Source organism: Temnothorax curvispinosus, unplaced genomic scaffold, assembly GCF_003070985.1.
Source record: "Temnothorax curvispinosus isolate PA1 unplaced genomic scaffold, ASM307098v1 QBEX01013816.1, whole genome shotgun sequence".
NCBI classification, from domain to species: domain Eukaryota; kingdom Metazoa; phylum Arthropoda; class Insecta; order Hymenoptera; family Formicidae; genus Temnothorax; species Temnothorax curvispinosus.
Genome location: NW_020223596.1, coordinates 225057 through 291365, shown reverse-complemented (window position 1 = coordinate 291365; position 66309 = coordinate 225057). Strand labels below are relative to the sequence as shown.

Sequence of the window (66309 nt, the reverse complement as noted above, 5' to 3'; positions counted from 1 at the left end):
GCTGTAGAGCGCGCCGCGCGCCGAAAAATGCTGTTTAGAGAAAAACGCGTTTAAAGTTTTACGTAGTAAAAAATTAAGCAAAAAAAATTTTTGAACGGTAACCTCCCCTTAAAACGCGATTCTATACATTGAAAGTGGTGGTTGCGTTCCCAATTAACACGCGTCTGAATGAAAGGATATACATTTGAGAGCTGTTGCTTAATAAAACTTGCAAATTTCTTATTTTAAACTATAATATTTTTTTCTCCCTTTGGAAGAAATAATCGTTAACGATTGATTATTCATAATATCTTATTAATTAATAACCGTTATATTAAAAATTGTATTTTACTGCCGAACTTTAAATTTTTATTAATGTTATTCCTGGCGTGGGAGGAGCATCATTTTGTACTTTCAATCTTTTGCTATTTTATTCTTCACCGCCTTAAGCCAAACTTATTGTCAGTTCTACTTCCTTCCTACGTCCATATTTTATACTCCCTGTAATTTATTTTCCATTTTTCTGGAGACGTTAAGCTGCGATTTACAGATTATACGAATTATACATCGGATCATCCACCACCCGCATCGAAGACGCGACTCGTGCCCCGCTTCCGCGCTCATCGCGCGTCCATCCAACGGCGCTGCGAAAGGTTCCTGATCCTTTATGTACACGAGCCAAGTCGATCTCTTTGACCACACAACGTATAGAGGAACGCGAACGTAAAAAGGATCCCGCGCGCGGCGGCGAAATCCATCGTGGTCCCGGAGTTTCGGATTTCGTCACAGTCCGCTTGCTGCGTGAACACAGATTGGACGCGGCCCGGTGTCGCCCGCTCGCGACTTCGTCCTATTTACCGATTATTCGCCGTGTCCTCCCTATCGGGAGCCCGTGAGAGGGCCCCGCCGCCGCCGACGATGATTTCTCGGTGACTCGCTGGCAGCTGGTGCTGGTGGTCCGTTGCGAATCCCCGGCCCCGGGACCCGATTCGAACGACTTGAAAATAGTCCCATCGTGAACAACGCTCTTCTGGGACTTCCCGCGGGTATCGAACGCCGATGATCGAAGAGATCTGTCGAGGGAATCGAACTCGGAATAGAACTTCACGATCTCGTGTAAGTACTTGAGCGAGAATCGCGACAAGATCTTTCGCTCTCGAGAGTTTTCGAAAGTTCAAGATGATTTGGTAGGTTTCTCGAAGGATACGCAGATTTTGGGCTCTTTCTTGTCTCGTGCGACATAGTTGTTTTGCAGATTATTGTTTCTGTGAGCGCTTGCTGTTCTTTTGTATATAAAGCCGGCGCGGCGCGGCGCCTCGATAGAAATAACACTCTAGGGAACTTTGCTGAAAGAGGTGATGTTTGATGTGAAACGACAAGAGATGCCACGATAAATATTACAGAAAAATTCGATTTTAGAAATCGAGATCCTTACTCTAGACTTCCTAGTAAGATAATGTTCTTTACCCTGAGACTCATTGTTAGGTGGATTTAGGTGCTGCTGGATAAGCCGCTAAGCTGACAGTAACTCCCGTTAAGCTTTACCCCCGGAAAGTCCAAGTGATGCTTTCTTAAATTGCTTATTTGTCAATTGATTTCAGTAAAGTATACCTACAATACCACCAGTCCTGCTGCGGTAAGAAATCCTTTTCAGACGACGAGAAAAACAAATTACAGAACGTTCCTGAACAGTGTCAAAACTGGTATAGCGGCTTTTAGCAGCCATGAAAGCAAGTCGAAAATATCTTATAAACATATATGTCCGAACGGTTTCGGAGTTGTATTGGAGTTGCTTTCGTAAGAAAACATAAATTGAAGTAAGTGTTGTTTACGCGATATCATCCGCCAAACTCCAAACATTTTTCAAAAAGCTCGAAACAATTTATTAATTTTGAGCACCTTTTATAAAGCTAGAACATTAAACAATATTTACTTCAATTTATGTTTTCTTACGAAGGCAACTTTAATACCCTATAACTCCGAAACCATCGTACCATTTTTGACATTGAGTTCAGGGACAGCCTGTATTTCTTCGTGTGCAGTCTATAAAAATTTTTTTAAATATACTTGTGGCGATTCAAATGTAAAACACGTTAAAAATTGCTAAGTTATTTTGCAGTTAAATATTTCTTATGTCAGAACGTTCAATATTATATAAAAAAATTGTTGATGATATATATATAACAATTTATTATTTAAAATAAAAGTATTTTTGCACGATTTTCAATCAAATTCAGAAAGTTAGCTTGAGATATATATTTTTTATCATTTACAATTATTAAACTTTAGAAATGCATTTTCTAAACGAATCAGTGGTATCAGAAGTAATTAAAGAGCAAACAAATTTAACGTTTATTTTCTAAAATCGAATTTATTTATAACTTTTCATTACTCTGTAAAGAGACATAAATATTCTCGTCAAATTATTGCCGAATAACCACTTCGCACAATTTGACTAAGCATATCAGAATGGATCAGCGTATTCAACGGATCAAGCCGGTCGATCCACGCGCGAACGCTTAACGAGGAATGTCGAATTCCCCGTGTCCACGTCTATATCATCGCCATAACCAAACGAAACTAATCCAGTTGGACCGTTTTAACTACCCTAACTAAACGCGCGATGTTACCGTGTCAGCGTTTAGCCATGGACGCTTCCACAGATTTTTCCCGCACGCACTTACACACCTAAATTTGCGCGTGCCTGGGTTTATGTGTGTGTGTGTGGGCGCGTGTGCGCACACAGTTTTCCACGTAGTTTGCACGAACGTCGAGGCAGGGTGGTCTTCGTTTTCGACGACGAGCTTCGTTTTCAGGGGCTGAAAAGTGCGCCGTGGCTCGGTCAGAACCGCTTTTTCAACCCTCGGCTACTGCACGCTTAAATCATATTTGTACGCTCGATTCGTATACGCAGCGGGTTTGGGAACGAAGACAGAGGGGCCAGAGAGGAGGGGGGTGTGGGCCTCTTTTGACTCGGTCTTTAACCGACCAACGCTGCGAGGCAAGACTTTACGCTTTCGTTACAGATTGTTGGATCTTGACACCGTAGTCTCTTGTCGACAATGCTGCTCTACGAAAAAAAAATGCGGGGAAAATGCCGAACAAAGAAAATAGCACTTTCTGTAATAATTAAAACAATGAGACACCTGTCTTATGGATATCTATAACTGACGCTGTCTAAAATAAATGACTTACGTACTGACTTATATTATTCTCCATTGATTGACTAAATTATATTTACAAATCATTACCATTTTTCCTTCTACGACTACCAACTTCGGGCAAGGTAATGAAGCTTAAATATCCGAGCCCTCAGATCTCCAGCGGATGCAGATATAATGTCGATTAGCCTCGAGCTGCTCTATATTTGTAATTACTTTATGCAAATAATTACTTATGATTATCTTCAATTTTCTTTCTCAATTTGAATTAATTTTTGTAGTTATTTTGTAATTCTTTCTGATAATTGTCCGCGATATTCTAAATGTATTTTTAATTTTTAAGTATAATATATGTTATTTATTTGTTAAATAATAATTATGTTAATTGAAATAAAATTTTCATTAATTGCATTTTTTTCGAATTTATATGTTGTCGTTGGCCTTTAAGCGCAATTTTGTCACTAATACATAAATAAATATTTGTTATCTATAACAATTTAGATTTATTAAAGAACTTCGTCGGTTTTAGACCTCTGAAAATAATCTGTTGTAATCGCGAATTAGTGGATACTTATGAAAGCAAAGGATATAGTTTGTATGTGTTCTTTGACATATATCCAATACCGCTTCAGAGATTAGACCACCAACCTAGAATTTGGCAAACTCACTTGGTCGACAAGCAAATTCACTCGAGTAATATCTGAACTGAAGATATTATCGCATCAAAACTCAAATCCCCCGTCAAAATATATTGTATACAACTGACAGTTCTGAGTTTTGTGGTCTGAGCTTATTGTTAGATGATGTCGGAACGAAGTGTCACAAGATTCTATTTTTTCGCGAAAAAGACGAGGATTATTGGATTTCATGTGTATAAACGTAATCACACCAATCTTCGGCTTAGTGCGTCTGTGGAACAACCCTTTTTCCACGGAAAATCTACGCGGCATCACTAGTAAAAGAGATTAGATCTAATACTTGTCAAAGTGACAAGTATTACATGGGCTGCGATCGTGTAAAAGTAACTTCCGAAAGTCGAGGGTGGGACAAAGCGATTTTCGAGAACCTTATATTATTGTTTAATATAAAACTATTATATATATAATGGGACAAATCGACAATATTTATTTTTGCATATATTTAAAAAATGTTAATCCACAAATATATAAAATTTTTTGTTAATTAATTTACTCCCTTCTTAAATTACATCACAAATCATGAATTAACAATGATGTGTGTATTAATAAAGATGCAGCCTATTATTCAAGTGTCAAAATCCGAATGAATCGCTTTGTATGCGTCGGATTGACATGTTGTTCTACACAATTCTTAATGGTAGCGATATTGCTTTAGATGCGAATTAAATTAGCACCGCCTCATAAGCCTAGAGATAGAGATCGAGCGTGCGACGGAACGCCCCACAAGTGGCTGCAGCTAGATAAAAAGGCCGTTTGTGGCGTAATAACCGACGTGGCCAATCTAATTTCACGTGAAGATCCGATCGGCGCCGCATAATTGACCTAATCAAATTCTCCGTTGCAGGTCGCCGGCCGAAAAGCGTAAAAGCATCGGCGTCAACTGGCGTAAGTAAGCATGTCATCACGCGTTACGAACTTAGTTCTGCTCAAAAGACTTGGGAACCCTCTCCGTTTCCCCCGATCCTCAAGCGTGTTGCGACTAGGATCAGAAAATCACCGAAGATCTTCGAAAGCTGTCGAAGTATGTATTAGGATACGTAAGATACTCGTTTCTCCCGCGATTGAGACAAAATGGCATGAATATGCAGAATTGCTAGTGAAAGAAGTTTTGCTAATATGACAGTTACAAAATCAATGTTGCATAACTTGACAATTGCCGTAATTGACCAAGCCAAATACAATACTCATACAGGCCTAGTTTACACCGATCACTTGATACGCGTATTAAATAGTAAATAACTAGTAAATTAGTTTGATTATTGGCTGATCAACTCAAATATACTATTTAATACGCGTATCAAGAGATCGGTGTAAACTAGGCCAATATTTGCATTCAATTCCACAGCTACCAACGTTAATATTATTCGTACATTTGCCGCGGAGTATTATTTTTTTTATTCCCGTAGCGTTTTTCCTTGTTTCAAATATTTGTATTGCTTGTAATACAAACGAGCAGTAATAATAGTAATAGCAATATTATTGTCGTGGATTTTCGGAAATGTATAAACATCGTTCCATCGAACATGGAGTTCGCCGGGCGCGGCCATGGCTGCTCGCGTACGAGGGGCGCACACCTTGGTATCCCGCGCGAGAACAACGCGGATCTACGGGGGTCCTGGTTAGGGGGGACCTTAGACGCGTATACGCGCCGATCGCTTTGCAAAAGATCCATAAACGCGGCGTGATGCGCGACCAATCAACGCGGCGTGGCCAGCTGCCGTGTGGGTAACGCCAACCGAGGCGGCATGAAGCCCCCGGTTCATTCATCAAAGCCCTGGTTACAGCAGCAGCAGCAGCCCCCGAAAAACTCTCCTCTCTTGATACTTCTCGATACCTTCACGCGTACCCTCGGCGCCATTTCGAAAATACGTTGAAATGCACCTCGACGACCGGGCTCAGTCGAACGTTTCCTAGTTCTGAGTGAATTTCATGATCTCTCGCAATCTCAGTAATCTGATACGATTAAAAAACAAGCGACGTTGTTAATTAATTTTGAGAAATAATTTTTATTCTAGAAACAACCCTATATATATCTTTCAGTGCCTCATTTCCATCTCTTTATTAAGTGTTGTTGGCTTTACGATTATATTCAGTATGCGAACGGTACAGTCGCCGCGGGCAGAAAGGATTAATAAACCTTCAACGCAACAATGGATGCATCAGCAACAACCATCATTAGAAAGTGTCATTTCATATACCGCGAATGACTTCGATGACAGATCGGGGCAAAGGTCTCCGCGGTATCAAAGGTGGTTCCTTTCCGAAACGCTGTCGATTCGAGATCGTCGTTAAATTCGCAACACCATGATGCCGGCGCGGCATCACGATGTATTCTCATAGTTCTCCCCGGTATGACTTCGCTAGGACGCGAAATGGGCGAGCAGCGTGCAACTGCTGCTCGCTTACAGTCGCACGAACGGGCGGCACGCACGCACGTACGCACGCATGCATCCCCCACGCGGGATTTGCACGGCTTTCATTGGCTCGGTTAAGTTTGATTAATCTATTCGGTCGCACCATTGTTCGAAACGCGGCGGGCAATCCCATTGGTTGAAAAGGGCCGACGATGCACCGCACGGGGGGCTGCATTTGCCATTAAGGGGGAGCAGCCATCATGTCCGCGTGAACTGGTTCTGTATGTTTTTCGCTTGTCCCATCTCATTTCCCCTCCGACGATAGTCGGCACTTCGTTTGCGCGGAGCAGAAACGTAAACTAAAGAAAGAAAGAAAAATATGGCGACAAACTAATAGAAAAGAAAAAACCAAGCCGACAATGGCAAACAGCTGACCAGAATTTTTATTATTAAACGAAATAAAGAAATCTTTGCTATATTTTTTTTAAATTATATAATAGCACTAATCTATACCACTCTATAATAAATGCAATTTTTTTTTAATTGATCAACACAAATCGTAAATCGATATATTAAATATACGAGGAAGTATATTTTTGTTATAACCCATTATTATTGCTTAAGTTTCGGCGATTAAGTCTAATGACTGAAGCGATAAATTAGTTCTAAAAATTACGATTTTAAGACGCTGTGCGTTAGAAAACGCTTTGGGCAATGACGTAAAGCGGTTATGGCAGAGTGAAAGGATTTTGCATCATCGAACGATTAACTCCTGCGTGGAATTTCCGCAATGCCGTTGTATCACCTTTGAGACAGTTAATGAGAGCAATTACGCCCGAGAAGCCAATGCTCGGGGTATATCAGAGGCATTTTGTTTTACCACTTCGTCCTCTTTACCTAACAGAGCAGCACTTGATATTTTTAACTTTCAGGAGCGTTAGGTAATACCAGTAATTCTAAGTAATAATTGACGGTAATTATGTCGAAATTTATAACATATTGTCCAGAATGCATCGGTCGGAAGAAAATCGCATTAGCCATTTTATGTCCGCATAAAGCGACTTTACACTGTGAAAAATATATGTCTCGGATATGCATCGCGGCGCATACAGGCCGAAGTCACGCAATGTACGCGCACGCACGGATTGGCCGTGAGGACACCCTCAGATTTCCAGCGTGAGGGTGCGGTTTGAGTCTGGGAGGTCGTCACACTTATCAGCTTTGCAGTTGCCGGTACATCTGTTCTGGTTACCGTGTTGGAAAACGCGAAGAGCGAAGATCGGCCTAAAAACTATATAATAAATTATAAAATAAAAAAAAACCCGAAGAGCAAAGATCAGCTAAAAATTATAATAAATAATAAAATTCTTAAAAAAAGAATTTGACAAAACAAAAAATTGACAGTTTATAGTAAATGATTGGGAAGATACATTCGCTAACTTGTGACATGCATCTCTTATTGCGATAAGATCATCCTTTATTGCAACCATTTAATTACCGTATTTTACCTAATTACTTAAAAAATAGAATTTTAAAAGTAATTTCTTCGAAATCAAAATTATCTCACAAAAGCAACTGACACCAAGTTATTTTACAAACATTTTACCCTTATTTTGGTTCAAAGATACAAACAATTGCAAATTATTCCGAATAAAAAATTTTCCGAATAAAAGTTTACTGCATAGCAAGTTAGCATTGTATTTTAGCTACTTTGTAAGCATGTTAGCATTGTATGAAAGTTCTCACGAAAAATACGTGACCACGCCGTTTTTTTTGTACCAGTCCTTGACCTACCACATCGCTATTGGGGTCAGGGCAATTTTGAAGCAACAGATTGGGGGAAGATATTTGGTAGGATTGGCGACGGAGAGAAAGGCAGGCGGCGTTCAAAGGAGCCGCTCTTGAAGCAACCCCGTGCCGCGCTTACGGGGGTTGGAACATGGGCGGGGATCATTGAATAGCGAATTACACACGGGGACAGGCAAACGATACGTGAGGTCCAGAAGAAACATCGTGTGACATCGGCTCGGATTTTTAGACAACTAATTTTGATACTTTTTTTGCCGTTCGTTGATCTATGCAAAATAAATTTTACATAATTTTCGGTGACAGTGAAAATAACGAACAAAAACGTAAGAGAAAATAATAATTATTAATTCATATTTAATGGATTCCAAAAAACGTGATTTATTGAATAATAATTTAGGGCAATACTTAAAACAATTATACTTCTTAAAATATGTCCTGTATCCATATTTAAAAGATTATTCACGTACGTAAGAGTCCATTTTAAACAAGATGCTATTAAGACAAATTTATATCGAATACAGTTTTTTTTCTTTATTTTCTCTCGCCTTTCGATATAGTACGTTTAAGGAACGATTTTAACGTACTCGAATTTATCAAAAATAGTCTGACGATATTACTGTTGTTAGAACAATAAATATAAGTATAAAGTAGCGCGAATTCATAATATAAATGTTTCTCCGAACAAGCCAGTCGTACTGGAAATCGTAATAGCACATGTATGACATATCCGTAAACATGTTCGTTCAGTGAGATACGAAGGGTTGAAGTTAAAAGTCGGTAAGGGCGAGTCGTGCAGTGGTACTTTTGTGCCGCAGCAGCTTGGAGACCAGGCAGTATACGGAAGAGAAAGAAAGAGAGAAAGAACGACCACCTACTTCGTCGACACAATGGGGCACAAATGCGTGGCGACAGGATCCGTAGATATACGGCAGGCTGATTGCTCGTTGTCACTGTTGCGCCCGATTGTCGGCTCTTCGGGGCCCGCCGAACCCCCCGTCGGTCTGTTTCCTGCGACGACGGGCTTGTGATCAACGACGGGTTCGCGGGGGCGGCTGAAAACCGGGAGACAAGCCTGACGATTCGGGACCGATCGCGAATTATTCACGCACCGCTTTTTAGGTCGGCCGTCTCTTTAAATATTGCCCGGGTCTCTCGCGGGGTACGCATGTAAAGGGAAGGAGATAACATCGTTTTCTAAGATATGTGTGATAAGTTTTAGTCAACAAATCCGTTACCAGTTACACGCCTACAAACTTTCAATTTTATTCGATATTAATGGAAATTAAGTGGAAGTTAAATGTGCACTTACCTTGCGAGCGAATGAATTATTGATGAGAGAAATTAGCAGTATAGTGGAAGGACACGACGGATTTTTCGCATAGTCCATTTATTTATATAACGTTGCATTATACAAATCGGGTATAACTGGTCGTGTCGACACGTTATGTGCGATGTATATACAATAATTGAACTGGCCAATTGGATAACTTGTGGGAATAAGGTATGTTACAACGTCGATTGTGATAAGAATATTTTTATCAGTAACTTTCTTACCATTTAATACGATCATAAATATATACAGCTTTATATCCATAAAATATACGCGAGTCATACGTGAATATATATATAGAGACATTTGCATTATATTATTACTATAATAAGGCAATTCTAAGGCGGTAAAGTATCCGAGGCATCATTGTTGTACAACTGCCAAGTGCTAATCACTCTAACAAATAAATCTTCGTAATTACGACACTTCTCGGAAGTCGGTCTACCTACGTCTACGCGTACGACTTAAACGTGAGTTTAACTCTATCATAAATATGCAGTAGCTTCGCCGTGGAAAGGCTTACGCGTATCCGCGTATTATTTATAAAGCGGTTAAGATATATTTACAATCGTTTTGCGTCTTATGCCATAAATTACTGATATTACATAAATAAAAAGAAAATCTCTCCAAATTTCAAAGACTATATAACACATTTTACATCTACTTTAATCGGAAGCCATTCCAGAAATGATATTGCGATATTGCGAAAGAACATCTCCTTAGTTTCTGATAAAAGTAACAACGTACAACATAACACAAGTTATTTAACAATAAAAGCTAAGAGAAGTGTATTCTTATAGAGTACACTTCGACCAGAAATCTTTACAAGACGCGCGCAAATATTTTTACCAATTCAAATCCAGTCTCAAAAAAACAAAATAAATAACAGTAACGATTTTTTTTTAAACCCCTGTAATTGCGTGTAATTGACGTGCGATCGTTTCTCGTGGTTAAATTCAGTGAACTCTTCCGCAAACCTGAGAATCGATGTTGCCCAAGTACGGATATCCGCTCTTCGCCTCGCTGGGGCTGTGCGGAGTCACGTGGGGCGCCATCCCCGTCGAGACTGGCACCCCGGAAGAGGATGCACCACCTTGCACCATGCAGGCGCTCATGTTGGACCCGGTCGGGCTGACGCTGCCCCCCAGACTGCCCAGATTGAGATTGGAGGCAAGGTTGCTGCTGCCGTAATGGGAGGGGTTGAACAATCTGCAACAGGCGAGATCGAATGTCAGCTTATAAGAAAATAAATGACGTGAAAATGACAAAATATAATTTATTTCGGACAGTGTTGATTCTTGTAGAGCTATGTCAAACATATCTTGTATGGTTATTATATAATATTATAGAACTTCTACATTTTTCTATCTTGTATTAATATAATATCTGAATCTAAATCTTTTTCTAAACACAAATTACATAAATAATGAGAGAATGTATTAGGCTTTTATTAATTGCTACATGTGCGTTTCTATTAACAATGCAAGAGTATTCAACGTGCAATCTTAATTTTAGAAAGGCCTGGGAAGATTCTTTTATTAAAATTGTGAAATTATGAATATGATGTAACAATCGACAAGCTTATTAAATATTGATAATAAAAGGAATATTCTCTCACGAGTCGCATATATCAATCGGCTGTTAAAAAAAAATACATTAGGTACTCGCCAATATTCACAATTATATCTCCATTCGACATCTTGAATATAAATTAACTATTGTGCATATATGTGTACGGACACGTGGGGAGTTACATATACATTGCGATACGATGGAACGAGTCGCACAATGGTGAAAGGTGTCCACACCACGGTAATACGAAAATGAAATTCCGGCGTGTGGTTCTCTCCAAAGTGGTTACTGCCATTTGCAAGGCGATACCGCACTCATACACGCTCTGCGAATCGGTTAGGGCGTGTCGAGGGCGGCAGCGGCCGATTTTCAAACACCGTCGCGGCCCTTTGAGCATACACTACTGTGATTAAGGATCTCAGATCGTTGTCCCTTGAGTAAAGCTCTTACTCTTATTACGATATTGTTTATTCTTTAAACTTAGAACTTAAAAAATAAATATAATTATTTTTCAGCATATGTGTAAATATGGACAGAAGAAGCGTGGGGAAAACCAGTCATATCCTTTAGTATATTTAGACTTTTGGAGGAACAGATTCAAACTCCTGATAGTATCTATAAATGATATTAAAACGTAAAATTACGTACATTTATATTGACACGTTGCATTGGTGACATGTTAAAAAGAAACGATTGATGTAAGAAATGAAATTAGACAAAGAGTCCAGAGCCATAAGAAATCAATTCTTAATTAAAATAAACTTGAAACGCGTATCGATATTTTCAGACGATTAAAGCGTACGATTGTAAAACGAAGTCGGCCCTTTGAGCGTTTCGCCATGACGCTTAAGCACCCTAAATCCCGTCGGTGTTGGGCCTAGTTCGCACTATAACTTTATTTCTTTTCCCTTTTTTTTTTCTTATTTAGAAGGTAGCGCGACGTTTCTTGGCGGAAGCCGCGCGATTTATCGACCATACTCCGCCCTACGAATCTATTTTCATGCAGAAGAATGTCTCCCTATCCGCTCACAAATCAAATTTCTTTCTATGGTCGCGTTAACGAATTCTTAAGAATTTAGTGACGACCGAAATTTACAGCTCGCGATTCTCCGGAATTAAAATCGGCCGTCAAATAAAATATGGAACTTACTATTAAACATTCTCCCGACAAGGACAAGCCGACTTCGAGTTTCTTCCCGTACCATTAGGAAAATTCAGAAAAACGTTAATTTTGCTGCATAAAATGCCTTTGATTTCTCGATATTAAAACTTGTCTGGACTTTTCGGTTAGAATTAAAGTGACTGTTACTTTTCTACATCTCCTGCTAATACAGCTTCTGTACTATTTGAACATGGAATACTTTCGAGTTTCAAAACTTATTTTCTCCTGCTAAGAAAAACATCATTAACCAGGATATTTTGCAACGTCTCGAGAGTTTTCACATTAGTCGAAAAACCATCATTGACATTTTCTTCCCAGATGGAATGCATTGTTAACGTGACTCCTTGCCGTTCCATATGACAATCTGTAGTTACTGCGCTTGGTCTAAACGTGAAACTGCAAAAAACGGGGACGACCATCGACAGCAACGAAATCGTTCGCTCGAACTCGAGAGAGCCGACGACCACGAAGAAGAAGCGACCCCCCACGAGGTATAGGCTGACGCTCCACCGGGGGTCCACGAGTATTATCCCGGATGTTTAAAACCGGCGAAGCTTCGCTCGGCGCGCCACGTGATGGCTCGGCACGGTGAGCCAGTCCGTTGTTGTACCAAGGGCCCCGAAGGGGCCCAAGCGAGACAGTAAGCTCGGAACATCGCCGCGAGAAAGATGCGCGCGCGGCAACGCGCGGAGATAAAGACGGCGAAGCCGGGGTGTTTCGAACAATTAATTCAGCCATTGTGGCGTAATAACAGGTTGCTCCGGTGGCCGGGTTGCTACAGTGTGTTGTTACACGCCGAGCGGACGAGCCGATTCACTTGGGGCCGAGAGATAGAAAGGGAGAGAAAGAGGAAAGCGAGAGGGGGAGCGACGGAGAGCACACGGGGGAACGAGGAAGCGAGAGAAAGAGAGGCCAACGGGGCCCTGCCGACACGTTTTCTGTGTGGTCCTCAATTATGTTGCTTCTTGGGCCTCCGTAATGAAACGCTACCGGCTAATAATCCAACCCTGGGTCTTGATCCTTCGGCGCGGGGTGTATGTACCTGCGCCCGTGATCCAGCTTTAACCGATCGCAGCAGCGCCGCGAGGTAGCGACGATCGATCGCGGATAATCGTTGCGGGGGTGTTCACGAACGAGAGATAACGCATTCGATTACGCATCCACGTGACTTCGGATCGCTCGGAAAACGAATAGGGTAAGGAGAGGCTGTTTAAGTCAGTTAAAGAAACAAATCAGATACAAAATTTTCAACATAAAAAGCCAAAAAGCTCCATGACTAAAAAAAGCCTTTCTCCACCTTAAAAATTGAAAGACTCCTCTCTGGCTGGAAAATTTTTTTATCTAATTTTTTCATCTAATTTTTTCGTTAATTGACTTAAATAGCGTCTCCTTATCCTAGCCCATCCTTATCGAATTTTATGAGCTAACAATAAGGATAAAATAATACTAGAATTAAAATTTATTAAAAAAAGTTTTTTGCGTAAATGAATCGTTAATATTTAAAGGATAAAACTACAAGCAATGATTAGATTTTTGCGTTAAGAAAACGATTCAAAGAAGCTGAAAGGATATCTAATAATAAAGAAAAATTCCGACGAGATTTGTCCATAACACACGAAAGATTGATACGAGGGACCGATTATAATAAATCAGCTATTTTCGTGATCTACGTTACGCCGTTATTAACGCGACTCTCTCTGGTCGGAAAATTGATATTTGACAAATAATGCATTATTAGTCGCTAAAACTTACCCGTAATTGTCCGGAGTCGCCCGCGGCCATTGCTGCTGTGCGTAATAGTTTTCCCCGTAGTTGTAATGCTGAGAATAGCTGGCGGTGGTTGCTGCGGCAGCAGCAACACTCGCCTGCCCGTAGCCCTGATAGCTCTCAGCACCGTTGCCGTAGTGTTGGGCCTGGAAGGGTAGACTCATGTTGAAGGCGTTCAGTTGTTGGCTGTTGAGCTGTTTGCGAAGCCTGGCGCGCCTGTTGCTGAACCAGACCTGTACTCGCGCTTCCGTTAACTTCGTTCTGCGAAGAGAGGACACCCACGAATATCAGTAAAAATGTAAATAACGCAAATTTATTGTTTACGCTATCGCAAAGTCTATACAGCATTATAATTTCGCAATTTCCTGCGACGTGTAACTTCAGCCACATTTGAATTAAATTTTTTAACACGTAATTTTTGTGTGAAACAGAAGGTATTCCTAACGAAAAAACTTACTTTTGTGCGAGTTCCTCTCTGGTGTACACATCAGGATACTGCGTCCGATGAAAAGCCGCTTCCAGCTGCTCCAGTTGTTCGCCAGTAAAGGTGGTCCTGCTTCTGCGTTGTTTCCTCTTCAGCGCAATGCCAGGTTCGCTTTCCGTGTCGGAATCATCGCCGCTACTTCCACCTGAAGATAATCAAAGATCACGTCCGTTTAAATACTCAATTTCGTCATTAAATATTCATTTCAGAAGCTTGCGTATTATTATTAGCGGGCTCGCCTCAGGACAGATAAAGTCATTTTACTATCCTGTCGATTGTAAAAATATGACACATTAAAGGAAATACGCGAATACTCCACACTCGGGCATTAAAACATCGTCGATAGTTGCCGAGAGGAGAGACGCGAGCGTGCGTTCCTTAATAGCGGCGAGAGCATCTCTCGGTCCAGCACGTGCTGCACGTCAGATACCGAAGATAGGAAGCGAGTCGTTCACGCCCACAGTTCACACGCCGGTCTCAGCAACCCACCATTAAGACCCTTCTGATTACAGCCGTGCCCAGCCGAACCTATACTAAACTAAAACACCGGAGAAATTAGGGTCCGCCGCGAAGAAATTAAGTTCTTTGACATGTCCCGTCCCACCCGAGCTAAACGAAAGCCCGTTCCGAAAGGGAACCGTTGTCTGGCCCCCACGAGACACTATTTATGGAATTTCGAGTTTGATTTGTAACCCCTTCGGACCTAATTTGTTCTCCACGGTTTGTCCCTGTTACGCTCACCTCAACAACTACATCGATAACTCAGACCGATGAGACTTAATGTAAATTATTTTAACATATTTTTTTTAATTTCAAAAATTCTAATAAAGTTTATCAATTTATTTTATTACTACTGAACAACCAATAGTTTCCTTCTATAAGAACACATTTTCTTATAAATTGCAATGGATATGTTATTGATTATAGCGTGCAATTTCTGGGCGTATCGAGGTAGCGTCGGGAGTCCTGTATCTCTTTTTACAGCTGTACTCCGTAATTTACAAACTTATTCGCGGATTAAGTCGATCGACCGACGGGAATGAACGTCTAAATCAATAGCACCTGCGCGAACATCGGGCAGAATTCGAAAACCACGAAGTGCATGGCGGTTCCTGGTAGATTAAAGACTGCCGCTCGCTCGTAAATCGTCGCGAGACTTTCAGGAGCATGCCCTGCCCTGGCGATTTTTCGGGATCCTAACGCTTTTCAGGAGCTATCAGCGCTCGTCGATACTCCATGAATCTGGGACCGAACACATACATCAAAAATAGATTGCAATCACCTGTAGCTTCCAGAAAATAATAATAGAAAATAAATTTAGAATTACGCTCAAATTTACTAGCATACGTTACTAAATTTGTCTCAAGTAAAAATCTTGTTTTACATTAAAATCACGCAATCGTGTATATGAATAAATTACTATTTATACATTTTAGTGACATAAAGATAAAAATACACAGAGAGAATTTTCTCTTAAAATTTACCTTGAAATTATGGTAGTTGTGGGACAACATGTACCACCAAGAATTTTATGCGAGCTATTCTGATTAATATCTATACCATAATAAAAAAATATTAATATCTATTGCATTAAAATATAAAATATATTTGATTAATTTTACTAAAATATATCTAGAATATTTCAATAATTTTTCAAAATTTACCAATCTACTTGGTAATTTTTATCACGTTGTTTGTAAAATGTCTTTTGTACATTTTAAAAATTTTTTGGTTGCCAAGTTGTCCCAAGTTTGTAGTGAATTCAAGGGTAAAATATAACAAAAAATTATCTCCGTGTATAGATAGTACTGTTTAATAAAAGAAATTTTTTATCAATGCTACATACAAGGAAGAAATAATTTTGCGTAAGGTCGTGGTGCTTATAACGGGATTATTTACCACTTGTAAAACTTTCTGTAGCTTTTAATCAAGCGCGCGGTATGGCAAGCGCGACGTTTTGCGCGATTGCCGTTCGCCGAGAAGCGTCGACGTAAACATCAGCGAGGAAGATCGAGATGCTAAACAATTATTATCGGCGAGATGACCGGCGCGGCGCGGCGAGGCGAGGCGAGGCGATCGCCGTCCCGGGCGCGGCAAACGACGGAGGTCTCAATCACGAGTCTGCCCCGCAGTAAGAGAGCATCTAAATCAATAGAGGGTGCCGTTGCGTTCCGCGAACAAGCGGGCACGGGGTGTGTTGTTGGCGGTTTGTAAGATTAGAGGCAGGCGGCCGGGTACGAAGCCGAGGAAGACCACACGCCGCGGTTGGTGCCCGCGTAGGTATATATATATGCGCGCGCGAGGGGCCCCTCCGTCCTCCTTGCACACCGTCGTGGAATCCACGCCGGGGCCACTCCGTCCTCGTCGTCTCGTTCCTCAGGTTCGACTGCTCGCTCCTCTTAGTCGTTCCACCCGATTTCTTCTCTTTCACGTTCCTCCGACTCTGCTCCACCTGACTTCCTCCTTCTCTGCACGCGCTACGCCCCGATCTGCCCCTCTCTCTCTCTCTCTCTCTCTCTCTCTCTTGTCCCTCCGCGATCGTTCCTCCCGATTTCTTTTACGGAGAGACAGACCGCGGGGTTATTTATCGCGCGTGTTCCTGGCTACCGGAACCGCCGGGTGATCTTGCATTCTGGGACTGACATGCCGGCGAGGGGAGAAAGGTGCGCGGAAGATGAATGGACGCGGGGCGAAATGATTGAAGTGTGTATTTGTGAGACCTTTTAAGTTCCCTCGTGTTGATTGCATCGTGCATCCGATCCTACTAGATTTGCTATTTCTCATTTTGTCGCTATTTAATGTCGCTTTATATTTAATCATCATTCATTTAACTTCTCGAAGAAAAAAGTAATTAATATAAGACAGAAGAATATATTAATAGAAAATTTAATTTGTGCGCTATTAAACACTCGGCAAGTATTCTTGTAGAGAGAGAGAGAGAGCGAGAGAGAAAGAGAGAAATATCTAGGAAAATATATCCCTATCCGTATTCTGTTACTCGACTATGATGATGTGTTATTATCGCATTAGTGCATCAATCGCTCAAGTTATCTCGCTCTTCCTCCTCGCGTTCCCCGATCCACGCTATCCGCGTCCGTAAGCCGATCCAATACATTGCCGACTTCAGTGCTAAACCATCACGCTGCGATCGAATAAGAGGAACGAAGGTTCTCTACGTCCGAGACGCGCATTCAAAAAGAATCGCGTCTTCCTCCCGCTTCTTCTTCCTCTTCTTCGTCCACCGTCTCCTCTCCTTTCGCGCGGCGGTGCATTAGCGGCGGGAATAGCGCCTGACTTTCTTCTTGTTCCTCCCCTTTGTTCGAATCATAATACATAATTTACCCGGCCTGCAAACGCGGCGAACCCAATAAAAATCCTATGCGTCTTCCTCGGGACTTTTATCGAAGTATTCGTAATTGAATCGCTACCTTCGGGCAGTTTTATCGCGACTTATTATGAACGATTCTTCACGTAAAATATATCGTAAAATAAATCAATCGCTTTATTTAGAATACAGACCTTCTCGTAACGAAGACGTAACCATTCTTTCATTGCTCTATTCATTTTTCCAATTCTATTTCAGTTCTCATTTATATCTCATTAAATCGTGTTGTAATATTTATTTGCCACGAAAACACATTTCTAACGGACGATAGGAATAACGTCAAGAAGATGAAAGTCGCTTTCATATCAGCAGCGTAAAAAGATTGGTCGATGCGACAGAAAGAAGCAACAGGTCTGGCAGGCACAATCCGTGAATCCTCGCGCGAAGTTGCAATCTCGGGCATACGTCTAATCAAAACTAAATCTTCCCGACGAAGGTAATAAACTCGACACATCTACGCGCCACGGGACGCCTAATATTTCTTCGCGCCCCTTACCGTCGGTAATAAATAAAAAAGAAAGGAATTCCCCTTTACGTTCGCCGACCAGACCTATATTCCTACCAATTCTCAGCGTGCCCACGAAACTGCTGGATACTTCAAATAAGGAGAACTTGCGTATATACAGAGACGATCGTACGCGTCTCGAGACTCGTCCAACGAATGTGAAATAAACGAAATACAAACGATATAACGTCGCGCGAAAAGCATCCGCGTAATAACATCCTTCGGTGCGATCGGTAATTGAACTTCTTATTACTCTCATGTATGAGCTCATAGTTATAAGGCGTTAAAAACTTTCAATTTTAGAGACTTTACGCTAACGACTTCCCGATCGCGTTACGCGTATGAAAAAAAATGTCGAGTCGTATTTCGAATCGGGCACCTCGAGCATGCCAGCTACAAACAGTCGATCGTCGCGCGGCCACCTTGCCTCAATTAACTTAGTACGACTACCTACGCTGTAATTACGCTTATCGCTCGATTAACCCCGGGCGCTTCATTTGCGTCCGCCCGGTGGTTTATGCAGTGTTAAAATGACGATACGTATTGCAGACATAGACTCTTTTTCGACGGCGATCCACTCGCCGTGTAGAAAATCTTGATACTATCCGATCTCGGTAGATCGGATCGCGATAATCATAAGGTGTTGCTCATAATACTCACCAAGAATGCCATCGATAGAGTGATTTCTGCGCAGATCATCGCCGGGACGCGTCTGGTTGGCTGGTCCGCGAAGAAGTCTGGTGATACTTGACACGGAAGGTGCCGAGGCTTTGTCACAGACTCCATCCTGCTGGCAGAACCGCGTTGGACCAGTTAGCATAATTTTTCTTTCATCCGATTTCTTTTGTGAATTAAATATGACGTTACCCATACTCGAACGATTCAGTTAATATGATAACAGATAGATTTCCGTACAATACAATACAGCTCAATATCGTATTTTACACACGCTTGTTTTAACACATCCGTCTTATATTGTTTTAGTATAGGGGGAGTCCGGGAGACTTGACCATAGAGGAGAGTTGAACCACTTCAAATATCTCGTTCAAATTTTGAACAAAGAGCTCAATCCGAGCACGTGACAACATGACGATTGGTAGTGCGTTTCGACTGTGATTGAAACAAACGTGTTTTAACGTGCTCGGATTGAGCTCTTTGTTCAAAATTTGAACGAGATATTTGAAGTGGTTCAACTCTCCTCTATGGTCAAGTCTCCCGGACTCCCCCTACATAATCACTCGAAGCTTAAATCGCGATTAAGGATTCGAAACATAAAAAGAAGCGGAATACAAAATCAGAATTTAACCGTGAAAACAAAATTTAAAATTAAACCTGTAACATTTGACATTTAACCATTTAAATAAAAAACTCGCAAATCCAAAAAAAACTCAAAATACAAAACTTAAAATTCTTTAAATGCATTAAAATCTGCATCGTTTACTTTATGGATTTGACGTTAATTCACCAAAAAAGACAAGCGACCCATAACACTCTGTCTTAAAATACTTCCCTCTCTCGTTTCAAAGAAAAATACAAGCGTTAATGGTACGGGCGATATCAACGGACCTTTATCAATTTCTCGCGTATCTCCCAGCTGAAGATTCCAGGGTTCTGCCGCCTGAGATCCTCGATCCTCGCCTCGACTTCCGGCGTGGCAACCCGCGGCTTGCTACCGCCGATTACGCCGGGCCTGATCGATCCTGTTTCCTGATATCGATTCAGGATCTTCGAGACGCAGCCGTGCGAGACCCTGAGCTGCCTCGATATGACGCACGGCCTGACGCCGGCCGCTGCCATCTCGACGATCTTCAAACGGATATGGTTCGGTAATGGACGGCCGTTGATGAACACACCGCCCAGTTGGTTCACGCGACCCTGTCCTGCAAATGTAATAAACGCAGACCTGTTTACCATAATGGCTCGTCACGTGTTGCGACGGTGTCCGGTACACATCTATTTCCACAATACGACAGCGACGGGTCATACATGATTATTTAATAATAATGGAATAGGTAAAAGATCGTCACGCGAATTTCAATGTCGGAGACATCAAAGACGCGAGACGGCGTAGATCGGAGTCGTCACTTTAAGAGACGTAATTTACCGGCGCGAGAAATACAGAAATACGGTTTCTGTGAATTGTTTCTACAAAGCAATTATCGACGTTCGAAACTATGTATACACGTATATGTAATATAGTGCATTGTAAATACATTGTACCGCGTAAAACGAGAAGAAAACCTATCGTGCGTTGGATGGCAACGAAGCCGAGAAAAAATAACAAGTTTTCTCGGCGCCATGGTACAATGCAGCTACAGTGATGCCATTTGCGTAGCCATTTTTCTAAATGAGAATAAGCGGAGTCGCGTACAAAAGTGGCGGAGAAGAAGAAGAAGAAGAACGGGAGGGTCAACTCGCGCAAAAGGGGGCCGCTTAGCGGACAAAGCGCGGCGACACGCGAGGTTTCGCTCAAACACCGCTAATTACCGGTAATTAGCCCACTCCTCCCTTCCACAACACCCCCCTTAATTAACTTAATTATAATCACGAAGTCAAACAAATGGCGGGCAGAGCGGGGCCCCCTGGCCAGCGAAGGGGGGCAAAGAAGCGGAATGAGATGCGCGCGGATGCGGTGGCTCTTACGACGCGCCGCGAAGGTGGACGCCTCGCGTGCTTCAGAAAACCACGAAAGAGGACCGCGTCACGAGTTACGGCTCTGGTTTTGCACGGAGTAGTAAAAGCCACGGACACAAGGGGACAGAGAGAGACGCCGCGCCGGAGACGACGAAGCGGCGTTTAAAAGCCCGGGGAGCTCTTAAAAGCGCTCTCTCTTTCGCGCGCGGGGACAATGGGAGAGTCCTCTCGACGGACAACCGGGGGCACAGCCGTATCCCGCGTGTTTGCACCTATATTTACATAAAGGAAGCTTTGCATAAGAGAAGACGCACGCTCATGCGCGTCTCGCGGATGCGCTGCGTGCGATGCTCCGGATCGGAAATTTGGCCGATTATCGTGAAGTTCCTCACAGCAGTGATGTTACAGCCTGATGATAGATCGAATACGCATATTGCGATCAATTTTAATGTGTTCTGCACTGTTAATTTATATATTTCTTCTGCTCGATCATTTTTTTAGGTCCTTTAAAAGGCATCTCTTCTGGAAGTAATATACTTGAAATATATTTAGAGTGCTCGTGTACTTTATACTACCTCTTCTGTTACCTTTTATAGGACGCTTGATGACTCAAAATTATCCAAGAGCAACAAGAAAAAGTTACGTTTATCGCGGCAGGTTTTAATGGCAAAACGAGCGGGATTCGCTCGAGAGGCGGATTGCGAGCCCTCGGCAATCCAAACATTTTCGCGATCGCATTGGGGACCGACGCGCGCTAGCGCAGCGCCCAGTTCGTGATATATTCTCCGCTGGCTACCTGCTGCGAGAAGCGCGGGGCCTAAGGAGTCCGCTAATTACCACGGCGTAATTCAAAAGACGACCCCCTTCCCGGGCGCGTCGAGCTCTCCGGCACAAAAGTAGTCCCGTTTCGTCGTTCATCACGGACCCCGGAGATTTACATCCCCCTCCGTTCCCCTCCGCCGCCCCGCGCCTCCTGCTGCCGCTGCCCCCCTGCCCCTGAGACCCTCTCGCGCTCGGTAAGGACATATCCGCGAGTGCGTGCAACGCACACACTCCCACACACACACAACACCACACACCGGCCGTGCCAGTGTGTATAGGCCGGGTTACGGTCCCGCCGGACACCTCTCCGGTGTATGACGTCAGTCAGGCCGCGGGGCCCGACGGGATTACAGGCAAGATCAAAAGGCGCCGACCGCCGCCGCCGCCGCCGCCGACGACGACGAGGACGAGCTTTCGGTGCGAAGCGCGTAAGGATCGCGGATATTCGTGGTAAATTTCTGAAAAAATGGACGAACCAACTAAAGATCGAGAGAAATCGACGAGTAGCGAAATATTAAGTAAATTTAATAATTAGCCGAGGAAAATTAAAGAAAATGTTAAAGTACAGAAATTACCGCGATTAATGGAAATGGAAGAAGATACAGGGGTCTCAGTAGGCCACAATAACTTCAGAAAAAAAAGAAATTAAAGCATTTTATTTTAATAGCTATTTTGTAAGCACTAATATCAATGAAAGGGAAATACACGAGAAAGAGAATTGAAGATAAATCTAATAGCAGATTTTCCCATTGAGATCTCCGTCCGAGATTACAAAAACGGTTAAGAAAATCCGTGTGGAGGCACGAGGCAAATGCCAGGAATGCCAGGCTACTATTCGTCGCACGTGCAAGACATACGCATGCATATGCGTTCGCCACACCGCGCCGCGAACGTTGCATTCTCGCGCGAGGCTCGCTCTTACAAACAGCGGAGATCATAACTCGAGTCACGGAATCGAAAGTTAAATATTACCGTCCGTGCGAGCGCGGGCCCTTTACTCGCGTTTTTGTTCCCTATCCACCGATGAATATTGTTCGACGCGTTCTTGCGGAACGTGCGTTCGCGGGAGTTTCCCACTGCGTCTCGCACGATTAGTCCCGGTATCGATTGCAAAAGCCCGAGTTACCTATTCTTTTCGATCGGAAATCGAGGTGATTTGTACGTCCGTAGAATCTACGAACCTTTGTCTTCATTCTGAAATACGGCGAAACAGCGTCCGATGATGAAAAGTAAAAAAGCAAAAAAGCTGAACGCTCGAACAACGAGAAGAAACCTCGTCTTCCTCCGGACTATTTCCCTTTTTTAAATGCCGCGGCATTGAGGGGGGCTGTAACAAAATTGTCCCGAGAGGACGATTTAATCCAAACAGCTGATGCGAATGATTTATGTCCTCGCGTAATTTATTATGGCCGCGATCGCGCGGCGGAGTCATTTTCGCGAGATTCGTCCACCGCGGTGGACCACCCTGTACGAGTGTGTCGGGCGCGACCGCGCCCGGTAAAACGGTCGAAAGAAATAATTTCCAGCATGAATTATTGATAACGGGTGATTGATTGTTCAGCGATCAAGACTTTAATGTCCATGATCCGCGTGCGGACGTGACGAGATAACGGGGTGGACCCGTGTCTGATTTGAATTCGCCCGACGAAGCGTCGCGCATCGTTAATTTTTACCTGCGAGGCAACACGGCGGCCTCCGGTAGGGGCCGAGGGTGCTCTTAGACACGGAGGTGCTTAGAGAATTCCGAAATAATTGCGACGTACGTCGGCCGCCCGTTCATTACCCCGCGTGTCGTGAGACGTCAATTAAACCCTTTTTTCCTTCCCCCCCCCCCCCTGATCGGCCTCGATAAATTATTACGTGCGAAGAGCTCCGACGCACACTGTACTTTGCGGCCGCGACACTACCGCGGTTCACGAGCCGCGAGCCGTGCAATTACGCTCTCTACGAGACTTTTCTTTATGGTAATGATCCCGGGTGCCCCTTGTCGCGGCAGACCCCTTCTCGCTCTTAAACGGTAATAACAACGTGTTATCCGGGTATTAATTGAATCTCATTAAGGATCGGCATCGAGGTATGCGATCGCTCCAATTTTCGCGTGATGAAGTACGTGGAGCGTCTCACGGCCCGCAGGAATTACGGGATACGATCGCTAAATTTGTTATTCGAGGCTTTTAGCTGTAACTGATCATCATCCAATTACGACAACGGAGCCCCTCTCGAGGCCACTTCGATCGCGCATCGTTTCATCTGGCGTTTCTGATTACCGTGTGGCTCGACAATCTTTGGGAAACAATTGAGAGAGATTCATATAATCTCTCAATATATTACATTATGTATTAATATATAATATAAAAAAATATATTAGGGCTCAACACGCGAGCCCCGGACCCAAAATCTAAGATCGTCTATTAGCCCCCTTTGAACCCTTCAACTTTTATCTGAAACATTTTTCTTTAAAATGTATTGTTCAAGAGATATTTGAAGTGGGCATTTAAAATGGGTCATACTGTATATATTTATATTTGATCCTTTATACATAAAGAGTAGCAAAAAGAAAAATTTTCACAGAAAAAAAGAATATTCTTGATTTAAAGATATCTTCAGTTTCAACGTGAAATGAGATTATTTGATTGAGATTATTGCGTTAAACGAAGAAAATTTGCTTAAATGAAGTCATTTATTTAGTTGAACCAAAAAAAGTTAAAATAAAAAGTTGAAATTCTTAATAAAATTATAGATTGTTGCGTATACATGAGTATTATAAGTCTTGATTTGACACTTTCTTTTTCTCTGTGTACATGTTGACAAATTATGTAACTGAAGAAGGTATAGAAAAAGATACTGTTAAAAATTTATATGAGAAAGTGTTATTATATAGCATTAATTCTTAAGTATATCAATATAAAATAAAAGCCATATCGTTTCCGCGACGAGCTTAACGATAATTGCCGAGCGGCGCGCGTACGAAACGATTCCAAAGAGAGAGAGAGAAAGAGCAAGGGGTCAATTTCGCAGGCACCGAGCGGAGCGACGAAAGTTCCGTTGCGTCGATTACGCAATCTACCGTGATACGAATGCGGCGATCGGTCCCCCAGATGGAGAATCGGAGGAGATGAGAGCGGAAGGTGCACGCGCGTACCTGAGTGGGAGTAACCGCATGTACCGAAGGGATGCATGTACTCAGTGCGTGCGGTGTGAGTTCCGAGTCGCGCGAGGACTTCAATCAACGTGCCGTCGCCCGAGGCCTATCCGATATCAGACATTAGGTACCCACGGGTACGGGATACGGGTACCACCCCGGGACTCTTTTCCAATGATCCGACGCCCACTATACGCGGACCTGTGTATCAGACTTTATTCGAAAGTGGCCATCCTCTTCTCTCTCTCTCTCTCGCTCTCTTTTTCTCTTTCTCTCTCTTTTCCTCGGAACGATGGATAAACAACCGAGATTTAAAGGCGCACGTGAGTGAAAGATCCGGATCGTTCACCATCCGGATTCCGGGATCCTTTTTCTGCATTGTGTAGAAGGAATAAAGGATAAGAATGTAAAGGAGAAGCTGACCATTTAGTTCTAGAAAATAAGTAAAATCTATTAAGAATAACAATAACATATCATTGTGTTTATTATTATAACAATAAAAGAGCTAAATAATTAGCTTCTCTTTTCATTTTCATTCTTTATTCTTTCTACACACTGCAGAAAGAGGACCCCGAATGATAAATGATTATAATATCATTGTGTAAACTATCGAATAATTGAAATAAAACCCAAGAGAGTCATACCATTTTTCTATTGTCTCTTTACGAAGAGTGTTGGTCTCTTCAATTACATACATAATAAATCACAAAAAATGAAAATAGCATATTGGTCCGTTACGTCCGTTACCCCTCGGTTCAAACTGCCCCTCAAAATTTATACGTCAGCGTTGCGCACTGTTCCATGACTCATAAATTACACAATGCAAAACGACGTACGAGCTTCTGTGCGATTACTTATGCACAATCTCTTCCTCTTTCTCTCTCTCTCTTTCTCTTTCTCTCTGTCCAGGCCTTTAAATCACCATAGTCAACGTGCCACGCGTTACATTGCAAAACACCGACGTATACACGAATTAATCTTTACATCTAGATTACGTAACGGCACCAACTACCGTAAGTTTTTCGCGGAGGTGATAAGCTTTCGGGTTTTGAATTAATCGGCCGGACCGATTGTACGCACGAATCGGACAGTAACGGTGTTATAAAGATGGCAGAGTCGTTCATCGGGAGTCGCACACGCACGCACCGGCGGACAGCGAATAATTCAGTCAAAGAGCATCGTAAAACCATTAACATCGGTTGTAAAATATCTGCGGCATCACCGCGGAAATGCCGGCGGGCGTCGAGCGTCGTCATGAAACTCGCGCTGACGTTAATTGCGAGATATTCTCCATGAGGAAGAGTTTCTAAGAATAGTGCAAGATGTTATTTTGCCTTTACAAAATTAAACATCAAAATAAATTTTTAGGAAAAAAATTGTGTTATTGTGAAGCTTAGATGTACTAAACACGAGCACGTAAATTGTCAAAAACTCGATTCACACATAAAAATGACGCGCATTCTCAATGGATTTATATTTCGTGGAAATAAATGTATCTAATTATACTATAATTAACATACAATATTTATTTTTGTAGAAGCGCCGAAGACAAAGTCTCTAATTTTTGTACAGAAGAGCGAGATTACAAAATTGCGAAAATTGTTTTGACAGTTAACTAATTTTTAAAGCAATTCGAGACAGATTGCTTTAATCAATTTAAAAAATTACATTAATTATTTTATCCTTGCATATTACTATTATAGTATATTGTTACATAAATGGGCAAGTATGATGTTTGTGGACCAACGCATGGTTCATTAGGAAACGTGAGCGTTCTGCCGCTATTATTTTATCAGCAAATTATTTAGAATTCCATTTCTCGCACAAACTGCAAAGTGTCTTTTCTTTAAACAATCTTTTAGAGGTAATTTTAAGCATCTTTTACACAATCTTCAGAGTTGTATTGTATGTTGTGGACTATACGTAAAATTTTAAATTAATAATTAGAAATTAAGATATCCATAGGGGAGGAGGAGGGGATTTATAAAGTCGTTATAAAGTCTTCACGTTTTGCATAAAGTATCTTCACAATTATTAAAAGTCTTACCTTGAAAGGGATAGCCAGTAAAGTAGGGTGCCATGTTGATAGTGCTGACTGCCATCTAGCTGTTCCCGTTTCCAGGAAGGATCTCTTCCCGTTTCTCTCTCTCTCTTTCTCGGTCACCAGCAGCACCAACCACACCAAGGATCGTCACTTCCGTCGATCTCGAGTCCTGCTCACAATCCGAGAGTCACAAGTCGAATCCTCACTTTCTCGCGACGACGAAGCAACGTCCAGCGACGACGACGACGGCGACACCCGACTTCGCTTCCACCGCGAGGGGCCGAAACGGTAAGGGGGACACTCTCGCGTCGCCCTTTTTCTTTTTTTTTTTTTAAATTTTCGCTTTGACGCAAAGCAGGACGGGACCTGTTGGCTCCGGGGTCTCGGCTCGAACTGCCGGTTCCTGCGCTCGTGATCGTCGAGGGCACGCAAAAGAAACGAAAGGCAGGCACGAAAGGAGGAATGCCTCCGACGGAAGGCTCCGCCTTCGTCGTGGGGCCCCTTTGAGGAGCGACCAGCCGACGGTCCCAGCCGCGCTCTTTCATGGCTTTTATCGGCGCCGCTGCATTGGTCACCTGCCAGGTGATCTCGCCGCGTTGGAGGTGGTCGCACGTCCAACTCCGCCTTGGAGAACAGACCTTCCTCCACCACACCACCCACACCACGCGGTCGTCGCGTCGTGTCCGCGCTCGACTTACCCTCCCGATGACCGGCGATATCGACATCGCGCGATCGCGAGCTTCCCGCGATCGATCCACGCCGAATTCTTTTGCGGATTTGACGTGGCTCGCGCGATTCGTCTTCGAAAAGAGATCCAGATTTCACAGGCGCGTTCAATATTTTCGCGACTCGCAGAAAAGTGTATCGTCAATCTTGATTTTATAGTAATCCCTATAAGCTGATAAATATGAAGAACATATAATTCTAATTAGCTCTTATCTTTTCATTCATGCTATAAGTATAAACAATAGTTTATCCTCGTAGGCTCGTTTTATCCACAGTATTTAATATTTGTCCATAATAATTTATCCATAATAATTTCTTATAATTTAAGACAAAAATGTTGTTATTTCTACATTCTTCATGCGTTAAGATTGTTAAATCACGTTATTAAAATGTAACATTTATATTATATAATACTTAACATGCTGTACGATTTTATTGCAAATAATTTCATTGATTTCTAATTCGACAATTAATACATATCGTAAATATATTTATAACTTTTCGCTGATCTAATTTTATATTTTTCGACGGAATAATATTGTTACAAAAAAAAACGTAATATTAATATATTATATTACTTAATAGCATATTAATATCGCACGCCGCTTAATTGTCCAATACGAGGTTTCAATGCCGCAATTAGTTGCAGATTTCAGAGCAGCGCACCGCGACGATACAACTTATGAATCCACCGTCGATTTCGTAACGGGCCGAACCAGGGGCTCTCCCGACACAAATTTACGATATCTAATCTCCCTTTGATTCACACGAGTGCCGCGCGCGGCCGTCGACACTCTCGTCGCGGAACCCGCCCGACCGCCTCCGTGTGCCATCACGCATCGCGTGATCCCGCCAATGAGATCGTGCGAGGTTCTGAGAGGGCCGCTTTACACGATCCCGCGGTCGCGATTCGGCGCGCATCGTTAATTAAAATTAATTAACGTTTGCCGAGTAATCGTGCGTTTAATTGAATCGCGGGATTCCGCCGCGTCCGCCGCTGGAAGCTTCCGCCCGAGACGAAGGCGGAAAATGGAACAGAGCGCGGCGGCGAAATCGGCATTCCGCACGGACGCGCTTCTCTTTCCGCGTCTTTGATTTTTCTCATGCCCATGCCGGCGCGCCGCGTGTAATCGCGATCGCGACGATATCGTTACATCCCCGTGTAATTAATGCCGTAAAACGAAAAGAAAAAGAAGAACAATCGTCGTAACTTCAACCCCGTACATCAGAATCGTCGAGGATGGACATACGGGGAAAGCGGGCGATGGGAAAGGCATCAGGTTGGCAAGTCGGCTTCAAAGAAGATAAAAGGAGAAACACGTTGCAGGGTCCTAGAGCCGCATGCGGAGCACGCATCTCCGTTTCTTTCTTCCTTCCTGGGACATTAGACATTTCGGACGGGCTCCCCGCCGCGGCGAAGCTACCTCGGCTGATTCGCGTGTAATCACTTCGGACATCGACCGAAAAGCCGCGAGGACTCGCTCGGACGAGCATCGCAATCTGGCACAATGGGGCCTTGGGATCCGCACCGCATTAATACACGCGTCAAGCCCTGACGCGTATCGGCTACGACGATAATTCTGTTTGTTCGCACAGGAGTAACGCTCGAAACGATGCGCCGCATCGCGCACCGTATAGTGACGAAACATCGTAATGTGTTAAAGACAGTTCCGGAATAAGGAACAGTAAAATTTTCCAGCGAAGATAGGAATTTTCCAGCGGTTTACGGCTCTTAAATACAGGTAGTTTGAAAGATGAGAGGTTGACACAAAGAAAATGTCATTAAAGACAATTCTGAAACAATGGAATTTTGCGGCGAGACACAACAGACAGTTTTTCGGAATTCGGGGCAATTTGCAAGAAGTGTCGTTCTAAAATTAAACGTGCCAAACTTATTTACGAAAAGATGATATATCATCAAAGAAAACGTCATTAAGGCTTTTGCTAGCTGGATTGTCAAGTCTACGTTGACAGTATACACTCACAGTGTCACTCTTGGCAAAATTGTGAACTATAAGGCGTGATGTTAAAAAGATAAATTATTCTTGCAACGTACAGCATAATTTTTCGTTTTAGTGCAGTGTTTTTATATTTAAAAGAATAGTGTTAAAATAAACTGAAGAGACTCCCATTTTGTTATAACTTAATACGTAAAAGCAAATATTTATTTCAAGTCGGCAGCTGTCAAACAGCTTATTTTCATCCAAATAAAAGGGAAATTTTCCATATATTTTAAAAACGTTATTTATACATATAATTGAAAAATATTTTAATTTTATTATACGTTGCAAAGATTTTCATGTATTTTCTCGCTTTTGACGTCATCCAAGATGGGTGCAGTGAATGAAACCAGAAACTTTAAAGGCGATCCTGAACAAGAAACAATGGAATTTTAAGACAAAAGACAGAAGAATTTTAATGGTTCACAGTTCTTAGAATTTAAAACAATTCACAATAAGTGTCATTATAAAGTATCTTGTGTATTTTTATATAGATTTTGGACCTCTTGCGTCTAGTGACTTGGCTAAAATGAAAAATTATTGTTAGAGGACCAAAATATTCCATAGACCTAGGTATTCCCTCGGATATTCCTCTAAGTCGACGCCGTTCAGAGATACATACTCTTTGAAACATTTAAAAACTAAATGTAATTCTTTCTAAAGGGTATTCTGTATTAAATGGAATTCTTTCATTCGATTCAATGGCAAATAACATTTTTATTTCATTAGAATTGTCAGATGAAAAAAATTAACTTCTTAAACGATTTGTGAATTCCGGTGACCTATATTCAGCAACGGATGTCACATTTTCCATGGTCTATTATACGTATAATATCTATCGATTAATATGCGACTCATTACTAAATGTGAGGGGCCCAAAATGAGGTTCTTAAACATCCTGAACTCATTTATAAAAAGATGATATGTTATCAAAGGAAACGTCATTAAAGATGCCCCTGAACAAGAAACAACAAAATATTAAGCAAAAAACAGCTGAACTTCTCTCAATAGTTCACGTTCTTGGAATTCTGAACAATTTGCAAGAAGTGTCTAAAACATCCCGGACTCATTTACGCAATCGAAATCGAACCACTGCAATTTACAGTGTCAACACGCGATAACGACAGGTATATCTCACGTTGTGAGAGGCGATTTAACGTATCCGAGTCGAGAAGTCGCACATTAACCGCCACGTCGATCAACGTCGGGGATTTCCCGCGAGAATCACGAGAGAGCTAATTAATTGCGGGACCGGTCGACGCGCGATCCGCATTAATCAGCATCGAGATCGGGTAAGAAAGAGAGATCGGGAAGGAAGACGAGAAGGGAGAGCCCTTTTACGCGAAATTTATGCGCGCCCTCGCCGCGCTTCGCGGAGAGTCACCCCGATCGGACACGCTGTTGCGCCTCGCCGCTCGTCATTAGGGGGATAATGCATATCTTAATGATTACGAAACGAAACACTGACACCGGAATGGATATACGTGTAAGTACACCGATGAATGGCGTCCGGACACGGCGGGTGCCCGTCCACCGTTCACCAACCGGGCGTCGCCGCTCATCCCACGCTCCCGCAATCAGCTCCCCATAAACTACAATCACGACACGTGCTATCGCGCCGCCCGGCGCATCGCGGTGCACACCCTGTGTAAAATAGATGATAGCCGCATTGGATTTCAACGCTCCGGGGATCAGATCGGCGCGGCACGCTGACTTTCCAGGAATCTTGCGCAAACCGCCCCGCGAGTCTTCTCGGACCTAGGGATGAAAGACAGTTCTAATTATAAAGGACGGGTCACCCCCGTTGTTTCGGTGCCATTCCAATTCGAGGCCTTTCTTCTCGAGAGGGCTGCGTCTGACAGTGAGACCTTTTGTTCACTGATCGTGAGTGCCAAATGGAAATTGTTGGCCTGAGTACAAAGATTCGAATGTGGATCTTGATGATCAAGACCTGTCTGGAAATTAATAATTACGCTTATAAAAAAATTACTTTTTATTACATCTTAGTTTTAGTTTGTTTAATATATATATAGGAACGTAACGTGAGAGAGAGAGATAATATATGGCAGACATAAACCGTCATCTTTCACATGCGCTCCGCGAAGAAATCGCTTGTACGCCTGGACGTCATATGCAAAAAGTATTCCCCTTAACGCTTAAACAATTCATTGTCTTGTGTTGACAATGTAAAGGATCTGTAAGAATCTGTTCCGACTGCAGATTCAGCCTTCATGCTTGAAATTCGCTTCGCACCTGTCACGCGGGGTACAGTTCGCCCGTTTGTCTCCAAACGCGCTAATCTCGGGAAAATACGAGCGTGCCCGCGAATATTATCGCAGACGAAGTTAATTATCGCGTCGAGAGCGGGGCGGCGAGAGGGAAGCGAAAAAAGGGGGGAAAAAAAGAAAGAGATAAAGATGGCGGATGGTCACACGGCGAATACGCGCATGGAGGAGGTTGTAACGGCGTTATGTGCCATTAAAGACAGCAAACATCGTAGCGCTTTTATGCGCTGTGGAAAATCACGAGATTGTTCGGGAGGGGGGGGGGAGAGACATTAGCACCGAAGCCCGCGGATTCTAAATAATCGTCGCTCCCACGACGACGGGCTGCAGCCCGGGATTGGAGCATCTCGTCCATCGTTACCCTTCAGATCCGCGAAGAGATATTTCTAACTCACTTAACGTAATTGCGCAAATGAAAAACCGCAAATTGAAATTTAGAAATGATGTCCGTAATAATCTCGTTCTCTCGGGAAGATTATATGACGGAGGACAAATCGCGCGGCCATCGTCGACGTACTGAAGTAGCTTGCGTGTGACCGCAACAATGCGCTCTTGGACGAATATATATGTCGAATAATCGTATCTCAATTGACGATCGTTCACCACGAATGGCTTTTACACCTAAGTTTCCGGGAGAGCACGGAGAGATCTCTGCGATTTCCTGATGCGAATGCTTTACACAGCTCGAGTGATCAATCGGTCTGCCGGGATCGATCGCCGCGAACAATCTCGGTCGACCACAATTCGGGACTCGCTTACCCGCTCGCAATCGGCCCCGTATCCCCCGATGTGAGGCAACCTCGTTCGATCTCCGGGAATCCTTTTCCCTCGGGCACGCGTCTCTCTCCATGCGAGCAGGTCGAGCAAAGACGACGAGGTGTCAAAAGTGTCACTGTATAAAAACCGTTCTCTCGGGACAGTCGCGCGCCTATAATAGCTCTTATCTTTTCAACCCAAAGGAAATCCCTATGAAGTTTCTCGAAGGACAATATCGGGTTTTACACTAAGAAGGGCAACAATAAAACTACTTGGACTAAAGCTAGTTGGACACAATGAACTTCTTTCCCAAACGCACGATATAAAAACGAAGTAAGTCGAAATGATATAATTTTGTAAACAACCCAAAATATATTACGGTTTATAAATATCAATGTGCACGATCTATTGGCATACGTTACATTTACATACATTTTAGTTATTCAAGGATGAATAACTGAAATTACATCTGCCGAAGATAGGAGCTATAGTTAAAAAAAACTCACAATTTGCTTTCCAGGAGTTTTTTACTTACAATATTCTTTTTTTCTCTTCTTTAAAAAGGATTCATTGTCCGCTTTAAAAATTTTTACTTGTTTGCCAGGGCAGAGAGGGACCTTTCTCACAAGATAATTGTTAAAGTCACCAAGGCTATCGTGGCCAAGGCTACGCGACCCTTTGAGATTCGCTTCGCAATGAAAAAGTAAGAAAGTAGGTCACCAAGGACGACTCTTTGGGAAAGAGATATTCCCCAAGGTTGACGACCCTCATAATTGTTCGCTCATTTATTTATTTGCGTATTCAAAGATGCAACCATCTCCTTTATCTAGGTCAGAGTCTTCTTCTTGCAACTATTATTCATGCACTGATCTATTTTGACTAGATTCTTTATATCGCACAATAGCGACAGTTTACTCCCCTGTGAGTATCGAGACGTTTGCGACAATTTATTTGCAGCGAGTCAATAGGAGTGATGTACGCTCAATTATTAGACTCACAAAGACGAAACAGCATGTACAAATGTCCATATAATTTTTTTAGTGAACGCAGACACCCAGCTTTTTGGAGAAAATACATTAAAATTTGACCCTGAATGCAACCTTGGCATTTTTTTTGGGTACCGTTAAAGATTAATTGTTCCTTTTTTGCTACACAGAAAAAAAGTGTCAAATCCACACTGATATGCTCGTATACACGCAAAAATATATAACAATCTTCTTATAAGAATTTCAACTTTTTATTTTAATTTTTTTTCTTAGTTGAATTATATAAAACTTCGTTTAACTACGTAAACTGAGTTCAGTTAGACAAGTTTTCTTAACGCAATATAGGGTGCATTCTGTTTCACGCATGATGCGCATAATGCAAAATTTATCCTTGTTGTTTACCGAATGTTAAACAAGAATGAATGATGCATTATGTGCATCATGCGTAAAACGGAAAGCACCTATGATCTTATTTCAAGATTATATATTCTTGCGTATAAACAAGTATATCAGTATTGATTTACGCTTCTTTTTTTCTGTGTAATTACAATGATCTATCTATGTTTCATATAAAATTTTCTAATGCATGCGAAAAATTGATAACGCCTACCAAGAAGCGTATAATTTCTAAACGTCTAAATTTTGAATGCATCACAAATCACGAATATGAGTTACGCTCGGAACGAGCGACTGAAAAAAAGGATGCATAATACGTACTTGACGATAGTAAAATAAATCACTAAAATTAGCGTAACGGTAAATTAACACAGATATTCGGCAATTAAAGATTCAGTTTTATTTTCTGCCGCGGCGGAAGATAACTCCGAAGCTTTCTAATTACCGAGTAATTAACCTTACGCAAGAGCCGCACAGCAAGAGTGTCACGTATTATTAACGTAAGATTCCGCTGTTAATTATGAGGGAACTTTCCCAACGGATTACCACTCGTAAATCATTTTCTATGATATCTGTGTACGAGCAGATATTTAGAGCATCATCTAGAACAACGTTTGAAGGTAATGGCCGTTGATGAGAAGTTGATAAATTCGCTGATGCACACGTGGGTAATAGCGCCAAGGCGTATGCGCGTTACCGGTTTCAAGCAACGTGCACTTTTTCCCCCGTGCGATGTAAAGACCGTAATACATCGATCTTTAAGTCATAGATCATCCGGCGATAGGTAGGTCGCCTGGCGAACATTGTTGCAAGACCTATAGGGCGTGGGACCAAGGTGATACTTCCACCGTTGATCTTACCGATCAAACGCAATCGCGTGTCAATGATTGGCAAATGATATTTGCGACGTAATTGTAAAATAAGAAAGCCGTTTTCATTTTGAAGTTTGCAAGCACCAATAAAAAATTAATACATTCAAGTTGGAAATTTACTGCATACATACACAGAAAAAAAGACTACTCTTGATTTCAAAATATCTTTAGTTCCAACGTGAAAATTTTGAAATAAAATTATATTAAAGAAAGCTTGATTGAAGTCTTTTTATATAGTTCAACCAAGAAGAAAAGTTGAAATTCTTATAAAATTATAGATTGTTGCATATATAGATACGAAACGATGAATAGTTAATTTATAAGTATACAAGTTTTGATTTGACAGGTCTTTTTCTTCTGTGATGTGATTCTGAAAATTAGGAAGAGACTCGACAGGGACTGAGAACGTCGATCGGACTTTATACTTAAAAAATTGAAATAAAATTAGGAAACTATGATTCGCGTTACAAATTGTCTCTTGGAATAATTTATTTTCTGCTGTTGTGAGGTTTCGAAGGGTTCATTGAAAAAATCGGAACAGATGGCGGGTGCTCGCGTGGCTAAGTGAAATCTTATTTCCAACGATACGGTCGGTCTCCGACAGAACGCGGATGATGTCTCGGTAGGAACTTAATAATCCGCAGTTCCACGTACATGCCCACGAGGCGAAAAGGCGTATATCTATATTCGCGCGAAGCTATATACGTCACCACCGGCTCTATGCAAGGCGGCGGCGATTGGGACCGAAGCGGGATGCAAACCATTAAACAACAGCTCGCGGGGTGATAGATGGGTCGCATGCCGATCGTTCTTGTTGGCAAGGCCCATTAAAGCGCGTGGGTCCGGACTCCGGAGCTCGCATTTACACCTGAGCCTCGACCACCACCATCACCCACCACCGCCGTCAGCACACGAGACCCGACAGGGACCGAGAACGCCGACCGGACCGAGAAGGGCACGCGGTGGAGGGTGCTAGGGGAGCGGGAAAGCGAGAGAACTCGGGGCCCCGGGACGTGGCCCGCAGTTAATTGCCAGCATTTAATGAGCGCTCTTTGACGCGCCGCGCGAACCGCCACGGTAAGAGTTGTAATGGCCGCAGCAGCGCTTTCCTGACGACTTCGCGGCGTACCGTGCGTGCGCCAGCTCTGAGCAGCGGGCAAAAATTACCGCTCCGCGCGAGAGTATTATCGGCCACCAACGATAATATCTTCGCCCCGACGAAAACCGATTCGAACGATTGAGATATTAGCGCGACTAACTGCGCGAAGAACCATCATAGCAGGATCGTTAGATTTCTTCCGAGCTTTCCAATTTAAAAAGAGAATTCTTTAATAAACAAGATCAAGCGTAATGATTTCTCAAGGATAAAGTTGGGTCTTGCAATTTCTTCACGATTCTCTTATTTTTTTTGTGTCGCGAAAACAAATCATTACGGGCATTCAGAATTTATTGTTCAATTGTATGTGCTAATTTTATCTCGTTTAGAAGTAAGATTAAATAAATCGTTGCTCTTAAACTTTAAATTTAAATCACTTCTTAACATATTAATAGCAGCTTTTAATCACTTTAAGTTTTAATGTGCGGGTAATTAGCCCTAGAGAGGTGCAGCACCTAGTAAACTTTATAATAAATAAATTACGTGATTTAGAGTTGATTCTGGAGTGATATTGGAACCTATAATGTCTCGCAAAAAGATGAATGCAGTCGGGCAAATTTTAGGTCAAAGTGTCTAATATTTAGATAGATCCATATATCTACAATTTTTGCCAGGTAATTTGGCTGTGACCGCGATAACACTATCGTGGCATATGTTACATGAAAAGATATCTGGCCACACGAATTAGAACTGTCAACCGCAAAACACTTAAAAAACTTTTGAGAGAGAAATGTATTTTATAAAATAAAATAAAATAAAATTTTATATAATGAAAAAATAACAATTATTAAATAAATAAAATTAATTTGCGTCTTTATATACAACATTATATACAACAAAAAAGAAATTCCGTAGAAAGAAAATCAAAGAGTACCAAAGAAACTAATTCAAAAAGAGAATGAAAAAAATTAAGTGAAAGAAAATCATTCATTGAGAGACGGAAAAGTCTTCTATTTTTTCCTTTTAATGTCATTTATATTACCTAGTTGGCAGAAAGCTACTTAAATTGCGGTTGATCACAATAGCGTCGGCACAGTGGCAAAGCTTTATAATCGCGTCGCCATTTTTTACGTGAGAGCCGTTTGGTCACTGACAAAAGCGTCGCCATTTTGATTTAGTGACCACAATGGTCAATGAAAAGCGTTTGTTGGCAAACTATGTGTCCTTACTAAAAAGGAAAGACGACAGTCATCAAATTCTTTATCTGTAGGACCTACCCCGATCTCTTCTACCTGCTTGCGGTTAACTTGTGGTTTTGTCCTAAAAAAAGTCGGCAAAAAATGTGCGTACAAAGTCAAATAGTCATTCAACACTCTTTGCTCTTTGAACGATGTATGCGACAATAGTGTTCATAAGAATTTAAATTTTGTAAAATTGGTAGATAAAAAAGATGCGATATCTGTTTCTGATAATTTTTTAAGTTTGGATTTTTATATTATAAAGGTATAATGAGTTATATAATTGAGATATATTGCCACTGTTATAATCGTAACAATATATTTGTTTTATATAAGAAATTATGTCAAATTCCTAAAGCTACGTGTTTGCGTTACGTATAAATCCTAAAGTTTATAAAATATTTTAGAAGCTACTGTAAGCAATAGAGACAATATATTTTGGATACTATGTGTAACTAACAGTCGATGTAGTAACAGTTGTTGGTATAAAACCAAACATATTAAAAAACTCAAATATAAAAAAAATTTTATTATTTTAAAACGTTATTTTTTTTTAATATAAAAAAGTTAATTTTGTAATGCGTAGTTTACAAAACTGCAATAAATCATAAAAGCATAATATCGACTGACGATGAAAAAGTATTAAGATAATGGCAGGCAGTAATCCTTTCTATCATTCGTTGTGCAGAAGAAACTCACAAGTGTTACCTTCATTATCTTCTGAGCAGTGAAGAAATTGTTACTATATAATTAATACAAATAAAATTTTTAGTAAAACGATATTACATAAAAATAATTTGCACTTGCAAAATGCAGAAAATATTAAAATATAAATGCTTACAAAGATTTTCATTTCTTCTCAAAGCAACTTTTCAGATATTGTCATAGATGGCGACATAAATATCTTCTATATTGAAAAAATCCAACTGCCTATCTCTAACTGATAATAAAAAATGTGTGAAGCTATAATGATTCAGACTAAAACATTAATTTCTCCGAAAAGTAAGTAATTTGCAATACTAAGAAAGATTTAAATTTAAAAAATTGATACAATAAACCTGAACTGATGCTTTAATATTATCTTAATGTTTCGTTAGTTTGATATTTAATATTACTACAAATTAAAGATTATTATATTTTTATTAATTACAAATATATTGCTTCTTTTTTAAATAAATAAATTATAATCTACCTAAATATCTCTTTATAGAAAATATCTTTTGTGTAGATACGGATTTTAAAGATTAAAAAATATATATTGATCTTTTATATTAAAATTATTTGAAAATACTTAAAATACTAGAATTCTTAAATAAATCGGGTATTCACGAAACTAGGCTTAAAGGTTTTATTAAAAATCTTTCAAGTTATATATAATAATACCAAATATTGGATTTCTTATCGCTATCACAGATTAATCACGCACGAAGTATATTTGTTAACACCAACGTGTAGATCAACATAAATAAATGTACGGCAATATGTTTCTTTAAAATAATCCTATGTGAATAAACTATGTTATAATATTAATTTTGTAACGCTTCCCTAACATTAATGTAATAAAGATATATTTTATTTATATATTTTAAATGAAAAAACTCGTGGCATAATAAATTATGTAGTAATTGATTATAATCGAAGTAAGGTGCATCTATATGTTTCATTCGTTGTAGTAATAAAACATGTGAAAATGATGATATTAGTTTGATGATAAATGATAATAGTCTGTCTCTTAAGATACTTAAAGTAATTTAAAAAAATCGCTCTTTAACATATCACAAGTCTAATCGTAAGTAATAATCTGAATTATTTAAAGATAAGCTATATTATCTACCGATTTAAAGCCAAGTACCAAAGTAACACAGAATTAGCGTAATATTACGTAACTTTAGGATATTGATGATTCCTTTATCAATCTCTGTTGGTTTAGGTATGGTATACAGTGTATTGCAACCAGCATTTAACATAACGAAGATATTGAACAGACTTTGCAAACTACATAAAATTATATATACATTATATATCTCATGTTTTACCCTCTCAAATTATTAAAAATAATACTTAAAAATAAAAAATTAACAGTTAGAAGATTTATCGTTAAAAAAATCTTTTAAACTTAATCTCGAATAAAAACTGTTCTCTGTCGTGTGTATGCGTGTTTTTGATAACTTCTCTCCATTTTCTTCATTTCTCGCGATAACTCAACTACAGTCTGTTAAAAAATATATTTTACCCTTAATACAATACTGTACACAATATATCCAGAGATTTATCATCAGTTTCTAATTAAGTCTTTCAAACGATATAAACTTGTAAGTAATCGAAAAATAAATTTTGCATCCCACGTTCTTTACTTTTAGTCAGTAAGCCCAGAATGTACAATATTCTCTCGGTGCCTTTTTCACATTTTTATTAAGAAGAAAGTTGTTTTTCTCCGATATATCAAAGCACACGTAGATAAAATAAACAACAAGTTCCCAGATTACAGTCTGTATAAGGAATGCATATCACCGATCTTTTATTACAAAATATCTTCACGCGCTACCATGGTCTCCACATCGGGTCGCGTTCATCCACGCGCTCGACGTCGATTTCTTCATCGTCATCGGCGTTAATGTCATGCGGATCACTCGTTTTATTCCTCGTCGTCGTTATCGTAGTCGTTGGCGTCGTTGACGATCGCCGATCCTTCAGACTCTTCGGTTTGGCACTGCAATTTGCTGTTAATTTCTCGTTCCCATTAACGAGCGACATCGAGGCTCGGCATCGAGGCGTGGAGGAAATCGTCGTCGTCGTCGACGCGACTCCGCCGACAGTTTTGTCGGCGTGAAGCGTGGATCTTATCGGCGACGTGCTCGTGGAGAGTATCGCCGAGTCAATTTCGCCAGAGGTGCCGACGGGACAAGGTGCCACGACGCTGGCGATCCGATCCAGATTGGCCAGGGTAGGCGATAACAGGTTGGCTTTCGGCTGAGGAGAACACGTTTTTTGTCGTCATTACGGCGGTCGTTAGCACTTCGCGATCATAAATCTTATGCGACCCGCGCTATTCCCGCGGCCTGATCGCGCGCGGTGACTTTTTCGCCATTTTTGGGCATAGCTTCGTGAGACGTGACGTGACTGAATTTGCCCGTTTTCCATAAGCCGGGATTAATATTTCTTACAATATATCGTAAGTTACTTACGCCAACTTCCTTTCAGCAGCATCGCAGGGGATTACAGAATTATTATGCAATTAAAAAAGATAATCATAAACCGTGAAAATAACAAGAGAATAACGATAAAAAACATTTTTGTAACGATTCGTAAACAAGATATGAAGAACACCGAAAATTTTCACGGCTTTTATGAACAAAAATAATTAAACGACTGACTAATTATAATATTACTGTTTCTATAATTTTCACACTTTAATCATCAGTTACCAGCGTTGAAACAAAATACACGTGTGAAATATAATTGTAATGAATTGCAGGCTGCGACTCTCTCGCGTAAATCTATTGTGAATGAATTCGATGTACATCACACGGCGACTCGTCGTACATAATTAGTTGGCGAGCCGCATCGTAAATGACGCGACGGGTAATACTTCATCCCGAAAAGTGAAATGCTCTCAATTAAAATTCGTCTTTTTTTGGCTGCATAGTAGCGACGCGCTGTCAACCACGATGTGAATTTATGAGACGCGGTCGGCGAGAAATGTGCACATGATCGCAAAACTCTCGCCTTGTATATCCTCGTCGCTTCCCCCCCCCCCGTGTCAGGCCGGTCATTAATTACCCACAGATCGAACACGATAATTACCGGTGAACTTGTCTGCCCGCCCGTTTGGAGACCAGTTGCGAGGTGTCTCGCCAGCCTCTCCGCGGCTTCACCTGGAAGCGACGAGAGAAATCTGCAGGCTTCCGCCGCGCAATGCCCGAAGCCGGACTGCCAGCGGCTCTCCGCGGAAATTTCGTCGCCGCTCGCGGCGATCGTCGCCGATAATCCGGAGGGCCGCGAGGCCTGCAGCTTCTGCAGGTGACGCACCGTCAGTTCGAGGATATCCGCCTTCTCCAGCTTGCTGATGTTCTCGCCCTCGGTCTGCAAATCATTCCAGTCTTACTACTCTTACTAGAGTTACTAGACTCATCAATTCTTATTACACACATTTTTCTGTAGGTCCTATACGGAATAGAATTTATTACGTCAGCTTATATACAATTGCCAGGAAGGGACTTGGTTTATAAAAATAAATCCTTACAAATATTTTTATATATACATATGTATATGTAGGTACTCTATTTTTCCTGTAAAATACAAATTTAAAAAAAAGGAATCAAGCACGCAATATCGGTAAGGAAGCAGCTGTCTCCGCTATCGCGCGGAAAATATAACGAATATTAATTCTGGTAATTTTATAATCGATTCTGTCAATCCAATTTATTCTTCCAATCATATTTTAAATTACAACCGAGTGTGTAAGCCGATCATTATATCGGCTGCAATGCCCGTACAATTTCGCGCTTCTACCAAGTTAACCCTTCCGTTTCTTTCCGGACCAGTCTTTCATCGACCATCTGTACTAAGTACCGCGAGAAAACGAACGATTCCGCAAAAAGGAACATCTCGAGTTTTTTCGCACTAGAGGAGAGAGAGATTGCTATTAAGATGGTATCGTTACCGGCTCGTAACGCTCGCAGGGCGGTTTACTTTACGTCACTCGATTGCTCATTACAAAAAGAAACGGAGAGACGAGCGACTCTAAAGGATCGTAGCCACGGCGCCTGAGCGTGGAAGCCTTTTATACGCTCGCCAGTTCTCGCGACGTTTTGCGAGAAGAAGAATAGCATCCGGTCGGCGGGCATTAAGCCGTACGAAACGTGCCGATCGGGCCGGGTAATGTGCCGTTGGAAAATTAGCATGGTGAAATCGGCGGTGCCTTTCACGCTGATTCAGCGAATTATACGCGAGCGTAAATTGCACGCGGGCGAATGTTCCGCGCGGAAAGACGGTATCGACAAATTACCATCGGTGGCGAAGCGCATTGTGCCTACCACTTAAACTTAAAACACAGGAAACGTGTAATAGCGCTTCTTTAATGCGCCATCGGTTTGCACGCTGTTTTCGTGGAAAAAAATCTTAGAAACCAATCTTTTCATTCTCGCATATCGCACTCCGGGAAGAATACTGTCACAATTAAAAAAATTTCGATTTTGAGTATGCCATAAAAAAGTATGCCTAAAATGTTATCTACGTATTAAAATAGTATCTATATGCAAAATAGTCTATATGCAAAATCCGCTGCATGGGATGGAAATATCGTTACTTTTTTTTAACCGGTTATGTTGCAGTTTCCTGGATGAATAGTAATTTAATTGGCAAGTGAATCATCAGCAGACCTATTAAAAAAACAATATAAGTTTCATAACAAGATATTGTAATTGCGTTAGTTATCTCACAATTTAAAAAAATTGAATTGAATTTGTTTTTCCTCTCTCCTGAAAATTGTGTATTTTTGAATTGTGACAGTGTTCTTCACGGGATATATTTAACGGTAAGGGTAATTTTATTTAAAGCTAAATTTTAATAATACAGCATTTCGCGTTTGTCGAGGAAGATAATGCGCGCTATAAATCACAATAATAGAGATCACGTCAGTCTTTTTGTAATTGAAGTAAAATCATTTTGACTGAAAGTTAACAATGGATCCTTGCTCAACATGAATAGACAAAATATTAAAAAAAATTTTTAAATAAAAACAAAGTGCCTTCTTCAGAGCAAAGTAGCATAAAACTTACTAAAAAATTCATATTGCTTATAAAATAGTTTCTTGTTTTTCTCAAGTACATATACAACTTTGTCACACGTACCCTTTCTAACTGATTCAATTTTCTTGGCACAGCACAGAATTCTATATTCGGACAAGGATTGTGTAGACTAGTCTAGAGAGAATTGAAAAGTAGAGTCTGCTTTATCTAGTACAATAAATCCTAAATAAGTGCGTCTAATTTTTTAGTTTATCCGGATCTCCGGATCGCTTTATCGCGGACTGAGAATTGCGCGATTGCGCTCAGCGCTAAATGCGCAATGTAAATATACCGCGGCGGAGCGCAACGCCGCGCGCAGGGACGCAATTATCATTAGAGATTAGACAGCGATAATTGAGGATATTTAAATATCACGTACGCTTAAAGCGCGTGTAAACGCGGCACGCTTGACTACGCGCTGAATATTATTTTGTTGACACTCGTTCGCCGGGTGCAGGTTCCCACGCTCTGAGAATATTTAAAAGCAAAATCGCCTGCACGCGTAGTTGCGGCCGGAGAATGCGTTTCCTGCTAGTCGCGATCCGTAAAATTGCGGCAGGGGCGGTGACGTGCGAGGGGAGAGGCACCCGGTGGTATCATAAATAGAGTCGGTGGGAGTCGAGCAAGAAACACGCGTTTCCTCCGAAGGCTCGCCCAACGCGCCAGGGGGAAGGAAAAAAAAAGAGCATAGCACGTGCTCGCTGAACCAGGCTATGATATCGGCTCCCAACTCCCAAGATTGCCGCGTTCGGGAATGTCGCCACCTTTTCTCGCCGTTAAACAATTTATCTCGAGCGTGCGAAAGAAAGAAAGAAAAAAAAAAGGATCGCGCGGAGTGAAAGTTAATTGGCGCTCGCAAAAAAGCTGCAAACGCGCGAAATCGCGTACCTTTATATTACATCCCACTACATCTTACGCGTAACTCGTAACGCTTTTGCGAAACACCTGTTCAAAGTAACAATATTGATCCGAGGATGTATTTAAAAAAAAAGAAGGAAATTACTACGCTTAGTAAGTGTGCCTAGTATTTTTGTACGTAGACTTCTTCTCTCTTTTTAATTTTAGGATATAATAAAAATTTTTATTATGCAATCGTATTTTGCTGCTATCACTTTGATACGCAGCTGTGCTGTTTCAATCTATAATATTAGATATTTTATATACTGATAATAAAAAGCGTCAGCGCACCTACCTCTAGTGCGTCCACCATGAGATCCTTGAGTTCGTCGAGACAACGGTTTATCCGCGCTCGCCTCTTCCTTTCCAAAAGCGGCTTTGTTATCTGTGTTTGAATATACGTTATATTTTATTAATCAATATCTTCGCGGCAGCTGGCTTCGAGCATTCGCGCATCGACCGGTCTCGGCGAAATCTTTTGCATCTCGATCTTGCGTCGCGCGCTGCTTGATCGTCCATCACAATGTAAAGTGCTAATTTACGACGTGACGGGATGCGAAGGTGGGAATCGCGTCAGAGCGTAAGTAATAATCGAGCTACATGCCGCGCCGTCGCATTTATCTCCGGCATTAATTCAAGAAATCGTCGATTTGTAACTTGGACGGTGTCGAGTCGCGCGCGCGAGAATCAAGGTCTTGTTGTTTCATCGCGGCGTCGAGACAGCGATGATTTAGCTTCAATTAGCGACCGGTAATTCGTTCCACGCACCGTTCCTCATCGATTACGATTTCCTCGGCCGCGAGAAGAAATATGAATTTATGCCGTGCAACTCCAGGTGCTGCCGGGTCGTCGAGGGGAAAAAAAAAATCAGTTGCTGTTGCCGCGACGAGCAAATGTGCGCCTGATCGAATACTTTGTACCAAGTACTTGGCTACTGATTTATGGAACGGTGAGTGTCGCGAAAATTAAAATCATCGTATGCAAGTGGAATTGTTATATATCAATATATTCTTTAGGCAAATTCACGTTTTTCGAGCTTCGCTCGTACCATTGATGTTGTATCACGTGAGACTAACTGCTATTAATACATTTATTAATGTTGTATCAATGTTACACCGCACAACACAAAACTAATTAATCGCATCGATAAGCAATCGTATGCCTCTAATCCTAAAAATAGATCTCTACGTGCCGCCGGCAATTGACGAATGCGACTTATGTTCTAACTTCGGTTTCGATTGAAAAACAAGCTGCTGCGCAAATTCGTTACACAATCTCTCTCGCGTACGTAATTAAATATTAAATATTTCAAGCTGCATTTAATTGCCCGCCAATATACATTTCTAATTCGCATGTAGTTATACAAAAAAGAAAATGTGGTGCTTATCGTTTACGCTTAGCTGTATGGATCACGATACCTTCTTGTATTGATACGTTCTCGAGACCGGATGAGGATAATCGTACGACATCATTGCAGGTGGGAAGGACATAAATCCAGAAAGGGAACTAGAAACTGCAACAGAAGCAATCCATGTAAAGAAGCAATCAATATATAATACAAATTGAATAATTGAAAAAGAGTCTACCTAAAGTGGTCGTAATAACAAGAGCAGGACTAATTAAAGTCCGAGCGCAGTTGTAGGTGCATGATCATTTATAATAAATATAAATATCATGAGGTACATTAAAAAATGAAAACGCACGCACGGCAGACGCTTGAATCTTTAGTTTGCTGAATACTACATATCTTTCAAATTCGGAATCCTTTTTTTTTTGTTCACAGCTAATTTACAGCCTACAGTTAGTCATGTGAAAATAAATAATATTATATGTGAATATACAACCAGTAATTAAACGAAATCGTCAAAGCTAAATATAGCTAGTTAAACCGGATAATAAAATGTATAAAGAAAGTCAAATGCAGTTTCGCTAGCAGCCGACAAACTTATACGATAAATAAAATACATGAGCGCCAGTATGTGCTGGATGATCAACTTATAGTGTACGATTTATAAAGATCAAATAGATCCGGACGGCGCCGACGAGAACCGGCATTAGAAATTTCATTTACACTTCGAAATCCGTGTAAAATATTCATCGTTAAAATTAATACTTGTTTATAACAATGATACTGATCGCAATCTAAGAAATGTACCCAAAAATTACGGAGATAAGAGTGATTGTTGTGTACGTTTCAGAAAAAAATTTAATTTTAAACAAAAAATATAGCAATGTCAAATAATAAGATATGCATAAAAAACATATATAAAAAAAATAATAAGATTTCAAGTAGAAAAGTGTACCTTGGTCAAAACTGGTAGCACCAACAGCGATCGGCAATTGTGAAAATTGTCATTTGAAGAGAATTATTAGAAGCACTGGCGCGTGAAATGTCGAATCTTGTCGTTTTGTTTATCCTTTGTCGAATAAGCAAAGTCGCACGGCGCGTGCGGTGGTATCGGGAGACTTTTGCCAAACAGCCCGATCATATCACGAGCCGGATTTGCCTCACGGCGTCTCGCCGCGACATTTTACATCTCCCGTGTCGAAATGTAAATGGATAAAATATCGGATGACGCGTGTATACCGACGACACGTCGAGCGGATTGACAGGTCGGGACGGGCTGACATTAGACACGCAAAGCGGGTGCACTTGGTGAGGTCTCTACACCAACTGACTCGATGCTCTCCGCTGCCATTCCGGCACAGGCTACCCTCACCCGACTACGAACCCTCCGGAGAAGCTACTTTGGATAGGAAGGCCGCTCCAAATGCTTCGTTGTGTTGTACCCACACGAGCGCGCGCGTGCAACCGTGCGTATCGATGAGCTGACAAAAACACGAGGGGGGCTGTACACGAGAGAATAATTTTTAGTCAATATATACTTGAACGACATTGCCAAATCAAGTTCAATTAAACTTTCTCACGACAATCGCGCGAAATCCATCGTATATCAAAATCTCAGACAATCTTTTTCATACTTCGCGATATTTTATGTGATAAATAAATTATAATAAAAATCAAAATAATAAGAGAAGTATTTTCTTTTGACGATTGTTAATTGCCAACGTAGACTTTAATTCTGATTTTGTTTGTTCGTCAACTAGTATAGCGCGATGGCGGTTAGCGGTTACTGTTTAAAGCTACGTCATACACCTATACGATAATTAATGCCCTGCGTGGCGAATGGGATTGGATTACCAATTTTACACGCGCGTCCGTGGGCGCGCACGCTCGCGTCGAATTTGTTTGCAAAATATAGCGATCGTGCCGAGTTCGCAATGCGCCCAGTCGTAACACGAGCCATCGCGTTCAGTGAAAGCAAGCAACGTTCAATCAGAATGCCATTACCACATATCCGTCGATAATGAGGCGGAAACCGCCATGGCACGTTTGGCGCTTCTGTAGAACGCGATCGTGTTACGTTCGCCAATGTTTTTCCCCTTCGGTTAGATACTGAAAAGCTTGCGTACTGCAAATTAGAGATGTTTCTAGACAAAACTTGATATCCTTTCTTGGAGCCAGCGATATAAAGGGGGAAAACGCGACGAACGGGTTGTAATTAGGGATTAGCGATTATAGGGAAATGGTAGAGAGACAAGAAGACCGCGATCGCGTAGCGCATCTTGTAATCACGCGCATAATTTCGCGAGTTCTTGTATAATCGTATATTAAATATTTTCTGAACGTGAGATCGGGGCAATTTCATAAAACCTCAAGCTCGAGCCATAATTACGGCATCTCGATCGTTCTCTCAGCTATCGCATCCGCTTTGCCGGCGAATCGTTTACGTTGGCAGTAAGAGCTTTTTTTGACAATCACGTCGACCGCTAATTAATATAGTGCACGAACCGAGTCGTAAACATCGTATATGCGGCAAAAATGTCGTACAAGGAGTAATATGTCGCCCCTGTAATTGCGATGATAACGTGAATCCAAATGAGCGGTCAGCCGTAATCGCATCTCGCAACTCTAAAATTATCGTATACCTAAATTGTAAAGTAGCCCGCAGGCGATTATCTCTTCATTAGCATCGACCTTGTCTTAATGCGGCTACGAAGACAGCTGGTCTTCTCGTTTTCTCGCGCAAAAATGCCGCTCTTAATCGGAACGTATCGCAAACAGGGAAAGAACTGGAATTTAGTCCGTACCAACTAATTGTGGCAAATTTAAACGTTAAAATAGAAATCGTAAGACGGAAATAGAAGAAGATGCACCGATCGGGGGAGGGGGGGGGAGGATCATTTTTAAAGGAACGATTGACTTTTAAAGAACAAGTTCCAGGCACGCAAGATAAATTATTTAAAACCGCCGCTTGTGCTATAATACTTCGGTGTATTTGCGACACTTGGTAATCAGTAATTACGAGTGATATCTCGTCGATGAGCGTCGATCGCGTTTCGTGCCGCGTGACGCTCCACTTCGCTGACAGCGCTGAAAAGACACCATTGTGGAGGCTTCAAGAGGCGCGTCACGTCCGCGGGATTTCGGCTGCCTCACTCGAGATGATAAGCCGAAACTCATTAAGATTATCTCTGTGTGCTGGAGCTGCCAGATGCTGAAGGAACTGCAGACACGCCGACTGCATTTGCACTTGGCGTTGCCTTCTGGAACTGCCTCGTCGCTCATGTCAACGTGGAATTTTTATAGAGATGACCGTCGTGATCTCCGAGCTACATTAGGGTGATTGGTCGTAAGACGGCGAGTCTTCTCTCAGAATCTTCTAGCGCCGTTATAGATAGACTAGTACTTCACGCATCGAGGTGTGCGCGTGAAAATTTCCAAAGCCATGTGCTGCACTAAAATTGAAGGATGAAAATACCAAAAAGACCAAGTGCCACGATAAATAACATATATTTTATTTCTTTCGGTATTTCACGATTAATTTAAGTGTGCACTCTCAGAAAAGAATTCTAGATACAATACTATTAGGATCGAAATAGGGCCAATCATATTTAGTATTGAAAGAAGAATATTTTAATCTTAAATAAAGGAATTCTTAAATTAGACTTCTAGAAAAAAGAATATTTTAATCTTAAATAGAGATATTCTTAAATCTAGAATAAAATAATCTTGATGCTATCCCTCTAATTTTCTCAGAATTATTCTAGATTCAAGAATTCCTCTATTTAAGATTAAAATATTCTTCTTTTAATACTAAATATGATTGGCCTTATTTCGATCCTAATAGTATTGTATCTAGAATTCTTTTCTGAGAGTGTGTGAATTTAATTAACTCACACACAGTAGATCACTTGGCTTCAGCAGTAGTAGCTTCTAAACAAACGTTTTTCAAGAATATTGTATACTTTTTGCTCTTATATACCAGTCGAATATAAATCGTTAATTTGATTGTAAAAATTGTTAAAGTCAATAAAAATCAACGCTCCTGAAAGTTTATTCAACTATATTTCATCGTTATATCATTGTGTTCTAAGGCGTATAATCGCACGATCTATCACTCCTTTTACGCAGCGACAGTTCGTGTGTACGGATTGTATCCGGTGCTGTCATTCACGAGACGTGCAGACGCGCCCGATTCTTCGGCGTGCTTTCATTGACGCGCCAACCGACGTATTAAAATCCGACACGAGTCGTAAACATTCGCACGCTTCGCGTAGCGGGCCGTGATACGGCACAAGCGATAACAAGCGGTCTGATAACGACGCGAACGATATTGCACGGGCGGTTTCAACGTCGGGTGACATCAACTAATTATTGTTTTCCTTCCTGGTATTTCAAGCGGTGAACGGCTCACTCTTTCTTCCACTCCCCTCTCCGCCCCCCTTGCTCGGTAGACCGACAGACACACGAGAACTGTGAGACTCGTGCGGCGAACACAGGGCGCGATGATCGATGAGGAAGAATAAATAAAAACTTCCGCACCGAATACCGACGAGCTTCCTTGAAAGATATGCGGTATATCTCAACTGATAGATTAATCTATTCTCCGAGGCCGAGCTTCCCGCGTTATCTAAGACTTACGATTGTAGTTTTATTGAATACAATAATATTAATAATATTAGCTAAAAAGGAATTCGTGAAGAATTTAGTGTACTTTGTGTACATGGAAGGTAATTCCCATACAAACTCAGACTCTCTGAGTCGCTTTCCTCTGGATGCAACATTTTCAAAGCCTTGGAAAGGATCAAAAGCCTTCGCCTGCACGCAATAATTATTGCTTTTAAAAATCGGGCAGATACAAATTTCTTTCCCAAGATACTCCTCGTCCTTACAAAATTACGAGTGATTACTCCGCTGCCCGGCGAAATCAGCTTCCTTGATGCCTCCGCCGCGCGTTTCTCAGCACGTTCATTTCCCACGCACGTGGTGTAAAATTGTGGTGCACCCTCTCGCCGTTTACGATCGCCGATCTCCGCGGCCGCAGTCTTCTTCGCGTGCACGTAAAAAGAGGTAGCTCGGTTTGCCCCCCTTTTTTTAAGTTTATTGCGGTTGATTGGCGAGGCCAAGACCCCGCATGATACTTCGCGGCACGAACTGTGGCGTCGGCACCCTTTCTCGCACCGGCCCGCAGCCAGAAATTGGGGCCCGATAAAGCGTCAAGACGGCGAAAAGGGCGAGGGAATGGACGAGAGGACGAGTGGCGTCTGGAGAAAGTGCGCAACAAGTGTGAACGCTCGAGAACGCGCGGGCACGTTTGTAATAGCCAAGAATGAATCCTCAGCTGGGCAAAGTCGTTGTGAAAGCCGTACATTACGTAGAGAACAAGATATTTGGCTGGCTAAGAAGTGTCGAGAGAACAACGAAGCGAAAGTCGGCCAAGAAAGAGAGAAAATGTGCCAAATGCTGTTTGGGAATTTACATATTTGTCGTACAATTTTAGCAACGAGAAACCTATACAGTCCTATTGCTCTAATCGACTTTCATTAAATTGCTACAATTTTTGTCTTTTATTCAGATACAGTTAGTTTTCTAGAACACCTCTGAATGTCAATTTTAAACAAGTCGTAATATTTGTTCTCCTCTTTCTCTCATAATGCTATTTCATACAACATGCTTCTGCTCTATAATAAATCGCGATCCATTATTCACGAAAATCTTTAGACATCTCGCTTTCTTATATTTCCCAATATGTACAAGGGTATCAATGCCTACATGCATATAATCGTCGCCTAGAAGACGGCAACGTGTTAAAAAGTCGCGAACGTATCATAATGAAAAACAGGGGAAAAAAGCGCGAAGTCACCGCGAGCGGGGCCCGTCGCGGTAGCGGCCGGAGCACGCAGAAAAAAGGACGGAAATACGAGAAGGAGGCTGGTGGCAGAGCGCGGCGGTAACGGCAGCAAGAAGAGGAGGAGGAGGAGGCGGTGGAGGAGGACGAGGAGGAGGAAGAGGAGGAAGATGAGGAGGAGGAAGAGGGAGGTAGCGCCGAGGATGAAAAAAACGCGGTTTGTGTTCACGGCTCGGGCGGCTCGGACGTGTGCGAGTCGCGTGTGAGGCTCGCGCCTGTCGTTGTCTCTGTCGCGAGCACGGGCCCGGGCAGCGGGCCCCAGCGCTCGGGGGTCCGGACTGTTGCGGTCTCTGTCGGGCCCCGTGCCGGCTGAAGGGCCCGTGTGGGACGCGATGCCTCGCCTCGTTCTCACGGTAGCCTCCGACGAAGGGGCCCCCTTTTGCTCGCTTCCTCCTGCTCCTCCTTCTCCGCCCCCCCCTCATCGCCGCTACGGCTGCTGCCGCCGCCGCCGCCGCTGCCGCCGTCGCTGCTGCTGCTGCTGTTGCTGCCGCCGCCTCTTTCCTCTTCTTTCCTCTCTTTACACGGCCGTTCTCGTCTCGCGCTCTTCTGCACCTTCTCCCTCCTGTTTTCCGGACCGTGCGCATCGCCGTGACTCGCGTGCACGCGTGTGCGTGCCGCGCCAAGCACGCGTCTAGTCCCTGCGAGCGATCGTCGGATTTTCTGGATCGTCGCGAGCGCGGGGATCGTAAATGTCGAGCGGCTCGACGCATGTGTCATTCTCGATCGCCGTAAGCTCGGAAAACTCTTGCTATATTTCAAAAATAGTTAATGCCGAACTACTACATGTGACAAAACGGCCAATAGGTAATTGTCATGTTAATAACACAATCACAATTCTTTTTAATAGATACATATCAGAAAACGCAAAATAAAATTCATAAAAAAAATTTTGTTTTAAATTTTATTGCGAGATAAAGATTGTAGAAAACTGTATATTTTTTCTAAAACATCTATTGTATGATATTTGAGGCGGTATTTGACAAAATGCAATGTCAACGCCGGAAATGACGTATCAACCAAATCACTTCTTCCAATCCTAAATAGAGACAGGAAATTAATTCGCAATTGCCTGATTCGTCGGTAATCAAGGTGGTAATCGGATTCGATTTTCAGCACATGTTTTTCAGGGAACATTCAAGTGTTCTTTTGCATTTTGCTACAAACGTCTTTCGTTTTCACAGGTATTTTGACATAAATATTGTTCGGAGATTAAAAGAACAGATAAAGCCTCTAAATGCAGACGTTTAATGAGTAACCAGCGAAATTTATAAAGCAGAAGCGCAAATAAAATTTTAAATCTTAATTTAATGTATCGTGTCTGCTCATGGATTTAATTGGCGCGTGATCTGAATGCAAATGACGGGATAAGAAATCTCCTCTAAAAAAAAAAAAAACAGCTGCGCTTCCTGTAGAAGCCTTCGATAATTGAAGATATCGGGAGAGAAAGCGAATTAACGTTATAACGACTCTGTGCGGTGCCTCAGGCTGCCTAAAATATTGATATAACGGAATGCGTGAGCACTGTCTTTACCGATCAATTTTCTGTCTTAATTAGGGATCGGTTACCGGACCGTCTAATGTAAACATTTTTTTTTGCAGCGATAATACGTTGGGTGAGAAATCGCTCGTATCTCTTTAAGCCGATCTTTAAAGAATTTTTTTCCCCTATCTGGCTTGCAAATTTGCACGAAAAAAAGATTCCTTTGCGTACGCGCCGGGGTATCGTTATCATTTAAAGTTAACGTGTGCTCAATGTTTGCATCAGCGTAAAATATGGTAACATTAACATAAAGGATATCATACAAGACAATAAAACATTTCTGTTCCCACGACTAGCCTTTGCGCGTTTTTAACATACGATTATGTTGATTCACGTACAATTCCTCACGCAACGAGAATAAATAAATAGTTATAAACGCAACGATAAGCATCTCAAGTGGATGAAAAGTGGCACGGTAAGGACCGGGGGGCATTCTTGTATACCGGCAACACGGCCAGCAATAACGTGAGCGTCGCTGAAACGACAGAAGGACACGCTCGAAAGATGTTTTCGTTCTTTTCATCCCGCCATCGACTCTCGTACAATAATTTTGACACTCGCGGCCGCGGGGCTCACGACAAACGTCGTGGCTGCTTCCGTGGGAGAGAAACGGCAGGGCCCCGTCGTTTCGACCGTCGGGACGCCGCATACCCTCACGCGAAATTTCAATTTCCGGTCCGGCCGCGATCGCGGCGAGGCGTCCCCGCGCTCGACGGTGCGAAACGCGTCGTTGAAACACGTGCAATCGTACGTCGGTATTTCTCTTTCGTGAATGGGACCCCCCCCCCCCCACCCTGGTCGCTATCCCCCCGCAACTTTGCCCCGGAGGGAGACCGGCCGATTCACCGCTCGCACCACCCTTCATTCACGAATACAAAATTATCGGGAATCAAAGGTACACTGGACACAGTTGGCGGCACAATGAGCCGCGGCCGTTCGTGAATGAATGCGCGCTCGTGTACGCACGAGCCATCACGACGTGCCCCAGGGGGGACCGTCGCCGTAGCGGGTGGAGACGACGAGGGGACGAGAGGAGCGGGGAAACGGGGGGCGGAGAGAGGCTCGGAAGAGCCCGGGATATAAGCTGTGTCCTCTCTCGGTTAAATCCCGTCTCATTGTTGTCCGGCTTAATATTCATGAGCGTCTATCGCGGAAATCGCTGTTTGAATGAGCGCAGGTGCCCGTGATCGTGGGAATTTCGCTCCGGCTTCTCGACCAACGGGAAACCGATAGCAGGTGGCGGCAGGGCGGACGAGAAAGAAGGAAAGAGAGAGAGAGAAAGGGAGAGAAGGGATTCCGCAACGGCGGCGGCGGCGGGCCGATGGAGTCATTCGGTTATTGCGGAATTGGTGCGGCGTCGTTCTGGGACGCGCGATTCGCTTGGTCCATCAGACAGCTGCCGACGAATGGTTTTGCTTAAGGCGAATTTACACGGTTCCCTTCCGATCGTCATCCCGATCCGGATAAGTCATCCACGGCGAAAGAACGGCGCGAAAGAAATTCGCGTAAGGCAACGTAAAAACGAAATAAATTAATTGAAACGAGATTTTATCTCTCTCTTGATGTACAATTATCTCTAAAATCAATCACATTTTGTCATAAAATTTCAGTGTGAAAGTAAAAAAAATTTTATTATGTAATCAATACTTATGCATATGTATAGTTATGTAAGTGTAATTACGCATAATGCCACCTGTCTTTTTAACACATCGAACTGTTTTACTGGAGACATTGTATGAAACACTCAACATCGATGTCGCCAAATTTATTTCTTGCACAATTACTATGTTTTCTATTAAAAATTTTTTATTCCGATTATCATCTTTCGATTCGGTTATTTATTTCGCTATATACGTACCCGCGATGATAAACAGATCTTTACCCGGATGCACGTAATAAACGATAATTCTACTCTAAGCGTCGAGCTGCCTCCGTAATGAGAGGAAGAGCTGAGCATGTTTCGGTCATTTTTGCGGCCTGCCATTAATCGTACGCATTTCCTGGACATTACTGAAACAAACATTGCGTGGCAATCCCCGCTGCGCAGGGAGTCATTTCCATCAGCGAAATCGCCCGGCGCCCGACAAAGACGCCCCGCTGCCGCTCGTGCATCCGCGTGTAGAGGATGCCTCTTCAGCGACGACGCAAACGGTCAACCGCGAATCCTCCGGTCGCACCTTGCGCGCGCGTCAACGTTAACGATGCCGCGTGCACCGCCCCTTGCATCTCCCTTGATTCGGATCGCGGGCCGCGAAGCGCTTCTCCAGTGCAATCTCTGGCACGCACGCGGTGCTCGCGATAAGAAATGGACCGCGTAAATTATGAACCGCGTCAGGTACGAGCCGCGCGGTATAGATTAACCTTCGAACGCGCACATGCGGGATCAACCACTCGATTTCCATCCCCGACAAAGAAGCTGCGGTGCTTTTTATATAATGCCTTACGGCTTCAACCGAGATACTCGCACTATTTATTACATAAACCATACATTATGGTTATTTGTCTAAAACAGCGTAATGTATATCTGAAAATTAATGTTTATTATAGGATGTCTTTTTTAAATAGCACTACATAAACCCTACATTACGGTTATTTGTCTAAAACAGTAATATATCTATGAAAATTAATGTTGTAGGATGTCTCTCTTAAACAGTGTTACCTATACGCTACACGTAATGAGTAATAAGTGCCTCTGTAAAAAAGAGGTCCGAAAAGACCTCCTTTCATCTTGAGACGATAAAAATTAAACACTTCACTCGCGGAGACTTCTGTCGCAGCTGTTCGAAAGAAATCGAGTACTTCCGAAGACAAAATCAGAACGTTACGATCGTAATCGGCGGCCTTCGTTAAAAACGAGTAACTTTCGCGGGCGAAAGTTTCGTCCCGGAGTTGTCACATGTTCCATTAAGCCGTAATCGGTTTGTGACTTGGAATAATTGACTGTCAATATTACATGCGATATAAAATAGCGTTATCGCGTGGAATCGATCGCGCAAGCTGATACACCTTTAACTCGATCGAGCTTAATAGCACGATGGGCGTGTTTCGTCTTTACAAATTGCAGCCGGCCGACATGATCGGGCGGACTTACGTTCGAGGTTTCTGCTCGGCGCGCTAACCCGCTTAATTACATCGCCGTCCACTGGCTATATAGTTACAACTTGGATGGTAATTTAGTTACGGATCATTCGCGACGCCGACACGGATATATAACCGGGGGATAAGGTTAACACGTATATTTTACGTGTTATTCAATAAATTTTAATACAAAACATCCTCGATTCCTCTGTTTTAAATATATATAAATCAGGAGAATCATCATAATGAATATTATTCGTACCTTTTTCATTTGTTTCGTGTTTCGTATAAAGCACAATTTTAGATGTTACAGATACCAACGTGAAAATATATGCTAGTACAATTCGGCAGAATAAAGGTGCCAATTCATGAGACGCTGAAAATGAGCGTCAACAAGGTGAACGTGGTGGTTTCGCCTTGACGCTAGCGTCAAAGAAATGAAGTTGAATTTGTTTAATATTCAGCGTCGTCGCTGAATCGTCGTTAATCGTCCCAGTACAATCAAACATAGACTTCGAAATACGTAAAATATTAATTATTTTCAAGTAATATCTTCAAGTAATAATATTTTATGGATACATATATAAATAAAAGATATTATTTCTGAAGATTTTTACTTGCTAAAAATGAGCGTCGAGCGTTAACGTGAAAAGGCACCTTAATGCTAATAGAAAAATAAAATATATAAATACTGTTAGAAAAAAATGATTATCTTACACATATTATTGATTGAAATCGTAAAAAGATGCACGTATACTGATCGAGTACCTTTAATTGAGTAGCATCACGCGTCGCGTGTGATTACGGGGCTCGTCGCTCGCCCCCCGTTCGCTCGCGGAGGATTTCTTCGCGCTCGACGAGTCCCCATTTTCCTGGGTGTTGAGGATGCCGATTGGAGCGTGGGCGTCGTCGTCGAAGCGATTCAGAGTATAAGGAGGAGTCGCCGCTGCCGAGACGACGGACGGCACGGAACGGCCGTCGTTAGAGGAGACCCCGCTCTCTTCTTCTTGGTGACCGCGGGAGCGTAACACGAAGAGCTTCCTGAAACGCTCCAGCGCCGACGGCCGTTCCGTTCCCACGAGACGCACGATCCGTAGGGCCCGGGCATCGCCAGGGCGCTCGATCCGCGTGTAACCGACTATTCGCGGCGACCGCTAACGATCGTGTCGGTATACCAGGACGCGCCTGAAGCGTGGCCGACGCGTGGACGAGGATTTTTCCGGTTTTACGTGATGTAGACTCAATTTTCCGCCCGTCCTTCCCCGCCGACTTGACAAGAAGACATAATCGCGCGTCATTATTAATATTGTAAAAGCGACCGGCTCTCATTTAATACGTGTAGAAAAGTGTTATCGGTTGCCAACAACCTATTATTTCGCTAATTAATTTTCTGAATTAGCAATCGCACTTCTCGCCATCATGTTCGAGGATCATCTCGTACAGACTATAATTCTCGAGCTGTAATCTGCGAAGAGCGACTGATCTCTCGCCGCACTCATTATACGGGCGTCGATTAAAAGCGCTCCCTCCCTTGCTCGCTTGCTCGTTCGCTCGCGGAGGCTAGATGGAGGACGAGATACGAAATTCAGAAATTCCACCCGCTTCACACACGCGGACCTGCCGGGGAAACCTGTTTCCCTGCCTCACGCGAGCGCGAGCGGCGTGACTGACACGTGGTCGCGCGGTTGTTCGCTCGAAAGATCTCTTTCTCGATTACGGGTGCTCGTCCGTCACCTTGGATCGGCTCTCACGATGTTCATAATGCAGATGATTACGGCCGCCGGCACTTCCTGCTTTTCGAAAAGAAGAGGAAAAATAAGAAGAGAGAAAAAGAGACTCCGATAATGCACGGTTCGTCTCGCGCGGAACGTGAAATTTTGTTCGCGCATCCGCGCGCCGCCGCGGCGCCGTTTATGCGTTTTAGCTAACCGACGATTTTGGGGAAGGCGGGATCGAGGGCCTTATGCAAATAAACCAAACGGCGTATCGCAAAATTTCAGCAATAAGGGCTATATAATTTTCATATGCGATCGGCAATCAATTGAACGACGTACTTAAGTGCCTGCCTTATTAAGCAATTATGGTGTGTTGTAAAATTACGCCCCTTAAATTGCATGAAAACTCTTGGTGGGGATACGCGATAGTTCGACCGAACAATTTCGTGTAAAACCGAATTCTACCATCTATGGACGCATCAAAAGCTTTCAGTCAACAATTTCGAACGTTTACCAATCATATACAATCTTACAAATCTCTTAATAAGAACTTCAATCGGGATATATAGCAATAAAACTATTTTCAGGACAAACTGTAGAATAATATGCCAGTAAAATCTCTACGATCAATTTATCTGTTTTTACAGATTTGTTGACAGAAAGTTACATAAGACTCCAAAAACGTTTGTGCAAGTATGTCCGGGAGCCTGTCAGTCACGTGGACGACGGGCAGAACGAATGTCTATCGAGTCATCATCAGTTGAACGCCTTGAAGAAATCCAGAATTCGGTGGATTCTCACGAGCCCGTAACTTTATATTTCCGTAACCTGGCAAATGCGTGGCCGTCGATCACGTGGCGACTTTTGCTCCTGGATCGAATGATCGAAGCCGGGAGTCGCCGCGGGGAGGAGCGCGGAGGTTCTGTCTCTGTGGGATTCTTCCCATGGATCACAATGGGGAGGGCACACGAGATACGGACACGATCCAGATCCTGAATATCCCCGGGGGCCTCCTCGAGGATCTCGACGATCGCCAGACTGGAACGGTCTCGCTTTGGTAGTGAGAGTCGAACGCAAATAAAGTGCCACGAGCCTGGTAGCACCGCCGAGCGCGCTCCCTCGACCGAATCGATCCGCGTTTTTGTCAGGCCCAACGCCGTGTGATTTGTTCCAGGAGGCGAGTGTCGGATCTCGACCGATCGACATGGGCGAACGACCGCGTACGCGCTTTTTCTGGATCTGGACGGGGAGAAATTTTTAATTATTCGTTTCTTCGCTCGCGGGACAGCACACACTCGTCCCTCCTCGATTTTTCTTTTTTTCCTCGCGCACGAACGTAAATTCACGGCTTGTGCTTGTACGCGCGCGCGCGCGCGCGCATGTCCGCAAAACATCGCGCAAACCGAATAAAAGTGTAACCCGCTAATTAAGAGCAAATGGTCCGCGACCGATAGGCAACCGCGAGCGAAAGACAGCTTCGTCACGCGCTTCGCCCTTTCGCGATCGGGACTTTTTGCCCGGTAGAGAAATGCCTTTAATACGGCCAAGTGCCTTCACCCTGCAATTATTTACATACAGACGTACACTTATCGAGGCGGTCACTCCCGGCACGCCCGGGATCTCGATCACCTCGAACGGATCCGAAGCCGTTCGTCACGCGCAAAAAAAAAAGTAAGGAAAAAAAGGACGAGAGTGCAGGGGAAGACGGAAAGGAGACGGGGGAGAGGGAGAAGGGACTCGAATCTGGCCGTTACAACTGGAGGAGCGTGGGAAGGCAGAAGTCGCGAATCCTTGTAAGGAACCGTTGTATTTCCTGAAGGAGGTCCTGCGCGCACCTGACGCCCTCCCTCCGTCTGGCCCCGTGAGAAAGATCGTCGGGGCCCGCGACGCATTACGGGGCCCCGGTCGCGTCCGCTTTTATCCCTCTCTCTTCTTTGTCGCCCTCGTGTAACGGCCACGCGAGCAGCACGCTTTCAGCGCGTTACGACGACGGCGATGACGACGTGGGAAGAATCCCGTGCCGATCCACCTATCTCCTTTTCTTTTGCCGCGGCAACGGCATATAGCCTCTTGAGACATAGCGGGGCCCGATGTAATCACGGGCGACAAACGGCCGTTCGTAACGTTCTCTTACGCACTTTGCCGGAAATACTGCCGGATAGCTTGGATTTCGGTGCCGCGTGGGCGGTTACGCTGTCATTTGCAGAAGCGGATGATTCAGCGAATAACCAGAGATATCGGTAGATTTGTCCGGGCGTTAGAGAAACTAAAACATGTAACGGCCGCGCGGATAATATTCATTATTTCCGCCAAGACTTATAACATGTGGAACATAAAAAAGGGATATATTCGCATAAACATCGGTTGGCGGCTGTGCTTAACAGGATTCACGAACACGAAGGTGCCCGTTGGCGTGCACGAAATTGGGTCAGTGACGTCAGGAGAGGCTGCTGAAGACGAAACATTCGGAGGAATAAAACGACACGGGCAAACCCGGTTCCACGATTTCTTCGGCGGTTATTTTCTGAACTCTCGTGGGAACGGCTCCCCCGCGTCGGTGAACACGCGCGGCTCGATCCGCCTGGCAAAAACGTGTCTGCGAATGCCGAAATGTCTGCTCGAAAGAAAAATACACTCGCGATCAGTCGACATGGCACCCGCGTAAGAAGTCCTAGTGACAACCAGACAAATTAATATCATTTATATTATTTTTCGCATCTGTTTGAGTGCATTTCGTAGAAACACGTCGCAAAGATTGTCTGTCTCAAAATCATTCGATAAAAGAACACGTTATCGCATTTGAAAATGTATTTAAAAAAAAAAAATAGAAAAAATACAATTAAAAATTAAATAAAGATATTAAATGGTGAAAAGCGATCTCTCTGAGGGTCTAGGTGCTTTTCATGCGAGCCAACAATGCCGCAATTCATCGATCGTCCCATCAATTGCGGTGAATCGGCCGGGGGTCAACGACGAGGCGTCGCTTTCACGAATAACGAAGAATAGCGGAGGGGCGAGGCGAATAGGGTCCCGGGGTGGCATTCCTCCACACGAATACACGCGTGCAACATGCACGCCGAAAAAATGGTGGCAGGGGCGGGGCCCTGCGCGCGGGATTTCTCGGCCGCGGGTTTACATCTATTTCGTGGGGTGAAGAAAGGGGGGTGTTGCGCGCACCCCACGCGCTAGCCACCTGACGCACCCCGGGGCCGTGGGAACCGAACGAAAAACCGTAGGAATCCTTTAGGCATCACCGCGGCGTGTGTGCACGCGTACACGCGCGCGCTGCGTGCCGATACGCTCTAATATCACGGTACCCCCGGTTCTGGGGAGAGGCTCCAAATTACAGCGACGCCCCGCACCTTTTTATGCTATCCTAGAATCCCCAAAATTTGATTAAGTTTGGCTCTTTTGATAGATCGTTTTAAATTGAAATGATTTCCGACTTTTGTACAATTTACAGTTAGTGTTACAGTTTGAATATAACACATACGTTTTATTCTAGTTTAACATAACATCCAAAATCTTTTTCAGCTCTCCTGTCATTTTTCAAAACAGAAACAACTTGTTAAAATTAATCGCAGGTAATTCAGTCTGAAGTAAAAATCTGTTATCGGAATAAAAGGTATAGAAAATTCAAGCAGTCGTTAAGTCGAGGAGATTTTTATTACGCCCGTTTATCCTGTTGAAACGGTGAAATCGTCGGCGCACGCTTCGTGCACGCGCGCGGCTTATCCGTGTATGGGAATGGGCTGCGTGACAATATTCGTCGGCCGGCCGGGAAAAGGAGGCGGCGGTTTACGAGCGTACGCGCGCGGCGTGAAAGTATGTGGGAAGTCCATCGCGATTCGAAGGAGCGTCCGGCCTATGCGTAGCCTCGTAATCACGCGTGCACGTCAGCTCGTAAGAGCGACAAAACCGAAGGAACGACTCTGTCACGCGCCAACAAGAGAAGGAGAGAGAGAGAGATAGAAAGAAAAAGAGAGAGAGAGAGAGTAAGTGAGAGGCGGAAAGGCGCAGCAACAAGGAAGAAGTCACGACCAAGATTATTGTAATGCTGAAACAATAGTCCAATCCGCATGTATGTACGAGTGCACCGCATCGCGACGAAGGCGAGCACGCCGCCGCGTCGCACGAGCGCGGCGTGCGCGCAAAATCTACGTCTCGTATTATCGCTTGGCGCGACGATCGTCGCAAATACTCAGGATGATCCGGTAATTCCTAGGCTCGTTAAACAAATTGGGCAAAATTAACGTCACGTGCGTCGTACCGTATAAAAATCAAGATCGCGTAATAATTGATCAAAACAAGACATTTTCGCGCGTTTCTTTCGTCGCTAATTTAGTTGCTTGTTATAAAATGCGAAATTAACGATTTCAATTTTTTTATTGCTACAGACACAGACGTTTCAGCGATTTCGAGCGTGACTGCATTGTCGAGGAACAAATCCTCGGCCGCGATCAAAATTTCAAGCGGATGGACGGACGGGGGAGAGATAATCGGGAGTCCGCCGTATCTCGAATACGAATTTTGACACGAGGCACGGGAGGAGAACGCGCGCGGAAGCGTGGGAACGGGCGCTCTTAAGCCTTCTCAAAACAAAGCACGAGTTAGCTACGTGACGGAGGTGGGGGGCACGCGACGCACCTGACTACCGCGATGCCCCCGCGCCGCTCCACGTGCTCGCATCCGCCCGCACCGTGGCCGTTCTCCTCCCCCCCCTGTACCCCCCTTGCTTGTACTCCGGTGGCCGCTCCGCCGGTTTATTAAGTCGTTACCCAGGGTCGAGTACGTTCCTCAAGCGCGCAAGCGAGTTTCGCGCGTGCAGCAGCGTCGGCGGAGAACGAATGGTCGTTAATCCGCAATTGATACGCGCGCGTTAAATAACAATACAAAAATTATGATTGATAATCTCTCCTTCGCCTATTAAATCAGACATCTCTCCGGTATAAAAAGAAATATAATTTAAACAAAATATAATTTAAAAAATTTTCATAAAAATGTCTAACAATAAATCGGAAGAAGCAGGACTCAGCTTGTGTAGGTATTTTAACCCTTAAATGTGCAATTTTTCATAGCATTCTGAATATTTTCCCCCTTCTAAGCCTTTCCATTCAAAAGGGAAAGAAGGGCTAGAAGGGCCAGAGAAGGCCCTTTACAGATATGCAAACCCGCGCGTTTTCAGTTCGAACTTTATAAGGGAGAATATACGGAGCATCAAAAAGTCGCTTTGCAAAGCTGCATACTTAAGTGTTAAAGGAATTACACTTAAGGAATGCAGATAGAGAAGCGTAAAGTTACACGAGATTACACGCGATTCCGTGAATAATCGCGTAATACTGGAATCATATGACACGTGCCGTCAGTTAAATATACGGTAATGTTGTAGAGCGATATTAGAATGGCTCGTGGATCGAGAATGGCCTTGGACGATTATACGAGACTACCTCGATATTCGAGCCAACGGTCATGATAAATGACACGCTAATTATGCCCACGTGCGGAGGACATATTGTAATCGCGCCTCGCAATCACGCGCGGAATTCACGAAGCAGACAAAGACCGTACATGTAATTGGCATGAAGAGAATTAAAATCACTGCTCATTGATAGCTGTAAGTTACCTCGCGTCGTTGCTTTACGTTCGGAATAATGTTCGCGAATACTCGTATGCTACTTTTATTCTTTATTATATTCGTGAAAAAGAGATTAAAATATAATAAAAGACGTGATACATTATTATTTTTTGTTGGAATAGATCGAAATAGAGAGTGGTGGATTTTAACTCATATAATTTTGTTGCTGGGGATGAGAACGACCTAAGTTCTGGACCCGGCGAAATAGCTTTTGATTAACTGGTTTCCACGAAATAACTTTTCATTGGGAATCCAACCGCCGTATCAATTTGATCAAGTGACAAAGCGCAATCCGTGTACTTGTGTGTGTGATTTAATGATTCAATTAAGACGACTTTATATAATTTCGGTTTGATTGTGCGAAATGGGCCAAAGTGCTTCACGCACGATTCCTGGAACCGATGTAAAATTATTATTCCGGATACGGTTCGCGCTTTTTCTGGGTCAAATGAGGCCCCGGACGAAAAGTCGGACGGAAGGTGAGACAAAGAGGCTCTAGCCTCGTTAATGGACGGCGGCGCGTAAAAACGCGTAACTACCTGTCCCGTATTCCAACGACGGGGATCTCCTTGAGATCTGTCCTCACGTAGAAGAAACGGGGTCCTTAGCCTTACGTGCTATCTGCGTTGTGTTGGTTACATAACGCACATGCGGTCGCTCGCATGAATGAATACATTCATAAAGACGGGTCCGGCCGGCTTGGCGAGCGCACGTCACACACATACGCGAGGCTACAATCTCAATAAGAAAATACGTCTATTATGTCGTTACAATAACGATATCAATTCGTTGACCGTCGTGGCACCGAGCGGAGCCCATTGTCTTCAAACGACGATAGGGTGTCCCCTGACCGGTGCATGTAAATCGCTCTCGAATAATTTCGCCTCCGAAATCGAGAGCTCGGAAGTCTGTTATTAATGTCGCTCGAAATATAATTATCACATTTATCATCAATTATTACTAGAGACAGAGCGTTTCTCCTTTTAATAATTTTTTTTTTCGAAGAAAAACAGATTAGAGACAAATACCTAATTTTTGCGAAAGTAATACGCTGTTACTTTCTTCTTTCTTCGAATATTTACAAAATAATTTATATTTGGTGTAGGCAAATCGTTTGCAATTTCGATCTTATACTATCTGTAAGGAGATACTTCCGTCGCGTCCATGTATAAAATGTCAAGGGCTAACACTTCGGGGCATTAATCGTCGCGACGCAAGACACCGGTAATTATCCTTTAACGAGACGGAAGATTTGAACGAATCAAACGCTCTGCCTTGTCTTCGTTTCTGAAGACAATTGGTTTGGTCACTCTATCACAGATCGTACTTCCTCCGGACAAAACTGATATATGATATTTTAAGTGACGGAGTACCCGGCCAGTAATTGAATTTAAAGGGCGGAAGCGAAGAAATCTGGTCCCCTTTCATATTAACCTAATCAAGCGCAGTTGTCGGTACCGCCGACTGTCGCGGTCACAATAGAGACATTAAATTGTCAGTACGGATTTATTAAACCCGGCGCGGTTCACAGCCGTGAAACCGCGTGCATCTTGGACGATTCGCCTCACTATATTTATGTGGCTATTTGCAGCCAACTAACGATTCTGCATACGGTTGCAAGTTTCGAATATATATATACTTTGAAAAATGTTGCAAATACATCGATAAGACGTTCTATTTTTTTTACATTTCCGTTAAAAGCTCCGTTTTTGGACGCATAATAATAATATTCTATGAATTCACAGACCGCACGATAAATCAAGGAAAAACCCGGAGGATCATTTTCTATATTACCAAAACAGGTGCCAAGCAATTTTGTTTTTGTTGCTAAAAATCACGCACGGTAACGTAAATAAAAGGGCTCTTACGCATCGGCAGCTTTGACTTTTTATTATCGTTGCCGCTGTCGAGGCCAGCCCTCGTAAGAGTCGCCATTAGATGTTCGACATCCAGGCGAACATCTTGTCGTTCTCGGTACGATGACTTGTCAACAATTCACCATGGCCGGTACGCCCGTGCAAGCGTCCTCCTTCTTTAAGGCCGTCATGCTGGCTTGTCCCTTATCATTGAATTTAAGACAAGTTTTTATCAATAATGAGCTTCTCGTGTACTGTCTTGACGCACGATTTCGTCGAAGAAATTAAAGTGACCGAAGAAATGAATTCGGGGCAACGAGTTTTATTGAATTAAATAACGAATTTTGCGGGTCCTAATTTTCATGAGTATCTCTAACATTCTTCCACGATATCATGTTAAAAATAAATAAATAACATAATTTTTTGTCTTACCTTTACGTGCTTGATGTTTGGAATCCGCTTGTGCGTGTGTAAAACCTGCTTGTGAAATTATCAAGTTTTAAGTAAAAAATGTTTGCAACAAGTTGTAATTCGAAACAAATTTTAAATTTAATATTAAATGTAAATTTTGTAACAATAATCTCTCATTCTTTAGTAATGAAATAGAAATAAGTTTGTATTTTTGAAACAACTGTAATTACTTTTGCAATTTCTTATAACCCAGATTATTGTTCAAGGATCTTTTTTTTTTTTGAACGAAGAAAAGGGCGAAGGATTATTGTCTCGCAAGGGATGGCCTTAATAATCCCTCGCCTAATTAATGAAAAATCCTTTATTAAAGACAAATTTCGTTACAGTAAAAGTAAATTCGCACAACCGTGGGAAAAGGCACATAATGAATTTGGTTCCTTGGCGAACCATCGGACAGTGGAAATGGTACGTTTTACCCGTATACAACAAAGCGCGCGTAGCATGCGAAACAAAAAGGATTCCACACGATTTAAGGCGTCGATAACGGGAACGACGTCGCAGCTTCGCGTCTCTTTGATATCGGTACCATCGTTGTAAAATGGCGTATGAAAAGAAGGATTACTATCTAAAAAATCGCTTGTTCCAGATGATACTTGGTCTTGCACAATTTTTGCAGTCGAGAGATCCCCTCCTCCCGATTATCACCGTACTTGGTCTCCCACGCGTCGAATAACATATTGTAGTATCTCGGAACGTCGAAATACTGCAAGTACTCGTGGCTAGTGGTAGTAGGGAAGATCTTTTCGAAATTCCCTAATTGCGTCAACTCGTCCTCGTAGGTAATCAAGTGTCTTACGTCGTCGGGCGTCAGATCGTCAATTATTTCGTCGAGATAATCCTCACGATTTCTCAAGTTCGCGTATAAAGACTGC

The 66309-nt window shown here is 42.7% G+C and overlaps 3 protein-coding genes across 7 annotated transcripts in view; all 3 read right to left on the bottom strand.

Moving 5' to 3' along the window:
• Positions 1-9402: 9402 nt before the first annotated feature.
• LOC112463989 (protein gooseberry-like) lies at positions 9403-27220 on the bottom strand. 2 transcript variants are annotated; one of them, XM_025030726.1, is made up of 6 exons: positions 26852-27220; positions 19773-20086; positions 18867-18996; positions 14290-14461; positions 13818-14093; positions 9403-10540 (listed from the first exon to the last, which is right to left on the bottom strand). In XM_025030726.1, the coding sequence occupies exons 1-6, from the start codon at positions 26904-26906 to the stop codon at positions 10288-10290; spliced, it is 1200 nt and encodes a 399-aa protein (XP_024886494.1). In that variant the 5' UTR covers positions 26907-27220; the 3' UTR covers positions 9403-10287. The 2 variants fall into 2 exon arrangements, with proteins under 2 accessions (XP_024886494.1, XP_024886495.1); XM_025030727.1 differs by having other exon boundaries at positions 18867-18993.
• An 11583-nt stretch (positions 27221-38803) lies between these two features.
• LOC112464000 (enhancer of split mgamma protein-like) lies at positions 38804-46581 on the bottom strand. Its single transcript, XM_025030740.1, has 5 exons — positions 46193-46581; positions 45308-45402; positions 44185-44274; positions 41008-41286; positions 38804-40173 (listed from the first exon to the last, which is right to left on the bottom strand). Exons 2-5 carry the CDS (start codon positions 45377-45379, stop codon positions 39745-39747), a joined length of 870 nt encoding a protein of 289 aa, XP_024886508.1. The 5' UTR covers positions 45380-45402; positions 46193-46581; the 3' UTR covers positions 38804-39744.
• Positions 46582-65722: 19141 nt separating this feature from the next.
• Positions 65723-66309, bottom strand: part of LOC112463980 (tubulin polyglutamylase TTLL4-like) — a 155019-nt gene continuing 154432 nt past the window's right edge. For all 4 annotated transcript variants that reach the window (XM_025030716.1, XM_025030714.1, XM_025030715.1 and 1 more), the window contains one exon: positions 65723-66309. This exon is cut by the window's right edge and continues 285 nt beyond it. In XM_025030716.1, the coding sequence (XP_024886484.1) occupies positions 66003-66309 (307 nt within the window). In that variant the 3' untranslated portion in view covers positions 65723-66002.

Excerpts from the sequence above, each read along its gene's own strand:
- LOC112463989 (XM_025030726.1), bottom strand. The coding sequence starts at position 26,906 with ATGGCAGTCAGCACTATCAACATGGCACCCTACTTTACTGGCTATCCC. Across the intron at positions 20,087-26,851 it reads TACTGGCTATCCCTTTCAAG|GACAGGGTCGCGTGAACCAA; the intron begins GTAAGACTTTTA and ends TTACATTTGCAG. Across the intron at positions 14,094-14,289 it reads AGAGAGGAACTCGCACAAAA|AACGAAGTTAACGGAAGCGC; the intron begins GTAAGTTTTTTC and ends CTCTCTTCGCAG.
- LOC112464000 (XM_025030740.1), bottom strand. The coding sequence starts at position 45,379 with ATGTCCTTCCCACCTGCAATGATGTCGTACGATTATCCTCATCCGGTC. Across the intron at positions 41,287-44,184 it reads TCATGGTGGACGCACTAGAG|ACCGAGGGCGAGAACATCAG; the intron begins GTAGGTGCGCTG and ends AATGATTTGCAG. Across the intron at positions 40,174-41,007 it reads GCGGGCAGACAAGTTCACCG|CCGAAAGCCAACCTGTTATC; the intron begins GTAATTATCGTG and ends TGTTCTCCTCAG.